Below are 72089 nucleotides of genomic sequence, written 5' to 3' on the forward strand. Positions count from 1 at the left end.
GATGATGGACCACAGGTTCTCAATGGGGCTTAGATCAGGTGAACAAGGAGGCCATGTCATTAGATTTCCTTCTTTTATACCCTTTCTTGCCAGCCACGCTGTGGAGTACTTGGACGCGTGTGATGGAGCATTGTCCTGCATGAAAATCATGTTTTTCTTGAAGGATGCAGACTTCTTCCTGTACCACTGCTTGAAGAAGGTGTCTTCCAGGAACTGGCAGTAGGACTGGGAGTTGAGCTTGACTCCATCCTCGACCCGAAAAGGCCCCACAAGCTCATCTTTGATGATACCAGCCCAAACCAGTACTCCACCTCCACCTTGCTGGCGTCTGAGTCGGACTGGAGCTCTCTGCCCTTTACCAATCCAGCCACGGGCCCATCCATCTGGCCCATCAAGACTCACTCTCATTTCATCAGTCCATAAAACCTTAGAAAAATCAGTCTTGAGATATTTCTTGGCCCAGTCTTGACGTTTCAGCTTGTGTGTCTTGTTCAGTGGTGGTCGTCTTTCAGCCTTTCTTACCTTGGCCATGTCTCTGAGTATTGCACACCTTGTGCTTTTGGGCACTCCAGTGATGTTGCAGCTCTGAAATATGGCCAAACTGGTGGCAAGTGGCATCGTGGCAGCTGCACGCTTGACTTTTCTCAGTTCATGGGCAGTTATTTTGCGCCTTGGTTTTTCCACACGCTTCTTGCAACCCTGTTGACTATTTTGAATGAAACGCTTGATTGTTCGATGATCACGCTTCAGAAGCTTTGCAATTTTAAGAGTGCTGCATCCCTCTGCAAGATATCTCACTATTTTTGACTTTTCTGAGCCTGTCAAGTCCTTCTTTTGACCCATTTTGCCAAAGGAAAGGAAGTTGCCTAATAATTATGCACACCTGATATAGGGTGTTGATGTCATTAGACCACACCCCTTCTCATTACAGAGATGCACATCACCTAATATGCTTAATTGGTAGTAGGCTTTCGAGCCTATACAGCTTGGAGTAAGACAACATGCATAAAGAGGATGATGTGGTCAAAATACTCATTTGCCTAATAATTCTGCACTCCCTGTATATGTTGATATGTTGTATTAGTTAACTTTAAGGAACCTCTGTGTCAGTGGCCCTGGAGTTCGATAGTTGCCAGGGGCTCCAGGTTTGGTTAGGATCTGCTTGCTGGCTTTGAGCTTCATCCATCATTGTGTTTCGTAAATCAAGAAAACAACAAAGGTGGTGTGCGTGATCCTTTTCCTACACATAACCTATATTTAGGTTTACTTTGGAATACTGGACGCCGTATCCACCCTACTTGTTTCTGGTCAAGGATGTTTTGGCTTACTAGAAATCAGTTTACAGTATATAATCAGTAAGCTGTGATATATTTTCTCACAGAAAGGGTCATGCACCTGATGAAGGCTATGTGACCATTTGAAGGCAGTCTTTTTGGGCAGAAACATGTCAGCCTGTGTACAAATTTGAAGTATTCCTCTGTAATTTAATCAACACACTGGACAGGTTTTCGTCCACCAGTAGATAGTGTTAGTTTCCCTGTCCTAGGTAGTTTTAGTTTCCCTGTCCTAGGTAGTTTTAGTTTCCCTGTCCTGTCTGTCATCACATTTAAGGACACCTTCACTAAATAACAACATACCCAACTTTAACAAAAAAGTTCCTCCACTTACAGGGTAGTAGCCCGCAATGGTACTCATATCTGACCAGTGAGAGAAGGAGCACTGATTAAACATTCTACCTGTGAGTGGGTGAGGGCTGTCACCTTAAGAAGAGGACACTGTGAAATAGATAGGATGGCCTACCTTTTGTGCGTTGCACCTAGAGTATTTGTTGATTCAAGAACACATTCTACCTTAACAAGAATAATTGTGTCATTAGTTAATTCTTTTAATTTCAGGAGTGCTGGAACTAGGGCTGCGTGAGATGCTGCATTACCCCCAGATTAACCTTTCCAGAATTCAACAGGCAGATGATGAATATGTCTTTCTTTTTGTTTTTATATTGCAGCATTTGCTGTGCATCCCAAGGCAGAAGTCAAATATCAGCTAATGTCTTCTGACAAATTGCTGCTTATTCTTTTTTAACATGGAGATTGGTATTTACTTTACACTTTTCTTACTCTAAAGTGAGTAAATTTTGCATCCAAGTAACAATCCTCCATGGGTACAGAGTGTGAAAGAAGGCTGCAGTATGTCAAATGTTATCTAACAGACACCAACATCGAAATACTTGTAAACGAACTTCACAATATATAATCAGCAAATAAAGACTATGTGACTATTGCAGATATGTCAAGTCAAAAACTGGAATAATACACAGTTGCAAGTTAGAGATGCCAATGGCAAATATGATCTCTGTATGTGGCTGTCTCATAAAAGCCCATGCTTTACTCCTATATTTTGATTAATGTGCTGCAAAATGCACCAGTGAATGCTTATTAAAATCCTACTGTTCTCCTGCTGAATTGGAAGTGGTTCTTTTGCTAGGGTTGTCCTTCATGAAGCGCTTTGATTTGTATCAAACCCTGTGGCTTCAGTGATGTAACGCTGATGGCAGCACGCTCCCGCTATGAAAATTGTTCCAGCTCCACTGTGCTTAGGTAGTGGCAATACTGGTTTATGAGCATTAGCCAAGTGGTTTGGGCTAAATATGTGCATGTAAAACGGACGCTTATCCAGAGCACCTGCAGTAACCAAACATGATTCACACTCAGTGACACTCCAGTGACACCCCTAGCCGCGCCTGCCTGATACAGCACCATCAAGACACGCCAGTGTTTAGGAGAAATACACTTTGTAAAAATAGCATTTGTCTGACGTTTCAGGGGTCTCATATTGCAAGGGGACCCGGAGCAATCTGTAATGGATATCGGCCAAAGAGGAACGTTTTAAGAGCATATGATTCACAGAATGTGTTCTCGGTTAGTGTCAATGGGGGCACTGGGATTGGTCAGTAGTGACGTCCGCTTTATACATCTGCCCCAAAATACACCCAGACACCCTGAGAAAGGAACAGTAATAAGTACAACTCCAACTTTCACCAACATCAAAAAAGTAGACCGGTTGAATGTGCCAATTCCCGCCGAGAGCATGGCACAGAGAGTTGAACGCTTCTTGAAAATAAATGGAGCGACTGGGTCACGAGTTCGAACCCCGGCACTGCGGGCTAAAGCTTCCAACATTCCAAACTCTGTAAATAAAATACCATAAACAAGGTAATAACATGTGGTAGTTGCAACGTTAGAGAACAGCAGTAATGCTGCAAGCAAATTGTTGTTAATATATTGACCCTTGTTAATATCTTGAAACAAAGTAATAATGTGAAAACGCAAGCCGCCCTCCTGCGGAGTTCAGTGGTGGCAGGTCACCAAGCAGCACTCCCAAGGGCACGTCACAGTGCCCGTGTCCCGGCGGCCCCTCCCGTGCCCACAGCCCCGCCAGGGCAACGCTCCAGGTAGGCTGAACCCCATATAACCCACGGCAGCATCCCTGTGCGCACCCCTCCCTGGTCCAGCTGCGAGGAGGCAGACTGCAGGCAGCGCTGCTCGCTCAGCCTCTCCCGGGATCACCTCTAGAGCCGCCGGGGCCACGGTGATCCGCCGCTGAGCCGGACTCAGACCTGCCCGCCTCCCCTCCTCCCCCGCAGCAGCTGATCCGCCGCCGCCTCCACCGCTCTGCAGCGCGCAAGATGGCGGGGTCGCTGGTGGAGAGAGATAGCCGCCTGGCAATGGTAGGTGTGCTTCGTGCTAGTGTGCGTGCGCGTGTGAGAGGGGAGAGGGGGCCGGCCTGGCCCCGGGCCTCCCCGACGACCCCTGTTTCTGGCCCCTGGAGCTCCCCGGGCTCTGCCAGCCCACGTTAACAGGCAGCTGCAGGTACCTGCTCGGTGCAAGCGCAGCTCAGCCTGCAAAGCCAGCTCCCTTCCAGTGACACTGCACCGCAAGGGACATGTGCCCTGCTTGTTTGCACCTGGAAAGCATCCCGGGGAAAGAGTTTCCAAGAGCGCGAGCGCACGTACTACCTTTAGGTTTCACATCACTAGTACTGTCTAGGGAATGGCCTGCGTTGTTTACTAAATCTGTTTTCCTGTAGTAAAACAGACTGACCTCGTCCAACAGGTCTCCCACGGACAGGGTCGCGGTCTATTTTCAAATCACCGCGCTCAGAGTAAAGAAAAAGCTTGGGAAATCTGCCAGAGTCAATGTTAAAATCGCGAGAGCGGTTGTACTTGTCTTTGTTGGTTTTCTTTCACTGTTGGGCTAATGATAATCCCTGGTTCTGGGGAGAATTACGGCTGATGAAAAAAAAAATTCCCCGTTTTTTTATCCGCACAAGAGCTGCCAGAATTAATTACCGCCTTACAACACAAATGGCTTTTATTTTGCACTCCACAACCTGAGCGTGCGTTGCCTAAATAATAAACACATGTGCCAATCCGTATTTGTGTTTCTATGCAGAAAATTGACAACGGGCATCACTTCAACGATTCGCTGGGCTCTCCGGTGCAAGCGGAGGTTTATTTTCCACGACTGGTAAACACGTTTGTCCCTCACTACTGAAGCCATAGAGATGTCATGGTGCCCCTTGTTTTGCCTCCTGCATCTGAACACCACGCTCTCTTCCTTTCTCTGGTTGCAGGCTGTTCCCTTTTCCGGCCACATAAAAGGAGGTCTGCGGCCTGGCAAGAAGATCTTGGTGATGGGAATTTTGGACCCAAACCCGCAAAGGTGAGAATTTGGATCTATTCAGTAGGATCTGCGCCAAACCCAAGTGTATTTTGTTTTGCATCTTGGTTGGCCAGACAGGGGGCATGATAGGCTGACAGTGCACTAGGGAGCTTTAAGGGTCTGAATGTCCTGACAAACCCTAAGGACACCCTGGCCTGAAGGCAGTCCTGTTTGTTCAGCACACATTTTTTCTCATGGGTATTGGGCACACACATAAGATTTGCCTCTGCACATCAGTAATGTTTATGGGTACGATGGCAGACGCTTTGGGATTTCATTACATGAGGACATTTCTTGTGGGAAGCAGTTTAGAGATGATCTGGCCCAATTCCTGTGTTTTCTCGCTCTGTTTAATGCAAGGTTTGGGTTTATAATGTTTTTCAGATCTTATTTTAGCTCCAAGCCCAGCCCTGCTTACCACCAGGGAATACCGCTAAATTCTCCATTCTTATGGGCAGAAAATGCAACCACAGCTTGTGCTATTTTATCAGATTATTTTTAGCGCAGTTTAACTATATATACCGTGCCGTTTTTCCATCTGATCATGAACTACGACTGCAATGTAGTTGGCAAGTGTCACAGTCCAGTGTCTGTGAATATGTACTCTGGGAAACAGAAGGGAACATGAGATTTGTAAAACACATTTCCAGCTGAGTCACATTTAGGATGAACAGATTCTTGATGTTTTTTACAGTAACATGTTCACAGTGCTGGCAGTGTTCAGCCCTTTCCTGGGAACTCTTTCTCCAGATGACACAGTAACTGGCATTAGGTGGTAAGGGATGCCCAAGATCACACACTTTTGTCCTGGCAGGGGAACTGGGAATGGAACCCTTGTAACCTGGTCAAAAAGATATGATCTTTTTTTCACTAACTCACACCTCCTCCCTTAAAACTTCTTGTTCAAAATATTTTTTGGCATTGTTTTTCATGTTTGAATTAATGACAGTTGTGCCTCGCTGAGCAACTTGATGCCAATAATACACAATAAATTAGTTTTCCTGACTTTGCAAGTGATTGAGCAAGAAATATTCAAATGTGGTATTGCAGGAAATGAGTGTACCGTTCTTGCATTCTAAGACAACATCTGCTGTTTTCATTGTTGGTCGACTTGCACTGCTAGTGGTAGTATTGTTTGCACCGAGGGCACTTAGAGGCTGGCCTTTGGTGGTACAACTATGTTACCCATACCACTACATTGTGGCAACATCCTGTTTGAAGTAGGGCTGTGCTACCTCCCCTTTCAAAAGGTAATCATCATCCGCATGAAAAATAAACAAATCTAACAAACAAGCACTCATCTAAGGTAGCACAGAGGGTTAATATGCCTGTTGCACAGAACTTTTATTATGCAAAGAGCAGTGTTTCATGTGCATAGCACAGTGGGTTACTGTAGTATTTTATGGGCACAGCCCAGTGGGTTACTGCTTTCGTCACAGAGGTTCTTTTGCTACTGTGCAGTTCATAAGTTACTATCGTAATCTAGCACAGTGAGCTATGAACTGTTACCAAAGAGCTGCATGGCACAAATAAGAAAGTTATATTTTTTTCCCAGACTTTCATAATCCTTATGCTGCTAAAAAAAGGTTTGCTTGCGTAGAACTACATTCTTATTATTGAATTCAGTGTTTTTAATCCTGAGTTTGTGCTTCTCCAGACTAAGCACTCTTAGAAAAAGCCTACCAGTATGGATGACATGTGAATCCTACACCTTGTAGCCCCTTGTAAAGTGCTCTGACAACTTACACTGGTATAAGAGGTGCTATAAAACAAATGAATTACATGTGACAGACAGGCTATGGAGAGATGAGAGGCCTTTATGGTTTTACTTCCTTTCCTCACCACTTATTTATGTGAAAAAGCTTTCTCAGATCCTATGTACCTAAAAAACAAACCCAGAAATCGCTTGTAAATGTAGATTCTGACCTGAGGATTCAGCTTTCTTAAATAAAACCAAACATTAAAAAGGTAGTTGGCGAGATGTAGTGTCAACCTTCCCATTAAAATATTTCAATTTTTGCATATTTTTTCAATATAAAATAATTATATCTTTAGTAATTCAAGTATCTGTTTGGTGTTTACTTGTTTGTGTATTTTTTTCTGAATTACAGTTTTGTTTGAATTTGAATTCATACAAATTGTTTGGGGGTCCCCGGCTTCCAGTAGTGATTCAGGACTCCAAGTTGGGAACCACTGGTCTATGTCAATGTGTAGATGTACAGTGTGTCTCTGTATGTACCACTGTAGAAAAGTCAAATCTACTGCTTTGTCAAGCATTGCTTTGACATAATTGCACTCTCTGGCGCTGTGTTTGTAAAATGTGCTTTATGTCACTGTTAGCCCCACTGTGCTATTGACTCCCGAAGGAGGAGTCTGTTGGACTTCATCCACCAGAAACTATTGGTTTCTGCTAGCCTGACTTGTTGCTGCGTGTTTTGCTCTAGCCCTGGTTAAGATCATGGGTTTTCCAGTCGAAGGTCTGTAAAAGGACCAGTAACCACACGTGGGCAGTATTTGCATTCCTTTTCCTGGATTAAAGGGTTGATTTTTCCATGTCTTTCGCAGCTTTGACATCAGCCTCACATGTGGGGATTCGAACGACGCAGATGTGGCAATGGAACTCAAAGTTACATTTGCAGACAAGCAGCTCATCAGAAATGCCTGCGTGGCTGGTGAATGGGGAGAAACACAGTCATCTCTCGCCTACTTTCCATTCATCCCCGACCAGCCGTTCAGAGTAAGTACTTCCGGTGCGTGCTAGCACATCCAGGCCCCTGCCTAACATCTTTTGGCTGTATATCAGTTCTCTGTTTTCACCTTATTGTACTTGCAGCAAATGAGGTAGGCCAGTGGGAATTATTATTATTATTAAAATTGGCAAAAATCACTAGAAAGAAAAAAAAAAACTGACGACTCCCCGTTAGTGATTTTATCATAGTGGGTGCGAGTGCAAAAATCCTGTCTTTAGTAGAAAAAAAACAAGAAATAACACTTCTAAAGAATCAAAGGAAGAAATAGATAAAAAGAAACCTAGTTGTAGCAATGTCTTTTCTTTTCCAGCCTTTGATTAGCTGTGAAGGCTTACTACATTTGATCACATGTTTTAATGATCCGTGGCTTACAACAAAGATAGGCCGAATTGGATTCTGTTTTATTTGTGCCACTGTGGCTGTGTTTTTGACTCCTGAGCACTTATTTATGTTGTCTTTAGTAATTACATCTTCAGAAATAGGAGATAAGGAGTCGGACCTCTGGGTAGCTGGCAACCAAAATATGTTTCCCTCGAGTAGGTAGGTAAATACTGTGGCCAAGACTTACCAAGATTTGTGCATTCCAGTGTTGTGCAGAAAGCTGCAGCTATTGTTCCACAAATTGGACATCACCGAAATTACTAGGTGTTGTGTGCCAGTGGTGTCACGCTAAGATGCTTTTTATGTGACACTAACCTCTATATAGAGCTGCACCACGGTGTAAAGGGGAGCAGTGTCTTGTGTGAGCATTGTACTTGAAGGACACTTTGTAGTTTCAGTCTTTGTGTAGATACACACTCACGAGTAAATGACACATTCTGAGTAGTTTTGCCGAAGCCACAGGTACAACACGTGGCCATATAATGCAGTTTACATTTGCCCAGTCTTTGTGCCTGGTTTTGTTTGGCTCTGGGATTCAGCGCAAAGTCAAGTAGTATTACTTTGTTTCTTTAGTCGATGTGACTTTACACAGAATCCTGAGGTATTTCTGCTGTCCCTTTTTGCCCACTTTCCATCCATTACCAGGGTTTTTGTGCCTTTAAGTGCAATGCAGTTATAGCACTACGCTTGCATCAGCATTAAGCACAAAAGCCATTTTGTGTGATGCTGTTTGTGCTGCTTAGTGGTGCTGAGCCCCTGTGCTTATCCATAGTCAACATAGGCCAGAGTTAACAGGCGAAAAGTTCAGAAGCAAGGAAGAAGTGCAATCTTGCAATGATGATCCCCCTCTGCTGGTACTATGGCTGTTTCCAGTGACTGCTGAAAACAAAACTCAATGTGTTTTCTCCTTTTCTGTTCTTGCCCAATTCACATTTCCTCTTGCAAGCTGTAAAATGAAAGGCGCTGTCTGTTTCTTTACCCTCCCGTTGTCCGTGTTTCTTCTTCCTACCCTCCTGTTGTCTGTGACTCAAGTTCCTTTACACCCTGCCCCCTCTTGTTGTCCATGTTGCCCATCCAACCCTCTATAAGAACAAAAGCAATATGATGGGCCAGCGCCGGTCCTTCATAGCGCTTTCTTTTGAACTTTTAGCTATGCTGCACAGTAGCCACTCTGCTTTACAACATTGCTAAAAGACATTGTCAAAGCAATAGGTCCCTAAAGCCAGTAGCTCTCTTATATGTGAGACCTATTGGCTTTGCCAATGCTTGTTTGAATACAGTTTTGACAATACTAGTTGTACATCATTAAGGGATCACAGTTTTTCAATCGGGCAGGCTCTTTTCTTAAATAAATGTTCATTACAATACATTTGTTTCCACATTTCTGGATCTGGCCTGACAGTCCGGCTATCCGAAGTACCTATTGTTTACAATATATATAGAGCCAGCTTTGTGCCAGTCCTTTTCAACCATTGGATTAGGTCAGACCCCTTAAGTCGTTGCTTTGAGACATATGTACCACTTCTTGGATCATCCCGGAGGAGAATACACCCTTCACACCTCATGCTATTGATTACATCTCTTAGGAAGTAGGTCCATGTCAGTGCACAGGGAACTGTTTTGCATCTGAAAGGCATTCTCAAACATCACACGTTTTGTCGCATTGACTCCTTATCTCATACAGGTATACAAAAAGCTTATTAATTAATGTTTGTCATTGTAGGACAAAATTGCTTACTTTATGTCTAAAGAAAGGAATTGCCAGTGATGTCAAAGGGCCATTTCTCCAATGGTTTCAATTAGAAGAATGACTCGTTGGCATCCCTCCCAACCATATTAGCCTGCCGAGCCGCTTCTCTGCTCCCGGGCTGTAGCTGAAATACAAATTCAATGCCCCCGGAAGCTTTGGCAGAGCCAGTAGGTATGCCATACGATCGAAAATGCAGATCAGATATATTGGCTTTGCCAGTACTTGTTTACAACACTCTTTGCTTAATTCACAAATGTTTTTGCCCATCCAGGTCTAGGTTACGTGAGCAAAAGACTGTTTATATTCAGACATGAGATATCCTGATTTACAAAAATAAAATCAGTGCAACTTTCAAATCACATAAATTGGTGGAAAATTGAAGAATGTACCTATCGTTTTGATCTTGTCTATAAAGTCGATGTTAGACAGGCTTGCTCAGAGATGATGGATTCCATAGGCATTAGATTCCACAATCACAAATTAATTCTTAGACTCATCGATAGTGAGCAAAATTAGTGTCTATCTATACTTGGGATAGAACCCCACATTTTTCATCTCTGTTGAAGGATTATGCAACAAATGGGATACCATAAGCATTGTTTTCAATTTCTGACTCACGCTCCATTAGATGATCATGCACGGGTTTCACATAGCTACAAAATATGAATTGAGAGAAGCAGGACCCCCAAGGGAATCTCAAAACTGATTGTTGTCCGTGGCTTTCTCCCCAGTGACTAGCATGACCGTGTAATTCCAGATATCTATAGGGCGGGTCTTACTCGCCCAGTTACCCCCTATCCAACTAAGAGGTGTGAATGGCCAAGAGTGTCATACCCAGCAGACAAATTCAATAACTTTAGCAAGAGTGTTGTGCTAGCATCCATGATTTTAAGCAATATCATATCAAGTAGTTAAGTGCCTGTGTTGCGAGGAACGCCAGATTGTTTATCCCCGATGCCAAGCAATTCCAGATGACTGGAGTTATTTAGTGCCCACTTTCTTCATGATCTTAAAGAGAAAAGGAATGTTGAAGACTGGCTAATAGTTCTTTGTATAAAGAGTGTCCACCCAGGAATGTTTTCGCTTGTTGGAAATTTCTTTTGAACTAAAAGAGTTACCCCCGATGTACATAATAAAAGGGGCAAAACCTTGCATTCTTCATTGACTTTTGACGGACATGGATCCCCAAGACGATTCAGGGGGTCTGTTTCTCACCCCACTAAGACTGTAGAGAAATTTCAGACTTATTATCAGAATCCCTGTGCTGAAAAAATGAATTCCAATCCTATATAGTAAGAGACTTACTTGGGGAAAATCATTATTCAGGAATCGACAACACACAGTTAGCGAATTGGAAGCCCTGGTTTCCGCGGAAGAGCCAAACAAGTGGTAATGGCTAATTAGCCCCTCCTTGGTGGACAAGCTTCCAGGGAAGGTGTTAACCGTTTTGAACGGTATAAAATGTTTCTGAAATGTTGCCATTATGTGAGGAATTATTGAAAATGCAGATGTGGGAAGTGGAACATCACCCTCTTGGGATTTGATTCAAATGGTAGTATTCTTAAAAAAAAGGGAAAGCTAAGGAAGAGCGAGTATCATACCAACTCACATCTTTGAATAAGGCAGATGCAAAAATATACTCTAAGACTCACATTTGTTGTGTGGCCCGGGAGCACACATGGTCCTCCAGACCCTTTTTGGAGGCACTCCTTGTGAGTATTCCACTGCTATGTTAAGCCTGAACTAGTGAGAGCAGCCACTTTAATGTCCGAGTGCTTTCCTTTTTTATTATGGAAAGGTAAGCAAACTAGCAGTGCGCAGGAGTGGCTCAGCAGAAATGTGCAGAATAGGAAACAGAGTTCTAAGGCACTCTAAATACTTTACTTATTTCTGGATTATTTTCCCAGGTCAACGTTTCTTTATTTAATTTCTCTGAATTGTGAATGTATATACAAGGGAGTAGCTTGAGCAGTAAGATTAGGGGTGGGAGGGATGTGAGCTTCAGATTTTCTAACAATCACACAGGCATCTAATGTACATTTGTACATTATGGAACAAGCACAGGGCATGAGAGCGGCGTAAGGGGCAGTGGCTAGGAGAGGAATGCACATTGGTAGGGGTATTACGTGAGAAAAAACAGAATATTCTGTAAACTAACTAACATTTTTGAAGATGTACAAAACAGAGAGAGAGTGTGTGTGTGTGTGTGTTTTTGTATGTGTATGTCAACGTTCCTGTGAAATCTGCCAGATACATCACCATACCCGACTGAAAGTACCCAACAATAAATCACAAAATACATTTATTAGCGCCCACTGTGTCATAGTGCTCCAAACACCACCCGAAGCAATGCCCCTGTGTATATAAAACACATAGAGAAGAGGAAATATAAAATATGTAGAAACCTAGGCTTTAAGTAGATTGCAGTCGAGAATATACATTTGGTACGTTTTCACATTTGCATCTGGGATTGCCTCCCACCTACCCACATCAATGCTGCCCCTGGCCAAACCATAAAACTTTACTTCTTTCCACTCAGTAAATATTTATGCATAGCCCTGCTCTAAGATTTTGGCAGTGAGTTTGGGAAGGGTAATTGTTGGTATAGTAAGCCGACAACAATAAGGATTTATCCTTGGATGGGACATAAAAAGTCATATGAATACTGCTATACCACTAATTGATGCGGATAGCATGCTGATGTCAGTCTGATTCTTCCTAGATGATGGAAGGCTTTTCACAAGGTCTCGCAGGATCTGTCTGGATGGGCAGACAAGAGGTGGGATTTGGGGCAAGGTTTATCATATGGGTACAGGCTTTGTCTAATAACCCTACTGCTATGGTGGGTATGATAGGAATGACACTTGATCCAGTATGAATAATGTGGGTCAACTGCTACGGATGCCCTTTTTTACTGCTGTTCGCAATTTTATTTACCATACCCGACTGAAAGTACCCAACAATAAATCACAAAATACATTTATTAGCGCCCACTGTGTCATAGTGCTCCAAACACCACCCGAAGCAATGCCCCTGTGTATATAAAACACATAGAGAAGAGGAAATATAAAATATGTAGAAACCTAGGCTTTAAGTAGATTGCAGTCGAGAATATACATTTGGTACGTTTTCACATTTGCATCTGGGATTGCCTCCCACCTACCCACATCAATGCTGCCCCTGGCCAAACCATAAAACTTTACTTCTTTCCACTCAGTAAATATTTATGCATAGCCCTGCTCTAAGATTTTGGCAGTGAGTTTGGGAAGGGTAATTGTTGGTATAGTAAGCCGACAACAATAAGGATTTATCCTTGGATGGGACATAAAAAGTCATATGAATACTGCTATACCACTAATTGATGCGGATAGCATGCTGATGTCAGTCTGATTCTTCCTAGATGATGGAAGGCTTTTCACAAGGTCTCGCAGGATCTGTCTGGATGGGCAGACAAGAGGTGGGATTTGGGGCAAGGTTTATCATATGGGTACAGGCTTTGTCTAATAACCCTACTGCTATGGTGGGTATGATAGGAATGACACTTGATCCAGTATGAATAATGTGGGTCAACTGCTACGGATGCCCTTTTTTACTGCTGTTCGCAATTTTATTTACTATTAGTGACATTACGTTTTTGAGAAATATTCTTAGTAAACAGTGGACCATTGTTACTGCAGATCCTGATTTACAAAAGTATCTGACTAAAATAACCAAGATTATATTTACGGAGGAGAAATTCATTTTTTATAGTTTTGCACATAGCCATTTTGAGAATAAGAAACCCAATAGTTGGCTTAATTCTAAGGTAATTAGATTTTTCTCATGTGACAAGTGTAGCACATGCAGATTTTGTACCAATATGATGGAAATAGTCCCTGTTGAAGACCCATCTCAGCTGAAATTTTAGTGAGAAACACAACAAATTATAATCCAGATGGGACTGGTAATCCCCATTTTCATCTGTATCTGGATTACCAGGGCACACGTAATGAGGCACTTAGTGGATATTTACATGTGAACATTTTGAGAAGTAGGATTAGTTTGAAAATCCAGCAACTGTCATACACTTCCAGTGGTTCTCCTAGGATTTTTTTGTGACTCTTCAAAAGATGAGGCTATAAACCCTACATGAATATATTTCTGAATATTGCATGGAAGGCTTTGCCAATCACGCCCTAAACAAATAGCCTATTATGAGTAGAGGATGGAAGGCACAAGCATTTGTGAGCTTAGGCAGCTAAACAAGGCGGTATATCCGCCTAGGAATCCTTGCATAAGGGTGAAGCATTGGTGCACAATGATGTCTCTGCTCGGGGATGGATAACAGTATCACAGCATGCTACTGTGATAAATGTGGGCAGGTTTTAGGGAGAGTGCATAAAGGGATATTGAGGTCACTGCGGTAGAGGGCATGCAAGATAGTGTACTTACAAGTACTTAAGCCTTAAAGAGAGCCAGGCAGCTGACAGAATAGGAAACATCAAATATGGCCATTATTCCATGTATATGTTCCAATTTGCTTGTTTATTAAAAAGCACAAATACCCCGTTTCCTCAAATCACTTGCTTCTTTTAACAATGGACAACATAGGGAGAGTATCCTAATGATAAAAATTAGGAAGTACCTTCTACATACACAAGGAGCGGAAGCTCTTTGATACATATCCTGAGTTGGCTGGAGGAGAAAGCTGCGAGCCAGACATGTATTATGCTTGGAGGTGGGTTGGGAGCACACTGACTCACATTCCAGTTGAGTTCGCCCCTTTGCAACCTGGTAAATGCAGTTCAAATTTAACGCTTACTTGAAAGTGTCCGTAGTTCTTCACTAAAGTTAGTGCAGTCATTGCTGTTCATCTCTATACACGTGTTTCTGGGTTATTGCCCTTCATCAGTAGAGAGTAGAAAACATCGAAAAATATCTGGGGTTTCTGGAAATGCTGCCAAAATTGTCTCAGGTCTAGTACCACTCACAGGCTCACAGGTGCATCTCCAGAGCTCGTCAGCTCAATGGCTCAATGGAGCCTTTTAAACAGGAAGGCGGGTTGGGAGCACACGGCCTCACATCCCAGTCGAGTTCGCCCCTTTGCATCCTGGTAAATGCAGTTCAAATTGAGTTCAAACCTGAGACGATTTTGGCAGCATTTCCAGCAACCCTAGATATTTTTCGAACTCGACTGCGATGTGAGGCAGTGTGCTCCCAACTCGCCTTCATGTATTATGCTTGGACCCAACTTGATAAAAACAGACTTAAAAGTCCTCGCAACCATTGTCATTGGCTGAGGTCTTAGCTCATGGTTTAGGTACCTAGCACCAGAATTAGGGCCTGATTATGAACTTGGTAGATGAGATACGCCGTTACAAACCTGATGGATATCCCGTCCGCCATATTACAAGTTTCATTATATCCTATGAAACTTGTAAAACGACAGGTGGGATAACCGTCACGTTTGTGACTGAGTATCCCACACGCCAAGGTCATAATCAAGCCCTTAGACTGTAAGGGTGCATTCACAATATTATTGATGGCAAGCAATTAGAAATATTGCTTCGGGCATTTGAAAACTGGAGGCATGTCTTGTGTGCACCTAGTCAGAGTGAGGTTTCGCTCTACAGTGTGCATTATGAACTTGGATCTTGATTTTCACGGTAAGGATGATTCAACAGAACCCAGGTGATAAAAGATTAATCTACTCAAATGATGGGCTCTCTTGTCCTCTGTGAAATGAACCCGGATGGGAAGCACAATTTTTAATGGTGGCAGCTTTTCATGTGGTACATGTATCGCCAGCAGGGTTTTATGGCACTGTTGTTTTATATCAAACTCATGAGCTCTCTGGGGAGTGTTAGTAACCATCTCTCTGAATGTAAGACTTTAGTTCCTGTTATAAAGCTTTTAGGACCCTCTAAAGCAGAAACAAAATAAAATTCTTGCAGCCTTGGTGCCCAAAGAGGACTTCATTTATAAGAAACACCAGTATCGGAGTCATAAGATGTCTGTTGTGTCTCTTGGATGACAATTACCTCATTTCACTGAAAAAAATGCAGCTTGACTTCAACATTCACATCTCCCTCAGCACCAATTCAGAGTGAGAAGATGAGCAGCGCCAGTAGCCAGGGCACCAGTTCCTGCTGCTTCAGAAAGTACGGTCCTCCCAGCAAGGACAAGCCTTCAGAAATGCTTTACAAACTCAGGTCCTCTCGCACTTTAAAGGATGCAGTGCCATGACGACAATAATGCTAGATTCCCACCGCTCCCCACAAAAAGTGCCCTCTATAATCTGCCTGATCATGGGTGCCCTCTTCTCTTTCTAAAGCATCTAGGTGCAAACCAATGGCTCTGGACTGACCACACTTTCTACTGTACTATTATGCATTGTTCCTTTTCTTGTGCTACGCCAACATACGTTTAGCCGTCTCGCCTGCTTAATGCAATAAAAAATACAAAAATAAAAAATACAAACAGACAAATATGCACATAGCGGGTCTGTATGTCAGCCCTCTTCGTCCATTTGTTGTTCACATTTTGCTTCAGGGCACCACAGCATACTTCATGAGGCAGTGGGTCAGCGCGCTTCAGCCAGTGACGTGCTTGTACTTTGAGTGATGCCATTTTGCCTAATCTTGTGTAAACACCCCCTTAACATTATCTTAACACAGATTTTGTTGAGGGTTTTATGCCAGAACCACTAGTGTCGCCACTTAATTTCACACAGCGAACCACAAACATTATCCTACTGAGTCAGCAGAAACCGTGCATGTGCCATATGCATTGCCATGTAGGAAAACAAAACACAGATACACAGCAAAAAGAAAAGAAAAGAAAACAAATGTCCTCCAAAAGTTTGTGACCAAGGACAATACCTGTTATAATTACTGTTCCAGAAGAATACCTTATCATAAGCACTGTGGCAAACTCTATATTGCCCTTTGTACCAAAGGTGACAGCGGAACCACTTCTTGCAGCACAATGGTTGGCCATTGTTAATAATTATAGAAGGAACACAGTGCCACTGCCCTTAATGAGCATGTATGCAATAATTTACTGTATTGATGGTTTACTGTATAGCTAGCCATACCGGAAGGTGTATGCACCTTCAAAACTAGCTTTACCAGTAGGGTAAGACATAATCATTTTTGCATCAGATACACGATCGAGGAAAAGTAAGAATGAGCATCGGTGAAAGATGTGAGGTCTCAGCAGTTATGCTACTTTAGATGTGCTGATTTTCATGCTGGTCCTAAAATTCAATGGGCTAAATGGCCCTTAAAATGAATGTGTCCATATTGTCTTGCTGCTCAGTTTATCCATACATGAGGTAGATCAATCACTGCAGGAGACAGCTTTAGATGTAGAATTGAATAATTAAATATTTTAGTATCTACAATGATCTTTAAGTTTGCTACTTTCCTATCGAACAGACAGGAGCAGATAGGGATATACATATATAAGTCATAACCACATTCATATCTACCTTCACTAGTTAATTTCCTGTCTTCTCAGATTTTGTGTTGTATGTACTATTGTCTCCTGCCAACCTCAACAGCATTTTCAGTATTATGGATATATAGATATATTATGTTCTCTCTCCTTCAGGAGGGATTAACAGATCTGAGTAGGTCTTCTTCCAGTTCATTATCAAAATATACCATCCATCCATTAAACATGTATTGAGAAGGAGTACGATACAAACTAGCCCGAGGCTCGTTAATTGCTGGCCTCAACAAGAAGGGAGAAGACCTGCAGAGGAGCCCTGTCACCTCCACCACCTCTCCTGACGTATGGCTCACATGACTTTTCTAACCCTGTTGGGCAGTTTAATATCATCTTCCCCCTCACCTTGTCAAGCGGAGGAAACAACAGACTTCTTCGTGTCCCATAGTAACTACAGTTTTTAACACCCACTCACTCAAGGTGTACTGAGACCCTTGCATATCAAAGAAAGATATACTCAACCACATTCCAGCAAGCATTCACCTCTCTCCTTTATCCTTCCCTGTAGCAGCCTGGAGGCTTTTTTGGGTTCATTGTACTGGAGAATTACCAGAGTCCTTGATGCAGTAATAACTTCAACTTCAAAGACAGAGGACAAAGATTCTAAGTGGTTCAGGACAGAAGTGGTTGCCAGGAAAAGATTATGACTGAAATTGGAAAAGCATTGGAGAACAATAGAGGAAACACATGACAGTGCCCTTTGGTACGTTCAAATGTGGGAAACCCACATTAGATTTATCATAAGGCATTTCAGAAAGCAAAGAAGGCTCAATACGCATATCAAATAACACTTATAGCCATCTTCCTAGAATTAATGTAACCGAAGGCAGTCAAAAATGTTCACATTAATTGAGTTGAACATCCACAATTCTGCTTTCCTTTTTTGAGAGCATTCGGAGATACACATCAGTAGCCAAAATAAGACTGATGTACATTTTTCATATTGGTTGTGCTGCCCTGCGCTCAGATCATACTTCCTGCCTCCTACTTTTAAAGCAACGAGTCTCAAGAAATTGTGCAAGGAGGCAGGAAATCAAAGTGTCAGTCTTCTAAATGAGCTTTGTTCAGCATCTTTGAAAAAAGACTATTTTCTTTACTTGGCTCAGGCATCACAAAAACTATAAATGCTTCTTTCCTTAAATGCTCAGTCCCCAGAGTATAACTCTACTGCTATTGTAGAAACCACTCCGGCTCTTCTGGAGCAGGTAAATTATAGCCCCATTTTGAATTGCCCTTTCTTAAGTAAAATCATGTATAGTAATGCAGTAGCATTAATTGAGAGTGTGTGGAGTCAACTATTATTCTATACAACCGTCAGTCAGGTTTCCAAAAGATTGGTGGAAAATGTAAGGCTGTAAATAGAGGAAATTAAGTTGGCAGCATGGAAGAGCGCTGTTTCAGTTGAATGAATTTCAAAGAACCCTGACTGGAAGGCTGGAAGGGGGGGGGGGTTATTACAGGAAAAAATTAGTGAGTCAGCTAAAAACTAGGTATATTACTATCTTAGGTGAAGGGTGATGGGAGGTGGGATACTGGAGAATAATTAGAGGAAAAGGGAGGGTCAGAAAGAGGTTCTGTCAGTATGGGTATTACAACAGAACATTTGAAGCATTGTGAGGTGATACTAGTCAAGTGGAAGTTCGCTGAATAACAAAAATAGACAAGGAGTACTTTAGTAAAAAGAGCTAAGGGTTTGATCATGACGAAGTAGCTGATATCAAAATGGAGGTGAGTTCCATGGGTTACCTAGTAGTGAAGTCTGACAGAGTACTCGAGTGAGGGTTTAGGTGTTACTGAGGTACGGGCCTGGGGGGCGAGGGATGGCCGACGTAGGACATTTAATTGTAGTAGTGAGGATGTCTGTAACAGTAGAGGTCTTGGAGGGAAAGATTGATGCAAAGCCTGTGGCTGAGAATGTAGAGTGAAGGATGGATAGGTGTTGGGGGTGAGGGAGATTAGGTTACCTATCATATGTGAGAGAAGGGGATGAGGCATTAATGATAGGAGAATATCGTGAGAAAACATGGCCCTAGTTTGAAGAGTTAGGATGAGTGCATTCAAAGTATTCTTTACAGCATAAAGATCATCCATAGCCTTATTGTTTAACCATTTGTGCAGGAGGGCCTTCATCTTGGTTTCAGCGTGGAATTATCAGCCATGATCCAAGATTGTGGATATTGCGTAGTGGGAGATAATGTACTTGAATTTCAAAAGCCTATGTTAGGGATTATGGGACACTTACTGGTTAATCCAGGCACACTAGGGTTGCCTTCTGACACACACTTTTCGCTGCATCACGTCTCACACTGGTCTCAGTACACTGCTTCTCCACAGGCTCAAAAATCCCCAGTAAGCTCCCATCACAGACTTTTTCTCATGGTGAGTGGTTCAGAGCCATGGAGGAATTTGGCAATTTCCTCAACATATAGTCCTCTTGCAAACAATACCCCTCACATGTGAGAGCACACTGCATGCACTCTCATGCAAGGGATATTATTGGCAATAAAGGGTGTGGGGCCCTCCTACTGCTTACCATTCGTTGGTATCCTTATCCCTCTCCCACTTCTTTGCTGTATCCTAATTGGCCAGCCATGCCTACTGTCACTTCCTTTCCTTTCTGTGGAGCATGGGCTGAGCACAGATTGATTTAACATAATTAGTGCTCGTCTGCTGCTCGAGCTGTGATTGAGGTAATATTTCTTCTCCCTCCCTCCTTGTGCATGTTGCTTTTTTCTTGTCCCACCCACCTTTTCTCCGTCTTGCTGCTTCCTGTCTAGTGCTCCTTCCCTCCCCCTGCACTGTAGTGATGTCACATAGACTTTAGAATGTGGCATAAAGTCATAGCCACATATAGAATGTTAGAGTTTGAAATAAAAAAATGAGTTAGATGAACAGAGCTTAGGAGCAGGGCAGAAGGAGCTGCTCCAGTGTGCCAGAAATAAACATATTGGAACCATAAATCAGGCTCTGTGTTATTACAGATTGGCAATGAGCACCGATTAAGCCCACATCAACACTACTTCGTTACATGCACCTCCCTCATTTAGCTGCACCCTCTCGTTGTTGCTGCTCCCATCTTCTTCCCCTGCACCTCCCAGTGCACGCTGCTGTGCAATATGGCTTAATGTAAAGAAAAAAAAGCAGTGTTGCTGTCAGCACTGACTGTGTCATAGTGCTTTTTTTTTCTTGACTTTAAGCGGTGTTGCTGCTGTGCAACATGTCTAAAAAATTGACAAAGCCAATAGCTCTTGCATAGGTGAAACATGTTGGCTTTGCCAATGCTTGCTAAATACTACGCTGTGCATCAGGTTTGGGCGATAATGTGACTGCCGTGCGGCTCCATTTTAAATTCAGGAAAGCTTGACGCTATACTTTGGGAAGTGTTACTCATAGCAAGTGACGTAAGGCCGGTATAAAAGATGCCTAACACCTGACCCTAGTGTGACGAAAGGTGATTAAAAGAGTCTTTTAAACCACGGACCATAAATATGTTTGGAGAAAAGAACAAATAAACACTGTCACAGACTTTGAGAAACCAGAACGGTAACATTCTAATAGGTTGGTAGAAGAAAGTGCCAGGAGCTGCGGAATTTATTGCATTTCTACAGCGCAAATTAAGAAACATTAGCAAAAATGTCTGTTTTTATTGTGATGTTCATCTGTTAATGTATATTTGAATCCCCGGGGGGGGGAATTTTAAAGGAACGGTTTGCTTTTAAATCAAGGCATCATTGTATTTTAAATAGTTATACATTAAGGGGAGATACCCGAAGTGTATGACACAAATATATTCTCAGTTGATCATCCTTTATGGTGCTTTATACCTACTAGATTGTGAAACCTGCCTTTTATAAGGCACGGGCATTTCCATCCTTCCACTCGAACATGTTTGGATCTTGTTTACCTTGATAAGGGAGCAGATTTGCAGCAACGTGAGTGCGCTCTGCACAGCCACAGCCAAGCATTGCCAAAGGAGGTGCATTCACCATATTGGCCCAGTAAATGGTCTAGATTCCACCCACCCCCACGTACTGATACCAGAGTACAGGTAACTCTACAATGGGGAAGATCCATCCTACTATACGTTGGTCTCGGAAGGTCCACTAAAAAATTAGGAATTACCAGGGGAATCTGTTGTTCTGGGCCTAGAGGGAATTGTGCAACAGGATGGTGAGATTAAGAAGGTTAATTCTCTAGGAAGGTAGAGCGAGTAGTGAGTACAAATTGGTCAGTGACTGTATCAAAGTCCTCAAACAAATAGCAAATGTCTCCTAATGCGTGGTTGGAATGATAGAATATTTGCTTTGATTGGGGCAGCAATAGAGGTGGAATGTAATTCAGAGGATATAGACAGTGTGCTTGCTTTAGGGACCTGGATGGATGTAACTAATTTGCTGATCCTAATGCTAGCATCAGAGCATTTTCGGTTATTTTGCACTGTGAGTAAAATTTACAATTCGGTTGTGAATGTCTTTAGGGTCAATCCATGCCTCTGTGATAAGGGATGTTTTGTTGCGGATGGACTGGGTGTTCCATGGGCGTAAAGATGCAGTGAGTTCAGCGAGTGATATTCAGGCGCGTTTCTGCTGGTAAACGTGGGCCATTTTAACGGACCAGTGCCTTACAAAGGTGTCTTTCATCTCTACGAGATTGAAATCAGCATATTGGAATTGGCCTATACCTCAGATAGATCCAATTATTTTAGTGTTTATCGAGTTTTATCTGCTTATCATTTCCGAAAGTCTGCATGGTCCAGATGACTTTTAACTCCACATTTGATTGAGCACCAATGAGGAACAACTAAAACACATCTCTAGCCACATTAAATATATATATATATATATATATATATATACAGCAGTGGATGCAGGACACTCCACAGAGAACAACGAAGAGTGTTGCACAAAAGCCCCATCAAGATAAGTTGCTCCAAGCTTATAATGAGACAGGGAAGGATGAGGACAGACCACCCTCAACTGTTGTGACAAAGGGAACATGACCCTAGAATGCGACCTATGAAGAAGAGTACAAAGCATACACTTGAATACTACTTCCTGTTCCACCCTCCCCCCAAACCAACCTGAACAGGTTCCTATTAATGTAGTGACGCCGACAAAAGGGGAAGAAGGACCCCACTCAAAGACCCACTACAATTCTAATTTTAGTCTGTAACTGGAAGAACATATAAGAAATACTGTCCAAGGGCAAACAAGTTAAGGGTGGGAATATGTTTAATAATTTGTTTAGGTACCCTGCAACTGAAACTGCTATAACAGCAAGTTGAGAAAAATACCAGATATAGCGACACATACTGAAATCTCCTGACTTCCATATGCTTCTCTGTAAAAACAATGCCACGTAAAAAATGTATGCCTAAACAATTATACTTTCAGGCAATGTTGTATACATTAAAAAATGTTAATAAATATTTTTTTAAAAAATACAGCAGTGGATAAGAAAGGTCTACCTGAACAACATAAAGGCACAAATTCTATTATGTGGTTGGTCGTCCAAATGATAATCTACCTTTTAAACTGTGCAGTGGAACTAGGCTTTCCCCCCATCACTTTAACTAATTCAAGATTGTAGTTCAATCATGAGCTATAATTTATAAATCATTTTAGAGAGTTGTAAAAACTCCAACTACCAACTAATGATATTGATGTGAATCCTCATGTGCCTGGAATTAACCAGCTGCATTATACATACTAGTGCTACGATGCTGGCTCAAATTCGCTATTATGAGCTAATCTTGCAGTAGCCACAAGTAAAATATCCATAAATTGCACGGAATGCTAAGGAAAATATCCAGGCTATGTCTGGATTTCAACAAATCAACTCGTATCACTCAGCCATTAAAGAGTTTTGTTGGCTCCCTGTAGTACAGCGACTAAACTTTAAGGTATTATTCTTCTCTTTCCAAACACACTGCTGTTTGGTCAAAATTTCCTACAGGAACTTACTCCTCACTGCTCTCCAGCTCTTGACCTTTAGATTAAGCAAAGTGAACCTAAATGCCTAAATCAGGTTTAGTAGGAAGTGGCATGGGGCAGAACTACACCTGTCCTGAATGCCAAGATGTAGAATTCCTTGAGCTCAATCTAGAGGAAGCTGCCAATTTGCGTAGCCTTCAAAATCACCTGAACATGAGTCTTTTCAAAGAGGTTTCCTTTAGTGACTTCAGTGAAGACTCATCGTAAACCAAGGGTTTCCAGCATTTTCTGTGCTAAGATCTACTTATGTTCAGTGACAATAATACCAAGCTAGTAATATCATTAGTGTTGTAATAAAGACTACATCAGACAAGATTACTATAGCGGTCGCCCTATGCAAGATTACATGCAGTAATCATCTCAGTGCATCAGGCAGGGTAACCAATATTAATGTAAATAAGTCTTTAACAGTTTGGGATGCCTTTGAAAGGGTAATACATAGCAGCCATAGCTGTAATGTCCATGGCATCAATGTAATTGTATTTGTAATAATAATTTTCCCAGGGGTACATGATTTATCATTCACATTGTCGCTTTAAATTTATTTGGGGTATTCATCCATTTGTTTCTGAAATCAGCTTATGAGTTCTGAAAATACATACATTTTTCTCTCAGGTACACACTTTTCAGTGTTAGTATGCATATATTAATTCAGCCAGCAAAAGCTTCCTATTTAGTAAGCTGAGCACTCGGGAGAGTTAATTACAGGCAGGTGGAGATACCAGTAATTCATTAGCTCCTTGTTGGAGAAGCCTGTCCTAAACTTTCCATCTGAGACTGACACGAATGTGCCCCCAAATGATGACAAACGATAACCAACAGCAGTAAACACTTGATTGGGAATACATTAAGCAATCACCATTCCAGTTAGATATTCTCAGCACATGGACTTATTAAGCATAAATTATTCGAACATGAATAAACAACTACTAATACATGTTCTGCTCTTCTTTGGAAGTTGTCAGAGTAGTTTAGGCGGGTGACGCATGAAATGCTGGGTTTGTAGGACAGTGTTGAGCGATGGTAATGTGGTGGTATTGTGTTTCTGAGTATTAATGTTTTGCAGTGCTACTGTGGTCCTAGTAGTGGGAGTATAGTATTGGGTGCCCAGAGTCCTAAAGCCAGCAAAAATGAAATGTAGCACACAGTCAAAAATAGGAGGTCTGAGGCAAAATGTTTGTAAAATGGGCCATTTCCAACAGCCATGATGCAGAGTCTCAATGAAAAGTAATGCTGAACATTCACCCCAAATTTTCAACAACAATCCCAGACTATCCTGGGTCCCCAAAAATTGAGACGATTTTGGATCTCAGACATGCACTGTCCGTGATGAGGGAACTATGCACTAACTTGGCAGCATAGTGTGTTAAATTAGTTTAGTGTATCAATTGTCCCTGGGGTGTGCTAAAACTTTCTTCACAGAGACTGGGATGTCTTATAATCACTAAGGATTGTGACTACTTTGGAGACTCAAAGTAGCACCAGACAGTAAAACCTGAAAACTTTACTTCCTCATTTCACCGTAAGGATAACATATTTGGAACTGTATCTAGTTACAATCATAAAAAAAGAAATACACCTTACCATATTTTGTTTATGGATAAAGAAATCATCATTAACTGTTAAGTGCATATGTTAAAAAATGCCTCCAATTAATTTTACCATGAACATGATCCTCTTTACCCAGGCAGCCGATTTTGATGAGAAGCTTTTCCATCTGTGGCGGAGGAAAGTCCACTGTCCATAGGAGCAATTTAGATTTCTTCACCAAAGTAAATATCTATGCCAGAGGAGGAGACAGTTTGATGGAGCTGCATTTTTGTTGAAAATCGTCAAGTGCTGTGAATGCTAGCAAAAGTTCTGACAGCAATTATATCCCAGGGAATGTCCCCCAATTAGGAGTACACATTAAGTGTCCATATAGTAGTTTCCATAAGAATATGAGCTATATCCTTGCCTTATGGGGCACTAAAACTACCTTTTCCTGAAAGTTTGCCATGGTGATCTTTCATGCATTTAACTCTGTCAGAGATGGAGGTGGACGAGTGTTCCTCCATGTTAAACCATGTCCAATCAGGATTTGGTGGAACTCAAGGGGTCTTCACTTGAGGCATGTTTTGGTGGTTTCTCTATTACTGCCTTTCTCTAATTCAGGTTCAGCATTTTCCATATATAATTAACAATCTCTAATATACTTACTTGAGCAGCAGAGCGCTATTGAGGTTTTTGTAGAACTAATAGATCAGTGAGCGACCTGAATATCTTAATAGCAAGAACTAATTGTTACTTTAACTCTTCTGAGTCTGTGAATGGCATTGTGGTTCTGGAGCACTTGTTATGCAGATTGCATTTTTAAAACTCAGTTTACTTTCGAGCATCTGCCACATTACACTGTGACTGTGCCAAGGGCACAGGACAGCCATTGCCCTAGTAAAGAAACATAACAATTTACACATTTGTTGTGCTTTTGTGTAAATGTGTAGCCAGGAATGTTTTACATTGAAGCAGATTACATTTTTAGGTCTGGCTTGATAGCATAGCTGTTGTGTGACCTAATGTAATGAAAAAGAGCCTTAAGAAGCACCATCAGTAGGGGGCCTTTGGCTATCCCCACGTGTTGGTTACATTTATTTATTGTAGCATTTGATTGGGTAAAACTTGTAAGTATGCAGGAAAAAGAGTGCTTGCTGCACTCATTTTGCTTCTTGAGGGTTGCCTTCCCCTAAGATGGCCACCATGTGAAAACAACGTTGCATGCAAGGATAAACCCTTCATCATATTGCACTGCCATTTGTTAGGTGGGTTTTCCCCTAGGTAGGATGAGACGTTTGATGTAGTGACAGTTGTAAGGTGACTAATACAGAGGGTCAGAGGAAAATGTCAGCATTTCGAGCTCACATGATTACCAACCCATGGCTGAACATATTCTGAGAGTTTTTGGGGTACGAAAGGGATTGGAATGTAAGAGGTGACGTAGGTTTTTGGAGCATTGTGGGTACCCCAGTAAATCTTAAGAAACCATAGAAAATTCTGAGGTGCTCCTTGGCAGTGGTGTTTACTTGTGCATCTGCAGCGTGTAAATACTGTCTGAGCTGTTGTAGGCTGATTGGCGGATGCCATGTTGTGCACAGTGGTTTAGGCATCGGTAGCGGAGGAGGGAAATTAGTCCGGCAACTAGTAGTGACAGTTGTTCTGTTGTCAGTTATGTCAGCTCTCACCAGGCCCACTCTCGTTTGTGAGCAGTGGGTGGGCCCTTACTGTTATTCCTGACCCTTTCTCTTCCATATCTCAGCTCACCCCGGGAGGGCCCTGCAATGATGCTCTCACTCATCCCCAGGACCGGTCACGTAATGGCCCTTGTCCCTATCTCTCTTCCCCCATGCTCCACTATCCTTCTCTGGGAAGGTCAGTGGGTCTTGTAAAACTGGCCCCTGCGCAACCCCCACCCCCACTTAACTACTGTGGGTTACACAATGCTGCTTGTGTGCCATCTACCCGAAGGGAGGTCCCAAAATGCTGCACTCCCACTGCTTTCTGTCTTTCCCCCACCAGGTTGCCCTGCTTTTCTGGGCTGGGATAGCCTCATGGGTTCTCAATGCTGACCTTTCGCCCCTCTCTCTTCTATCACTCAAGTTTCCCCAGTGGGTCTGGAATGCAGCTTTTTGCCCAAGTTATCCGCAGCTGGCCACCCTAATGCAGCTGTTTGTCTTCCACTGTTGGACCGCTCTGCCTTCATGTTCTGACAGGGCAGGACAAGGCTACCATCTTGCCCCACTCCCCATCTGGTGCACCCTCTAATACTGCCCTGCTACCCCTCTCCCGTCCCCATTTTTTCTGGTCTTGCACCGCAGCTCTCTTACTCCTATCTTCTCCCACACTTGGGGGTCTCATCAAGTTGCCCCACTCCTTTCTATCTTCTCCCGGTGTCCTGCTTTGTCTGCTGCTCTGGTAAGGCCTAAAGAGTCCTGGATTGTCTGTTATCCAGACTAAGAGGACTGAGTGAATGCAGAATGGAGAGTGTCTGTGTAAGTGCAGGGTGACAGTGTAGTGTGCCTGTGTGAGTGCAGAGTGAGCAGTGTCTGTGTGCAGGTTGAGCCTGTGTGATTGAGAGTGAGCGGTGGGCCTAAGAGGATTGGGTTAATTTGCTGAATGAATAGTGTCTGTGTAAGTGCATGGTGACAGTGTAGTTTGACTGTGTGAGTGCAGAGTTAGTGGTGCCTGCGTGAGTGCAGAGTTAGTGGTGCCTGCGTGAGCGTAGAGTTAGTGGTGCCTGTGTGAGTACAGAGTGTGTGGTGTTGGTCAATGCAGTTTGAGTGGGTCTGTGTGAGTGCAAAGTAAGCTTTGGGCTTGCACAAGTACAGGGTGAACGGTGGGCCTGTGTATGTGCATGATGGTGCCTATGTGAGTAGTGTGGTGAACGATGGGTCTGTGTCAGTGTAGGGTGAGCTGTGGGCCCAATGAGTGTGTGGTGAGCAATGGGCCACTGTGAGTGTGGGGTGAGTGGCATTGGTTTTGTTAGTATAAGGTGAGCAGCTGACCTGTGCTAGTGCTGAGTGAGTGGCAGGCCTGTGAGTGTGGGGTGAACATAGGGACAGGTGTGAGGGTGGATAGACAGATGACTTGTGTGAATGAGGGGTGAGTGGAATGCCTGTGTGATTGCCGGGCAAGTGGTGGGGCTGCATAAGTGTGGGGAAGTGGAAGTGGTGGGGCTGCATAAGTGTGGGGAAGTGGCAAGCTCCATGAGTGTGGGGGAGCAGCATGGTTGCATGAGTTCAGAGTGCAGGGCATGCCCTCATGAGTGTGGAGTGTGTCTGTGTGGGTGTGGCCCTGGCCTGTCCAGATGTAGGATATGCTTGTCTGAGAGCATGTGGAGGACCCTCTAAGTTCAGAATGAGTTGAATGAGTGCAGGGTCGGAGGCCTTTGTCATTGTAGGGGCGTGCCTGTGTGAGTGTAGGGTGAATGGTGTGCCTGCCTGAGTGTGTGGTGAGCCCTGTTCCTGTGTGAGTGTGGTGGTACATTTTTACAAGTCCTTTTGGTAAGGCCTACATAGACTTTAACAGCTCCATGGCAAGAGCAAGTATGAACCAATTTGCCAACTTGAGCAGGAAAGACAGACACTGTGTAACCCAGGCATCTCCCATAATTTACCTGGAGATAATGATTGCTGGATAACGATCATTCATGTGAGAGACTTCAGGATTAAAAGTATTAGTGAGCTCCCTAGAAGATGAACCGTTGAGAAATACACACTAAGTGCTTCATTACGAGTGTGGCAGTCTATCGACCACCACACTTGCGGTGGCGGTCTGGACCACCACCAATGGGGGAGGGGGGGTCTGACCACCACATTACAACCCTAGCAGTCGAACAACCAGGATCTTGGATCCCTGTGGTTTGGTGGTGTCAGTGATCCCAATCCGCTAGGGCAGCACTGCAAGCATCGCTGCTGTGGGTATTACGGCGACGTTCGCCGCCAGCGGGTTCCTGGCGGTAGCACGCCATGAAAAGGCTGGTGGAGAACAGGTGCAGGGGGCCACAGAGGGGCCCTTGCACTGCCCATGCAGTTAGCATGGGCAGTGCATGGCCCCCCTGGCCAACAACATCGCAATGTTCACTGTCTGCTATGCAGACAATGAACATTGCAAGGGTGATGGTTCACCCTGCAGGCAACAGCATTGCTGCCGGCTCGATTACAAGCCTGAGAAAATGCTGTAGCCTATTTCCTACTAGGCCAGTGGGCGGGAACTTAGGTTTCCGCCCACCGACCTAGCAGAAAACCCATAATAGCACTGGCAGGGAGGTTGCTGAATAGGCGGCGGCCACCCTGTCTGGAGTTTGATGGACTGAGTTTTCCGTCTGCCAAACTCATAATGGGGCCCTATGTATTTTAAATGGTTTTAGGAATTGTTTATTGAATATTCACTGTTAGTATGCATTGTGTTATTTGTCTCATCAGATAATTTAAGTTACCTTCTTGACACTGTTGGGTTTTCTGTCCTCAGTGTGGACACCCATCTGGCTGTTTGTTAGGATGTGCATCTATGTACCTGTTTTTCGGTCTGCAGGCACCACCGATTATTGGACAGATATTTAACTGTGGTATATCTTTTGGTGGTTTTCGGGTTGCATAGCTTTTCACACAGTACACTGATGTTCATTTGATAAACTTTGCCTTTCTCCTTTGTTGTGAAATATTTCTTCTGCAGTCGTGTCATTCATTACACTTTTCGCCAACTCTCTGAATAGTTTTGGTCACGATTCAAGGGTTACTGATATCTGATTCTTTTGCATTCGTGGTTTCGATTATTATGACCCATTGTTTACATTTTGTACACGTGCTTAGGCAAAGCATTGCCCTTTCCCACAATTAAGATGAACCATTTGTAATCTTGCCTGCTGATGCAGGGTTCCCCGAAATGTACTGAGACATTATTTGAACCGTTGAGAACTGTAGATGAAAATAATCATGACATGGTTACCTTAAAAGACTTCCACTTGTTGCACTCAGTGTGAAGATGCATGGTTCATCAATTCTAGAGAAAAGTGATATGAGCATGAACTTACATAAGCCTGGAGTCAGGCAATCACACTGCGCCACACTGGGACGCACTCTAATGCCAGTGTGTGCTGAAATGCTGAATATTGGGATCGCTAAGCTGGAAGGATGCTGACTGGGTAGCACACACGTAACTCAAGAGTACTTCCACAATGTCTCACGTATTTTTGCACATTTATACTTGGGCACATGCACTGTAGTTGACTGCTTCTCTCTCACAATAGCCTAAGCCTATCTGAACATTATGTGCGTGGTATATGTATTTCATAAACCTGCCTGATTTTCTTTGTAAGGTGTTAGGATCTTAGTAACTCTGGCTTCCCTTTTTAACACCAAGAATATTGCCGCATGACTGGTTGCATGGTGCTACAGGATGGTAATGCAGTGGAGGGTCTGGTAGCAATTTATCGTATTTATAATTTGATTAAACCTAGTAAAAAATGTTAACAATTTAACAACATTAGTTTATAAAATGAAATCCGAATTTCATCTAGCAACAATAAAAAGACTCCAAAATGTACACATTTTACTTAACAATTTCTTCTCATCTGCATTCAGTTGTAATATAGCATCGTAGTCAATACCTGACTTAATTATTGAGAACATGTAAGATTTGCATCTTATATTTTCACGAAAATGTACATTTAGATAGAATGTAGAGCATTTTGAGCCATTAATATTCAGTACAAGTTCCTGTATGTTCTTTTGAGCTCATATGTCTCACCTGGGTTTGTAAATATAACAAACATTGTTGCGGATATCAAGATCTCTTTAGGTACATTGGTATTTTTCTTGGGATATGATACTTAATGTACATATTCAAGCTCTTAACAGATATTGCTTCTTCATCTACCTCATCTATTATTAATACAAATATTTTGTCTCTTAATATTTGCATCACACTACAGTAACTTCACTATTAACGAACAGCTCCTCCCATGGTAGTGGGTAGTGCCTTGATCGGCCGGGTATAGTAATGAACGTGAACGCCGTTAGAGAGATTAGCCTGGTGACCTACTTCTGTAAACACATTACCAGTTAGTTTATTCTCTGAATCCCTAGAGGCATTAAAGACCATCAAAGAGGTTTGAAACAGTGACTGATGTTAAATTAAGTTCCAGGCTAATGATCTCAAGTTGAATCACTAACATGAAAAAAGCTACCTATGATAATTTCTTCTATGCCATCAATTGAAGATCATCCGCATAGAAGCCAAGAAATAGCCCCACACATTATGAATGGGAAAACCTTTGTTTCATTAGCTTTAAAAATAAGCAGCAATGTATAACTTCCATGCTGAGGATTGAATCTGCTTGGTCCTCAAACCAATGCAAATAGATTGTTTTTCTTGTATTCACATTTGTGGCTCCATTTTAGTCGGTTGTCCCCCAAGTTTGTGTAATGTTTCACCTGCTCTGTACACTTGTTCCCTTGTGCCATGTGGTTTGGGTGTATTATCAAAGACTATGATTTCGATTTTTCTTTTGTTGACAATAAGCAAGTCGCATGCTTCTTGTGCTCGAGTAGTATCAAAGGCTAATTTCAAGCCAGTCAGACTTCAGTGAATTTTCACTATATTGTCAGCGACAGACATAGAAAAGGAATACCTCAGACTTTTATTGAGAAGAATTGACCTTGATTAAGGTCATCATTTAAATCACCGTTGTATAGATTAAATAATAGGGCCACAATTATACAGTCCTGCCTCGTGCCCTTTTCCTTTTATAGTTCTTCCTCACTTCTCAATATAGAACTCACTATCAACAGAAATCAGCGTCGGGGTTCCTGCCTGAATTAATTTCTGCTACAGTATGACTCCATATTAAGACATGAATAAACAGACCAGTGGTCCAGGCGCACTGACAACGCTTGTGACATCATAATAGATTCATCTTGAGATTGCGGTCAGGGCTACAATGCCGTGCACTGCGGATACTTCTTCCTAAAGCCCTATACATACACCACACCAAATTCCATTACCCTTTTATTCAACATGTTCAGCAAGATACTTCGATTATCATGGCCACAGTGTGATAACTTTCTGTGGAAGCGTGGAAGTTTGGTGACCTATTTAGGTCAAGTCTACCAGGCAGCACAACTAAGTGGTTGCAAAAAGCATATTGTGGGCTTATCAAGAACGTAAGGGGTCTTGCAACCCACCGATTGCTTACCATTGGTTACTGGTTTTACTGTCACTCTTATTTGAATGCTTCTTATGCAATAGTCTGCCCTATCCATCTTGTGTCTGACCCTCCCCTCGAGCATCGCATATTTACTCGTGTCCTTCCACTGTTCACTTTTAGGGAGCTATTTTCTCTTTTGTCTTGAGTACTCCGCAAGAGTGCATGTGCTTTTCTCCCACCCCTCTCCATGATGCACTTGCCTTGTATGCTTCTTTCCGCATTGTTTTCTCGCTCATGTGCATGTCCCCCAGCTCCATGATGCCCTCTCTCTCATTTCCTTTTCTGCACCACCGACCTCCACCGACCAAGTTGTTTTCCCCACCCACACTCCCTTGATGTTTAGATCCATGTTATTGCTTCCAAAGTCCTCGTTGCTTCTTCCACCCACTTAAAAGAAAACTGCTCCTGTATGTTTTTTTGTTTTTATTTACTGATCCAATAAAAAGATACCCACGTCATTTTGTAGGCAAGTGGATGCTTGGTGGGCATGCCTACAAAATGATGCAGGCAGCGACTTCATAGGCTTCTTCAAATTCTTCATTAACCATGCTGCTCTGCATCCTGAATGCTATGCAGTATTGCTAAAGCCACTGGCAATGCCAGTAGATCCCAAAAGTAACACCTATTGGTTTTGCATATGCTTTTTTATAAATAGGATGAAACAATTCAAGTTTCCAAGAACCTGTGTACTTACCAGATTGTATTGTTGACTCATAGACAGAGAGTAAACCTAGTTGGATTTATTTTCAGAGAGTTTGACACAATGGCATTAGATGGTTTCATTAATTTTACTTGCGCCATAATTTCTCTTACAGATATTTTTTTTACTGGTTTGTACCTTGTTCGACATTTTAAAGTTCAGGGTCCCTGTAGCATTAGAAAAGGAGGCAAAATACTTTGCCCAGCTTTATTGGGTGACTGGTTTGTCCAGATGTAGTATTTCTTCGGTTTCCTAAATTTTCCAAACTGTGACAAAGGGCCAATTTATATTTTGGTGGATGAAAGTTAGGTCCTTCAGGGCAATGAAGCATATTACTCCATTGCCCTGATGGAGTCCTTGCCTGCCAAATTTAGGAAGGATGCCAAGCCTGTGGTCATTTCTAAAGGATTGGCAGGAACCTGTGTCACAGCGGTTCCTGTCAGTGCTTTTCTAAGTTTGACGCTCAGCTCCGTCAACATGACAGAGCCATCTGTCAAACTTATTGTTTTATATTTTCAAAAACAAAAAATCCTGAAGCAGGATTTTCTTTTGAAAATAAAAATCAGCTGGAAATGTGTACTCATCAAATGTTGTTTAATGAAACCAAGGTGCTTATGTTCTTGTAACAGTTGCTATGTAAAGTGCAGTGACACTCATTGGGGCCCGTTCATGCTATCTGAACCTATTTAACAACTGTCCACAGCTGGTTGTGGAGATGTAGGCAGTGATTTAGAACTTGGAATGATAGAACGCAACAAGACTGGCAGTTGAGAGGTGCAGGTGAGGGAGGTCTGCGGAGCGGGTGGAGCAGTCTGGAAGTTGCCTCTTACTACCGCTGTAAATATTAATGCTGGGGTTTGAATAAAAGAGTTAACCTGTATGACTACAATTCATCATTATAAATATGTCAATGAGGTGAAAACGAGACTCCTGAAGTTTTGGAAGATCGTCCCCAGCATAGTAATCAAGGCGATACGAAACATAAGAATTGTTCTGAGAGCAAGTGATAATTTACAATGGAAAATAAACTTTAAGTATGCTTCAAATTGACTTGGCACTGTGCGGAAAGGATCAGATTTAATCAACAGTACTTTCTTACTGATTTGAGGCTCATGTGTATGTAGTTCATTGCTATACTGTGCGCGTTCAGTGACGTCTGAAAGCGCATTGCTCACAACCTGCTCCTCCAGGCAACGCATCTCATCTCATCGACGTGAACGTTAAGGCTATACGCCACTTTCCAGTGACATTAAAAAGAGTTCTGATCACAACGTGACCTTTCACGCACGTGCCGCCATTTTGAATGCTTTGCCCTGAGCATAACGTTTATTAACTATATGCAAGATGTCAGAAATTGATGTTCTGACACCTTTGGATTTTTTTTGTTTGGATGCAGAAAGCAAAGCGGAAATTAACATTGCATCGCATACCAGCAAAATAATTCATATAAAAGGTATATTCATATTTTGAAGCATGCAGTGGCAGCATAGGTGCGATTGGGCATATGACTCAAAGGGCTTGCAAGCAACACTCATCTATTTGGTTGAAACTATTTCTGCCCTAAGTTAACTGCTTTATTTAATGCAAATTGATTCACAACAATTTGAGATCAGTCACTGAGGTTCACAGCATAAATATTCTCCAAAAAAAAAAGAAAAAAAAGGAGAAACTGACAGAAGCATAAGCATTTTACTATTTTGACTCAGGAATATATCTACTATCCTTATCTTTAGTCACTGACACAAATTTGTGTTAATATAAACTATAATACAAACATGTGTGTCATTGAATTTGTCAACTGTACAAGCATTTTAGCCAGCCAAGGGAGAACATTCTATGCGATGACAAGACTGGAAAGAGTCTTTTTGTAATTTCATTGACACATTTGAAGACGTAGAATTTATGCCGGAAAAGAAAAAGAAAGTAATGTTACATTGTTCAGATCCAGGTGAAGTAAAAACATATAATCAGATTGAGAAAAACTTTGGGCAAGATGGGAATGTTTTAAGCAGGCATTAGAAGATCTTGATGCTCATTTTTCACCTGTAGTGTGTGTGTGTCGCTGTGGACAGGTATACCTTCTTCCAGTGTAAACAAGGGGAAAATGAAAATGTGGATGAGTATGTTGCAGCGCTTAAACATTTAGCCATAACATGCAGATTTGGGACATTACAAGAAGAACTGATACGTGACCAAATTATAATGCATGCCAGTAACACAAAGATACAGGACAAATTATGGGTAAATGGGGAGGCACCTTGAAGGAGGTTGAGGCACTTGTGAAGAAAGCGGAATTAACAGGTAGATGTGCAAAAGCTGTGGTAAAGGAAGCTCATGCTGAGAGCAGACTTGTTAATATTGTGAAAGCTGAAAAAAAGGTTAAGAGAAGTAATTACTATCCTAAGGAATTGACCAGACCACACCTTTAACCAGCAGAGATGATGTAAAAAAGAAGTTAGAGGAAAATATTAGAAAATGCTATAGGTGTAATAGTGCTGAACACCTAGCTTATTGTAAAAAAAAACAAAAAGAAATGCTCGGCACAAAATCAAAAATGTTCCAATTGTGGTATAATTGAGCACTATGCAAGAGTGTGTAAGAGAATAAAGATGGCAAAGTTAAATTTATCTGTGAATAAGATAATTCAGAGTCAGATGGGCAAGAAGAAGAATCTGATGCTAATAGTGTGTTTTGCATTGAGTATGATGTACTTGGCGTGGAACCTACTGTCTGAAAGAAGCCTGTGTGTGTGAATTGATGGAGTAACCGTAAAAGTAGTAGTGGAATCAAAACCCCCATTTACGATTATTAACAAACCTATGTGGAACTAATTGTTCGGGGATATGCACACACTAGTAAAACCTGTTTTAAAAGCCAAAACACATATGGGTAAGAATACTGACTTAAAATGTTTTAGACATTCAGGATTCATATTTCAAGGAAGGAAAGCCACATGCAAATTGCATGTTTCAGAAAAAGGTCCTGACGTAGTGGGGTAGTATGATCAGGGTGAACTAAAGATAATTTTAGATCCCAATAATGTGGAACCATTTCTTACAGTTCAGGTGGAAAAAGACATTGGTACAACAGTTTGAGAGGAATTTCCAAGTGTATTTTCAGGAAAGGAGGATTGTTAAAGGGTTTTAGTCACAAAATTGAGCTAACACCAAAGAGCACACAGGTTTTCAATGTTGGACTTGAAATCCACTTATCGCCAGGTGCAATTACATCCAGGATGCTGAAAATACATAACCTTTATCTCACCCATTGGGTGCTTTCAGTTCTTAAAAGTTTCATTTGGGTTGGCCTCATCGGCAGGTATCTCCCAGAAACTCATGAGCAATTTATACAAATAAATGGATGAAGTTATGTTCTTCCAGGATGACATCCTTATTATGGAGGAGTCTAAAGAGGAACATGATGAAAAATTGAGACAAGTCCTGGGAATTTTATAGTACAAAGGACTTACTGTTGATTTTGGAAAATGTAAGTTTTCCAAAAAAGAGATAATGTATTTGGGCCATAACTCAGTAATAAACATATAACATCTAAGGAAACATTGATTGAGGCAATATGTAATGCACTATCTCCAATAAGCAAGGATGATGTCAGAGCGTTTCTAGGCTTAGTGGAGTTTTACTCCAAATTTGTACATTGTTTTGCTGAAAAAAACATACAATATTAGGAATTTGCTTAAAAATAGAGTTAAGTTTGAATGGTCTGCAGAATGTCAGAGAATTTGTGAACCTTAAAAAAGATATTTGCAATGGACCATTTTTGAAAAGGTTTGATCCCAAGTACAAAATTTGTGTGACGGCTGATGGAAATCAAAATGTTTTAAGGGCTGCACTGTCGCAAGTGGATGAAACTAAGAATGAGTGGATAGTAGGTTTTGCCTCTTGTGCTTTGTCACCAACAGAGGAAAGATATGCTGCCATTCAGAGAGAAAATCTTGCATTTGTCTGGGGTCTGACTCACCTTAGACAGTATTTGTAAGGTTACAATTCTGTATGAAAAACTGACCACAAACCTTTAACAAAGGTTCTCACTCCAATGGGTTTACCTCAAATAGCATGCATGTCTATCAAAATATTGGTTTTTAATTATGAAGTATAGTATATTCCGAGTGTTAACAATAGAATAGCTGACTTCTTGAGTTGTATGTCTTTGCCAGTCGAGGATAATTGTGAAAAAATTCTATTTGAAGGATGTGTTGCAAGTGTGTTTGACGAAGGAATAGAAGGCATGAACATGGACGAGTGGAAGAAGCAAATGAGCATCGATAAGTGTGTACAAGTCTTAAAGCATGCTAATGAAGGATTGCCAGAGAAAAATAAATTAAACAAGGATTTGCGTTTGTTTTGGGAAGTTTGCAATGAATTAAGTGAAGAGAAACGTGCTTTACATAAGTGTGGTAAGATTGTGCCCCCACATGGGTTACGAAAAATAATTTTGACATTTTTTCTATGAGGGACATTAAGGCATATCAAAAACGAAACAAATAATGAAAGACATGTATTAGTGGCCAGGTTTGGACATTGATATAGAAAGAATGGTGAAAGAATGTGTAGAGTGCAATAATTCAGATAAGGCGCTAATAAGTTATTGTCAACCACTCTTACCTATATCAGGTCCCAATTTGTCTTGGGAAAAAATAGGTTATTCATTATGGGCCCCATACAGAATAACATGGCAGAAAACAGATACATTATTGTGGTCATGCATAATTTTTAAAAATGACCAGAGACTGGCATGGTCAAAAAAGCAGATGCTGATCGAATTATACGTTTTTCAAACAGGATAATTTGAAAAGAAGGTTTACCTAGATATGCAATCCTGGACAATGGTCCACAATTTGTTTCAGGCATGTTTACATTTTTTTTTTTAGAAAGAAACAGATTTTCACATAAGAACACATCTCTATATCACCCTGACAGAAATGGCCTTGTGGAGCATTGTAATAGAGTCATTAAGGGGTCTATACAAATTACAATCCGTTCAAACCTTAATTGGGAGTCTGAAGTGTATAAAATGGTATAGTCTTACAGAATCACTCCCAACCTGAGTACAGATAAAAGTCCCTTTGTCCTGACAAGAGGGCGCAAACCAATAAGTAAGGACATACCCTGGTTGTCAACAGCCAAACTAGCGGAATGTAATCCTGAACATGTTTTTAAAACCTGATGCTTGCTAAGCAAGCTTACAAGGAGTATCACGATAAACAATAGGGAGTGAAACTTGTTCCAGCTAGGATTGGTGATTGGGTTACAGTGAGAAAAGAAAGAAAAGCACAAAAGGGAGAGAGCAGATTTTCTGAATCCCGTAGAGTAAAGGAATTGTTTGGTAACTCTGCATTACTAAGCAATGAGAAAATGTGGCACTTGAGTAAATTGGCTAAGTGCAAGAATGTAGGAAATGAAAGGGAGAGAAGCAAGGAGAGTCTGTACAAGAAACATAACTATGATTGGATGAATGAAGTTGAAGATACTAAGAGTAGTGTGGAGAATTATGGTGTTTTGGAAAATGTGAGGAAAGCAGTAACCCGGGAGAAAGAAGGAACAAGTTCTAACCACCTAGAAGATAATACTGAATTGTGCACTCAACAAGGGAGATGCAAAGGAACGATTTTCAAACAAAAGAAATATGAAGATTTTATTTGCCCTTAATGTAGTGATGCAATAACCTAGGGAATATGTGTTTTGATAGAGATGTCAAATTTCTTATTTCACTGATGTAATTTTTAGGATTCATAATGCTCTTCATTTTGGGTTAAAAGTGCTTGCAGTTTTGTTTAAATCTTTATTTCATATTACTCATTGTTGGGTATTTAAGATTTTTTTTAATAAAAGGGGAAGACGTGGTGATGTAGGCATTGATTTAGAACTTGGAATGTTAGGCGAGGGAGACGTTGGATAAAACGCAGCAAAATTGACAGTTGAGAGGGGCAGTTGATGGAGGTCTGCGGAGTGGTCTGGAAGTTGCCTCTTACTACCGCTAATTAATGCTGGGGGTTGAATAAAGGAGTTAACCTGTATGACGACAATTCATCATTATACCAGTCTTTAGTTTGGTGGTAAGTGCCACCTGCATCCAACAATACTTTTATTGTAATAGTCTATCCCTGCATCAATTAAGATAAACACCAGTGGTATAAATTTAATTTCCAGAGGGAGCATTATAAGCAACAATTAGGTGGTGGAACAAAATGTACCCTTTGCCAACTTCTCATTCAGTTCTGATGCTGTTACTACATTGTATAATGGAATAATACAATGCCAGAGGTCAAATTGATGTTTTCCTTTCTAAGAACTCCGAAAATAAAACAGGCCATTCATTCCGATAGTGAGAGAGAAAATACACAGCCTGAGGTGATGTTTTGTCCTTTAATAAAAACTCCTGGTTAATTTAGGGAAAAGGTTAGGTCAGACAAGAGTAAATGTTGGTATTTTAAAATAAAATGTGAAAATTCAGTACTGGATTTTGACTGACATGGACTTTTCAGGTTCATCAAGGCTCAAGACCGTTTACAATTGTTCACATTTCCTTTTGTCTCTGCACAAAATACCAATATTTCTTAAACATCAAATTCCCTAAAATGTTAGAACTGTCTTTAGATGAAAAAAATACTTTAGCTAGTATGGTCATTTTTTGCCCCCTCCGCTTATGTCTGTCGCCCTCTTCCCTCCCCTCAACCCCTCTCGTTCTCTTTTTCATTGTATCCTTTCATGTGTCTCTTTCATCTTCCCTTTCTCTCACTCTCGCTCTCCTCCTTCCTGCTCTTTCTCTCACCATCTCTTGCTCTCATACTCTCTTTTTCTCAGTTTTTTTAAAATTAAAATGAATTTCTGTAAACAAAGGTAAAGCTGTTTTTTGGGCATCTTAAAATTACTGTACATGCTTAACTTGATGACAAAATATGACATACAAGGAAGTTAATCCTGTTAGCTCTCTGCGGTTGCCTAGTGTTTTGAAAAGCATATTTTCATGAGGCGGTGCTCATACTTTTGTTTGTTGGATAATGCAGGACAAAATGCCCTCCAGGTCTTCCTTCACACTGGATTAGGGGCGATGCCCGTAAGTTTTTTTAACTTTTAACTGAGTTGGTATGTTTCAATCTCGAGCTTGCGGTTACTAATATTGGTTGTGAAAGCAAATTTTCCATTTAGAATAGCGAAGGATACCCTGCACAGTTGTGGTACATTTTGGTCCAGGGAGCCAGGTAATCGGAACACAGAGTTATTTACTATGTTCAGGCATGGAATCTGCCATTATTCCTGGTCTGCCCAAGGAGCATATTTTGTGTTTTTGTGTGTGTTTTTTTTCCAATCAAACTCTGCTCCACAGGCAAACTAAACAAGCATTAGCACACCGGATACACCTCGCCTTTTTGTTGCTTTGTCAATGTTTTTTGCTGGTGCTGTCCTGCATCAGCAAAAAGAAATAAAAAAATACAATTGTAAATGCGTAATGGCACATATATGTGCATGTCCCACCACACATTTGCATGCATGAGTCATGGAGCGGTGGCCATTTTTCATAATTTTTAATATTTTGTTTTGAGGTGGTGGACACCCATCTTGGACCAGTAAATTAAAAATAAATGTGTGAGGGAACAGCCCTGTAAAAAAGAAAAAGAAATTCATTTGTTTATTTTAAAAAAACAGCAACTAGGAGATCTGTGGAGGAATGGTTGAGAAGGTGGGAGTCAATGCTGCACACAGACCAAGACGGAGCTGTGGATGTGAGGAAGCAGAAGAGGTAATACAGTGCAATTGTCTGTGCCTTCAGCTCTGGTGTAGTCATCAAACAGACTGTGTTACTCGTCAAGTGGACCTATAGGTATCACTTAAATGTGTATTCTGGAAGCTAATCAGTACAAGTCAGAACACAGTGAAACCAAGAACGAGAGAGAAATGATGGTTACCATGCCATGAAGGTTTATTACCAAATTTGTCAAAGTTACAGGCTTTATTAATCCAATTAGTAATTTGTCAGTAATCATAAAATTCCATAAAGGTAATCAATCCAGCAGAGTATGGTAAACTTCATTTTGATGGTGTGAGATGCAAAGCAGATAAAGTTATCTGTTCCATAAAGCAACTTTCCTTAACTAAATTAAGGCCCTCATTACGAGTGTGGCGGTCGGACCACCGCAGACAGGGCGGTCCGACCGCCTTATATGACCGTGGCAGATGTGCCACGGTCCGACCGCCGGCACCGCTAAGATGCCGCCTGTTGGCAGCCTGGCAGTCTCGTCGGTCGCAATCCGAGATTACGAGTCCCCTTCCCGCCAGCCTTTGCATGGGAGGTGAAATGTGCGACATTGCCGCTGGAGTCAATGTTGTGGTGAGTTTTCCACTGGGCCAGCAGGGGGAAACGCTGTTTTCGCCCGCTGGCCCAGCTGAAAACTACTAATAGGACGGCAAGCATACTGCCATCACTAGCGGAATGATGGCTGCTGCGACTTCAGCGGTCTTGATAAAAGACCGCCAAAGCCATAATTAGGGCCTAAGCATCTAAGAGTGGCAGGGGGAAATTCTAAGCAGAATATGACAGTTTAAAGTGAAACCAAATAAAGGCTCAGGTTAAAGGAGAGCACAAGCGTTCAAGAGTCTATCTCAAGAACCAGAAAGAGGAGTCTCAGGGCACAGAGTTAGGGGAAGATCTTCCCACAGCAAAGTCAGGACAGGATCTCCTAACCTCTGTTTCAAGACACAATTAACTACACTGCATTCTTGCCAGAACTTCTTTCCACCAACTCCTCTGAATTAGGATCCATCAGATTGCGGTGTCTCCTTGGAACAGGTTAACTCCCCTGGCTCCCATCATCGAACAGTAGCACACCCAGCTGCAGGACCTTGAATGTATTACTGGTCCACAGTGCATGGTACAGAAGGGTCTTTCTCATCCCCATGCATGGTGTAAATCACAACTAACTTTAAAGTTATCTACCCTACAATTTTAAAAGCAAACAATGAGAGACTCTTCTACATAATAGGTTATCTTGCTCCTGCAACCAGAAAGAAAGTGTGAAAGCACATTTTAAAATCAACATTATGTTTAACAGTGAGAGGCTTTTGAGTAGCTGAGGCCTACTCGCAGTTAGGCCAATCTTAAGAAAGCACCTTTGGTTAACATGAATATTGTATAAGCTAAATTCTTATACTTCAATTACACAAAATATGGCTTCTTTATACTATTTATCCAAACATTAAAAAACAGATTAACATATGATTAATAAAGATTATAACGCATTACAATTTCACTGCGCAAGAGGATTTGGGTGGGGTTTGACAAAAAGAGTAAAAAAATACCAGGCTGGGAAGCAACATCTGAGCTGGCTAGGAGAGGAGGATACAACATAGAGAATGTGGTTGATGAGGATGTGCGTGAAAGCTGCACACAGAGGAGAGCAAGAAAACACATGCACTCCCGTAGAGCACTGGAAACAAAAGAAAAAGTAGTCTGGTGTGGAGCTGGAGAAGGATAGAAGTCATTCAATGAAAAGCTGTGCTCTAGGGTAGCACATACACTAGAAGGAGGAAGTACATTATAAAAGAGGCAGGCAAGTGAAATAGACAAGGAAACCAACCAGTGGTAAGCACTGAGGTGATCCAGACCCTGTGTAAGTATTGGTATTGTCCACAATAAACCTTCAGCAACAGACAGCTAAAAGCTGTCAGTAGGCAAGACCTAAAAACAAGCATTGGCAAAGCCAATATGTTTTGCCTTTGTTTTTTCTTTCGTATTCTATTTTACTATGTATGGATTATAAATATTAGATAAACGTTATAATAATGTTTGTTTTAAATTTGATGAACCATTAATAGTTGTTTATGTTGTGATGCATTTTGAATTATTAAACAACACAAATAACTATTAACGGTTTATCACACTTAAAGCAAACATTATTATAACATTCTAATATATATAATCCAGTTGAATAGTAAGATAGAATACTAAAGAAACAACAAAGGCAAAACTTATTGGCTTTGCCAATGCTTGTTAATTGTGTTTACCCCAGCAAATACCCCGGGTATTGGAATTTACCAATACTGCTTTGCTGTAGATTTCTGCAGCAGAAAAAATTTGGGGGTGTTGTGTTTACACCAAATCTTAGAATTTCAAACGCAGAAACTCTGGCATTTACTTTAAAAAATAATCTGGTTGAAACGGTATTAAAATGGGCAGCCACAGTACTAAATACATCTAAAATTCTATTTTTATCGTGGCTCTTGAACATTTTAGTATTGCATATAAGCCATTTGAACAACAAATGTTATGTGACACTTATCTGTTGTTTTCAGTTCTTCATTTTTGGTGGTTTCACTGACTAAAAATGTATACAACTTGATTTGGGCTGTAAACTCTTTATTTGATATTATTTGTTACACATCAAACAGCATGTATAGAGACTCCATTCCACGATGGCAACTCCATCTCATACGTGAAAGAAGTCAACTTGAGAAAGCACGTTTGTAACATTGATGCATGTTATCACCAGATTTAAAGTTCTGACTGATGGCTGTTTGACGATCGCTACGACGCAATGCAAGGGCAATTGTTTAATCAAGCATATAAAAACGCTAATGATAAACTAACCTTAGGATCCTGTGGACAGTATATGGAGCCACAGAACAGTATGTTGAAGAAATACAAAAACATCTGCCAAAAATGAGTAAAACAGTATTGCTTTGTTGCAATTACTGTACAGACGTCTGTGAATTAACGTGTTATTGCCTTATTTTTTCCTTTCACCACACATTCTTGTAATGTTGCACAAATGTTTGATGCAAAAGGGCTGTGAATTTGTAGCACTGTAGCTTTGAAAGGACAAATTTTACACTGTTCTCCTGTGTGTGGTTGTGTTAACCCTCATTCTGGCAAATGGATCAATGCGTAACAATGCTAAACCACAAATGTTCCTGCATGGGGCAAAGAAGAAAGGAGACGGCAACGAAGAAAGAAGACTGAGAAGATGGTATGCAGAGAACATGGCATGTGGAAAAAAAGAAAGAAGATGGCAATGACAAAAGAAGACAAGACGGCATGCAGTGAAGAAAAAAGAAGACGGAAACGAAGAAATAACACAGGGAAGATGGCATGCAGCGAAGAAGAAAGAAGACGGCAGTGAAGAAAGAAGACAGCATGCGGCGAAGAAGAAAGAGATGGCAACAAAGAAAGAAGACAGAGAAGACGGCATGCAGCGAAGAAGAAAGAAGACAAGAGTGAGGAAAGAAGACAGAAGATGGCATGCAGCCAAGAAGAAGGAAAACGACAACGAACAAGGAACAAGGAAGACAGAGAAGACGGCATGCATTGAAGAAGATAGAAGATGGCAGCAAAGACAGAAGACGGCATGCGGTGAAAAAGAAAAAAGAAAGATAAGATGGCAGCAAAGAAAGAAAACAGAGAAGACGATATGTGCCCAAGAAGACCGAAGACGGCAGTGAAGAAAAGAAGACGACTTCAAAGAAAGAAGACTGAGAAGACAGCATTCGGCGAAGAAGAAAGAAGACAGCAGTGAAGAAAGAAGATGGCATGTGGTGAACAAGAAAGAAGGCAGCAGCGAAGAAAGAAGAAGTCAGAAAAGAAAGAAGACGGCATGCAGAAAGAAAAAAGAAGTACCTTCAGCGTCGTAGCCAGAGAAAAGGCCCTGGCCAGTGTCAAATGGCAAGTGTCCGGAAGGAGTACTTGGTCCCGAGGAAACCCGATGGCATGAACGGCAAAGAAGACAGCAGGAAGTGAAGCAGGCGATGTGCAGACAATGTACTGGCCAATCAGAAGCATGTAAATTAGAGCGCCGTTGGAGCTAGCCAGTGGTGAGTCCATGCAAGTAAAGGGTGGTTTATTTGCCTCTTTTAAAGTTTCTTTATAAACACAAGATTTCGCGAGTGAGCGCGCTTGCAGGTGAAACCTAAAAAGGGGTGGATTCCATCCTATTCGCTTTTCTACTATTCCTGGCTGAGGTGGGAGTTTATCTGTGGCAGCCCTTTCCAGTGTGTTATGTATTGTACCTTAGTAAGCAGAATGACTGTGAAAGATTGGGAATTAAACATCATAAAATCAGGGCCACACTCGGAACCTAAAACAGCTCAAAACTTGATAACACAGTGTGTTAGATCTATCTGACACTCTCCGAGCCTGGAATTGTTAATGTATGGTATTTTTAGACTGTGTTAAGATTTCTCGCTACTTCGCACTCTCTTGCTATTTTTATCTGATATCTCTCTTTTTCACTCCACCTTTCTCTCCTCCGCAACCCACGTTCTCTTTCTCTGTCTTGTTCTGCCTCCGCCCTATACTTATGTACTTATAATAGATGCACTAAAACTTATTTCGAGCACATCGCGTCCCTAATAATATTTTGTATATATATTTGGATTTTGTAAATAAAATCGCATTTCCTTTTAAGGAATTTTATTAGTTAAAAAATGACGTCCAATTCCTCTGTGCGCGGGCCTCCCGTTTTCAATCCTTTGGAGAGTCTGCTGGTGCTGCCACCGAATCAGTACAGCGAGAGGAGAACGTGCTTGTCTTTTTAAAAGGATTGAGAGCATTTGCCAAGAGAAACCCAATGGGAACACACCCTGAGAAGGAAACCACGTCTGAAAGCTTATTATTAAAATGCAGCCATTTTACACCACAAAATTACAGCACGGTTGCATTACAGTGCATTTCCAAGAAATCGTATGAGTTACTATCATTGTGAAATGTTAAATATTATTTGCTTGGGCTCCGTACAGCAAACCTATTAAATGCGCATGTTAGGTTCTTATCGCGTGATCAGAAGTGTGGCGGGAGGTGTGAAAACTCCAGGAATGCTTCCATAAGGTGTAGAAACTCGTGAAAATGTCTGACAGGCGCACGCGAGATGTTCTCTTTGCTTTTTCTGTACAAAAATAGACGACGTCGCTGTACGTCTCTTGCTCAGAAAGTGTTTAAACTCATAGACGTAAATGTATAGTAAGGAATGAGATGGAAAGAAAAAAAATTCACACACTTCCCGAAATGTGAATAAAGGTGCTTTTCATACAGGGGCGTAGCTTGGTCAGTAAGATAGGCTCACTCCCTACGCTACTGCTGTCCTGACAGTGCAGTCACAGATGGGAGATCAGTCAGTGTTTGTTGTTGGACAACACATAATCCAGACCTGAGCACATGATTCCTGACACAAAGTCCGGCGCTTTCTATGCATAGGGTTAAGGCTTTCGTATAGTACTATGGCAATCCGAGCAGGACGAGGTTTGTGAGCAGGCTAGAAAAAACATTACAGCAAAGCTGGTCAGGTAGTAGGCTGTTAAATTAGAAGAAAGATTTCTAATTACTTGTAGTTTAGTTGAATTTAACTTTATCCTTAAGGACTAGGGGCCTGATGTGTTACAGGGCGTCACCCATTCTGTGTCTATGGGTGTGTTGCTATGTAATGGCCCAACCACTTAAATATGCTATGCTATGTTGAATTGCATAGCACACTAATCTTGTGAGAAGGTATCCAGGTGCTTGGCTAGGTGTGTAAGTGTGTGGTCCCCAAGTTGCTTACACGAAGAGCCACAACTTCAACTTCTTGCAGAACCTCAAGAAGTGAGGGGGAGGCTCTGAGGTAGGTTGTTCCATGACTTGGGTGCGATGTAGGAGAATGAGTAACCTCCAGGTTTGCTTTTGCGGATGCAGGGAGTGTGTGCAAGTGAGAGTGAGGTAGAGCATATGTGTCTGGTGGGGTGGTGAAAGTGTATGCGTCTGTTCAGGTATTCTGGTCCTGTGTTGTATATGGTTTTTTATGTGGGCTTGAGAAGTTTGAATTGGTTGCGTTTGTGATTGGGAGCTGAAGCTTTCTGAGGTGCGTTGTGATGTGGGTGTGGCATGGGAGGTCGAGTATAAGTCTTGCAGAGGTGTTCTGGATGGTCTGAAGTCTGTGTAAGAGTTGTTTAGAGATTTCAGTGTAGAACGTATTGCCTTAGCTTCTGTGACGGTCCATCTGGTCTTCTGAGGCAACGATTTGAAGATGTTTTTCAGCACAGGATGTGGAAGCACGAGGTGCACACTGTGTGCACACTGCGTTGACTTCAAGCCGTCATGTTGAGCTTGCTATCTAGGATGATCCCTAAATTTCTTGGATGGTTTGTGGTTGTTTGTCCTAGCTTCAACAGCCACCAGGTTTTGTCCCATGGCGAGGTCTTGTTGCTGAAGACAAGTACTTCCGTCTTGTCAGGGTTGAGCTTCAGGCAATTGGTTCATAACCAGTTTGCTACAGTGGTCATTCAGTTGGTGAAGTTGGTTCTGGTGGTGGTTGTCCTGCCCTTGTCATTTGTGTTTTATTTTGGATTGAAGGGCATTCCAGTTCTTGTGGCTGTCAATGCATAGTCTTTATCAATGCAACATCATACTTTAACCAAAAAATCACACTTTCACCAATAGTTATTTAAGAATTATGCTTTGCCAGGAAAATAAGGGACAACTGTCAACCAATGTGTGACTCCAACTTTACCATTTCACATAACCATCTCCCCTTAAGTACATACACAATTATCTTCATTTTAGAGTTTGCCACTGAATAGCTATATTTAGGACCACGTTTTGCCATTTGACAAACCTTCCAATAACTTTCCAAAAAAAAGTATCATCAACCTCTGCTCCTTCCTGGAAAGTTTCAGGGTGATCCGTCAAGCAGGGGCCAAGAAGAAAGGGGTGTCCCAAAATGCATTTTTCCCATGCAATTTTCCATAGGAAAATTAGATACAGCTGTAGCTAAAAAGGGTTGAAAGGAATTACGTCAAGTCTGGCAGAAAGCTAGGTCTTATTTCAGAAAGCATGCTTTTTATGATTTGGTATAAATCCGTTCAGTAGTTTTTGGAGAAATTCAGTTTCAACATTTCAAAGCCATTTTAGGACTTGGGACTCAGCCTCCTGCCCTGAAAAAATATATTAAAAGCATAGAGAGAGAGGGTAGGGTTACCCTGCCCCACTAGGGGTGGAAGCATTATTTTTTCTAAAATGTATGGGGTAGGCCTGAGCCTTGGGGGAGGAGCAGCACAATATATTTTCCCTGCGAAGGGAGCATGCAGCCCCCTCAGTGAGCCTTTTCTAGGCCCTGGGGAGCCCCATCCCCTGAGGCTGATTCATTTCAATTGGGGAGACAGATGTGCAGCCCTTCCTTGAGCCTTTTCTAGGCCCCAGAGACCCTAGCCCCCTTGTATTGATAATAATAATTAGGTAAAGGCAGCGTTCTGTTCCCTCCTCCCCGAGCCATGTTGTGGCCCTGGGTATCCCATCCCACAGGGTCGGCTCAGTGACGGTATACCGGGAACCCATCCCCACAGAAAGGCTCCCACCAGGTGGGAGCACAAATGTTTTTCCCTGCCAAACAGAGAATTGCTTCCGCCTGGTGGAAGCAGAAAGAAAAGCTGCTCCCACTTAATGGAAGCAATGAGACTCTCCCTGTACTCTGGATGAGTGCTGGTATGGCAGCCATGGGCCTCTCCCCGCAGTCCCCAAAGTTAACAATGTTGTGAGGGGCATTAGGTGAGCACTGGGGCACCCCAGTGATTACAAAAAATAAATGTCATGTTGCCAGCTGCTGCGTGGCTGCATGGAATTGGGCTGTTTTCAGGGAGCCCAGGGAGCCGGCAGTGCCAGAAGGGTCCTGGGACCCACAATGGCCCCCAACATTAATAATGTTTCAAGGTGCCCTGGCTGCGCACCACAGCACCATAGAGGAAATAAAAATTACAAACAGCGTGGTGGGTTCCTGTCATTTGCAGGGAGCCTTTGGGCTGCAGGGACACTGAGGCTCCCACCGCTGATCCCACAATAGCTGTGGGAGTCCCACGTGGGACCCCAAAAATTAAAGAAATCAAACAGACACGGGCAGGAATAATCAAAGAGAGGCCGGAGGTGCTCATTTATTATTCAGTGTTCCTGGTAAGGAGCACCCTAAAATGCCGTTCATGAGCTAATTTACATACATTGAGCTGCCTGGTGGTGCCCCAACCTAGGCAGCAACACCACCAGAATGTTTTATAAGTGTTGTGGGGAGCTGCAGGGAGTGCAGCAGCTTCCCACAAATACTTAAACATCCTTTGTTTCCTGGAGTCCATAGAATATGAGCCCAGGGAACATTATTGATATTTGTAAGCAGTTCCAGAGCTGGAGCCTTTACTCTTCAGCTTGGGAATGCAGGGGCCCCTTGTGGTTGGTCTTATGACTGCATTATGTGGCCAGAGGACTTGAGGAGTGTTAAAAAAAAGACTGACACACATTTAATGTTCTTTTGGCGATAAATACTTTATTCCGATGTGTATTGACAAAACCAGTTGCTTTGCCTTTTGTATATGGGCAGTAACTTACATTTAAAAAAGATAAAGTGACAGTTATAACTTGGTATTAAAAAAAGCATTAGTGATTCACAAAAAAAAAGGTTAAAGTAATGTAAGAGGTGAAAATGTCAGTTAAAATATACCATTTTAAACTAAAAAGAAAACACTGAAATTCACCAGATATAATTATTTCATGTAACTATAACTCATGCCATAAAGCAACTATAACATGTACTCTCACCATGCACTGCTAATTACCTTACGTATTACATCATTCCTAATGTTCCATGGCATATTATCACTGCAACATCTGAAATTATATAATTGATAACAACACTGAATTGTGAGAGCAAAATTTAATGTTACTTTAGGGCATGCATTATAGTTACTTGAGATAACTATAGCTGGTGAATTTCAGTGTTTTTTAGTTTAAAATTTTATGTTTAAATTGACATTTTTATATATGAGAGAGAGAGAGAAAGAAATGAGGGAAATGCACATTTAACATATATCACAAAAGGGACTTGGTGGCTCCTCCCTCCCCCCTGAAAATAAGTAAACAATGCTGTTATATAAACAGTACAAAACATGATAAAATCACATTTTTATAAATTAAAGGGGGGAGCAGAGGGACCGCTATCCCCTCCAAAATAAATATACCATGAAAACATCATACTAAAAATATAAGTATGTCTGTGTGCATATATATAACTTATAAACCCAAGTATAGGAGAAAGGCACACATGAATAGGACTTTACTATTTTGTTTTCCTTACTATCAACAACAAAACCAGAATATAAATATATACGCATTTGTGTTAATATATATATTTACACATATATAATATAAAAACTAAATACATATGATATAGTTTGGAGGTATAGTTATAAATGTGTGAATGGAACTAGATATGTAAATAGAAAAAACAAAATTAAATAAAAAGGATGCTAAGGGATTTTCGACATGTGTGAAAAGATGTTTGATCAAAATAATGCACTACATAGGGAAACGATTGTATTGCAAAAAACGTTTTTGAAAAGTGTTTTTGCAAAAGATGTTTTTGAAAATGATGTCATCTCTAGAAAACTGTGAAACTAACCTCAGAGGATAAATGGGGAACTCACTCTTCGGGATGTCATTTTGGTGAAGAATTACGATGAGCTAGAACAGTGTCTAAATGTTCTGACGTCCTGTTTGCCATGGTTGATAACTTATTTTTTCTTCCTGCAGGTGGAAATACTTTGTGAACACCCACGTTTTCGATTATTTGTGGACGGGCATCAGCTCTTTGATTTTTACCATCGGGTGCAAACACTGTCGGCAATAGACACAATCAGGATTAACGGAGACCTCCAGCTCACTAAGCTTGGCTGAACATGAGCCCAACACCAAGGACCTTTGTGGCTTCGGTGGCGTTGCACTGCCAAAAGGAGTAGAGACAGCCAGGGCAGAACAACAGCGAACGAGCCACACTTTCTGTCCCTTTCAATGAACAGATGAATTGAACTCTTCTCTTTGATGTCACCAAGAGTGCTGTCAATTAGTAACCACACAGACACTTGTACCCCAACAAGACGTGCACCTGAGATGGCAGCGTTTCAGGCCATTCGTGATTGATTTAGTGTCTGGGGCACGGTACACAACAACTATCAGTCCCCTCAGTTTCTCAAAGATAAACTACTAATACCAGTCCGTGATATGTTTGCCCAAAGAGGGATTGCTAATAACTGCTAATGTAATATAGCATACTTTATATCACAAGCTCTCTTCCTCCTTACCAAGCTGGCACTTAAAAAGACATTATCACATGTTCCTTGTCTCTTCTCCCCAAACCTTTCTGTTCAAAAACAGGCCTTCTCTCTCTCCTTCATCCAGACCTTCACTCACTGGTCCTTTCTGGGATTTGTACCTTTTACATTACCCTTCCCTTCATTACAAGGCATGTTTCTCGGCTCTCAATTCTCTTGTGACTAGTAATCTGTCCCTCTTCTCTGTCCACATGTCCCTTCTCTTCCTGTTCCTGGCCCCTCCCATACCCCTCCTCTCCATTAGTGACAGGTCCCTTTCTGTCCTCACACTGTCCCTCCACTCATCACGGGACCTCTGTCCCCCTGCACCGCCCCTTCATTTATCAAAGTTTTCCGTGTACCCTCACTCTGCTCCTTCACCCATCTTACCTGTTTCCTTTTTTTTTGGTAGTACGCCGTATACATATTTATGACATAACATGAAAGTATTATTTCAGCATGGAAGATGACCAACAAGCACAAGGGGTAGATTTTAGTCAGGGTATTTGCATAGAATGTAGCTCTTTGAATGGTGTTTTGCACAGTGTACTTTATACAATGTTTAATGCTCGTTTCATGCATAAATTATTTATATAATTGTCAGTAGAACTAGGATAATGTGCAATGTGGTTGGAAAGTAAATCTATATGAAATATGAATGTAGTAATGTGCTGGGTTCATTGAGTAAAGGTAATAGAACACTCAGTGAACCTGCCACTCGGTCTTAAATCCTGGAGCTGGTGACGTGTAGCTTAGATTACGTTGGTAAAACACAGTTTTTACTTCTTGCTACCTGCTTCTGTAATGTTTGTTTTTAGTATTTAAAATTCTGCACAGTTGCTTAAATGCTGCCATTTTCTAGTTTATAAAAACACAGGCAATGTTTCGAAATGAGAGTATATTCTTAAAAATAAAAAGCAGGAAACAAAACGTTTTATCCTGACGAATGGTGCTCTGCCAACAATCAATCTTATTGCTCAAGGGTGGATATGAAGATGCTTGTTTTGCTACTTACAGTGTAATGTTAGTATATCAGAATATCAGGTTAAATAATATTGTGCTACTACAATATTGAGGCAAAAATGTGCAAACCGAAAATATTCTGGATGTAATTGTATGTAGGTAAGCATAGATGTACTATTTTTAACATTATCACCATACCTTGAATATATATCATGTATATGTGGTGTGTATAGTAAACCTATAATTACCTACATATTCTTATCTTGTCAGTACTTTGGTCGTTGTTGCACAGTTAAAACTCGATATTCCTGTACCATACCCAATGTTATTGATATCAAGGGTGCAAGTGGCAGTGCAAGTTTCTGAATGTACTTGCCTCGCATGGAAAACTATCCTGTTAACTCATTTCATTGTTCAGTGAAGTAAATCGAATTGTTCTTACTGCCAGATGTATGTCATATCATCGAGAAAACTCTCGTGATGTTTAAGATGTCTGTGAATCATGTTTGTTCCTATGTATTTCTGTGGTTATTAGTGCTCAAACTAAGAGCCTAATTTAGAGTTTGGCAGACAGGTTGCTCCATTAAAACCTGTCGGTTATCCCATGTGCCGTATTACGATCTCCATATGCTATTATGGGATCATAATATGGCGGACGGGATATCCGTCGCGTTTGTGAAGGAGTAACTCTCTCCGTCAAACTCTAAATCAGGCCCTAAGGCATGGCTTGTCAATGCAAGAAATAGAAAAATCCAGTTGAGTTTTCAGAGTGACCAAAAACATTGTACGTCATCTGTATTGAAATGCAATATATGTCAGCTTTTCTCGCACATTTTAATTTGGCATATCCTTAAAACCTGACTGGACTTTACTATTTGTTAGGATGACAAGGTGAGTCCCGATGCAAGCTTGTAGTTGACACAAAAGAAGCACCCTTGCTCTTATCCTGTCTTGATTGATCTGTGAACATTTCGATGTGCAGTGCACTCTTCAAAACAAAGAGCACTCTGCTTCCCTCAGGGCAGTGCATTGTGGTGCAAAGTATCCAGTTACAATCCTATAAAGTCAACCTATTTCCGTTCTGGGCAAGGTTACAAAATGGTCAGCATCCCACACGAAATAGAAAGGCAGTCTTAGAAGTTAGTAGCTAGACAGAAACACACCCAACTTCAGGATCACTCAAAACGTATTAGAGTTGTGAGCAGGGCTGGCTTTAGCGTTGGTGGGACCCCGTGCGACAGTCTTTTTTTGGCACCCTCCCACCCCATGACCACCTCCTCATCCCTCACTGCCCCTGCAAATGTGCCACTCATCTCTCCATATCCCCTCTTTCACATACATTCATTTGTTTTAAAGCGCTTGTAAAGGCTGGCTTTACTAATCCACTCAGCTAGCCACACAAAATATAATTCTGTTCTTTCCAGCAGGCATATTAACCCTCTATGCTACTTTATGGCTTGTCAAAGCTGCCGCTAGACAAACCTCTGATCTCTCTGTCTAGCAAGAACATTAATAACAGAGGTATCTTGACATTTGGATTGCTTCATGAAGGCTGGACACACAAGAAACGTTTCAGCAGGTGCTTTTAAATCACACGTTTCGTAAGTTATTGCTAAACACAGCGCCCCCTGAGGTCAGCACCCGGTACGGCCGCACTGCCCTAAAGCCGGCCCTGGTTGTAAGGTATGAATGACGAAGAAAATAATTAGACCCATTTCTGATATTTACAAATAAATGAATAAAAACATGCCTAATTTATTTCAAATAACATCTGCCAATTTCCATCTAAAAAAAAAACCACTGGCCCAGAGCTACAGAGTTTAACCCAAGGTCATAGTTGCTAGTATGTGCACCCTCTTTTTTTAAGTAGTCAGCCTCATATCTGTGATAGTCCAATGGCTCCACTCCCAATATTTAACAGTCAGTCACAAAGAAGCTCCCTCTCCTTTTCTCAGCTCATCACATAGTTGCCAAGTGGAAAGCCGCTGTCCCGGATAGCCCGAGCCAAAAGCAGGTCTTCTTTCTTTAAAAAAATTAGCATTTTGGCTTTAATCCTCTTCTATGAGAAGAGACCACATGGCCAGCGGCCAACTTTAGGAATACAAGCTGCAGCTAAAACGCCTATTGTGCCATATCAAGGACCCCCATCAAGGCGTTTTCTTGACTCTATCAAATAACTATGTTATTCTACTTGCAGATAACGAAATGTCAATAATGTGTGTGAGTCTGAGAGCAATAGATGAACAATGCATTAACAGTCCACAAACCAGCTATCTTTCCTATCACCTGTTGACTTTATACTGGCTTTTGACTAAGTACAGGACTCCGCTAACTTCGCAATATAGAAATACCACATACATACATACACACCAAACAATAACAGTCACATTCCTGACCTACCATGCTTGGTAACTGAATTTTCCATACAATTTATTTATTAAAACATGTTTTATTTTCATTAACTTACAAAACATTTAACAAAATTAAATTAGCACTAATAATTACTTTACAATTTGTACTGTGAATGTGTGGTATCTGATGATAACCTGTAAAGACCTGCACTGTTTATACTTCACTTTCCCTTTGTGTTTCCGGTTAAAGTAAGTTTATATGTCATATACACAGGGAATTAACCATGTCACACTGTTGTACATTTTTTACTTGAGGTACAAGTTTTACCATAACCTCACCTGCTAGAAATAGGATTCAACTTGCTTAGCCACTAAGACCAAACAAAAACTTCCCCAGCTATCCTATTTTTCTTGCTGCTCTGGCATATGTTACAAAATAATGGAAGGTTTTTATTTACCATGTAAAGTTTGATAGGATTATTGTTTCTTTCTCTGGGGACGGATTCTAATGTATTGTTTTCCCTCCTTGCAAACCATCACATTTAACATTCACATACCCCTGCAAGACAACCTGATTGGCATATTGTATCCAGTAGTCTGGTCCTCAGTCAACAAGAGGGTTTTTAACCTGCAATTTATGTTGAGGTTAACAGGAGCCTACTATCTTTAAAATGAGGTCTACAATTTCCCATAGTTAGGAGAGAGGGGCCCCCCAAGTGAAGCTCAAGCGTTAAGTCAACCCCAAAGTCAAAGCTCTCATTGCATACTCGGAGAGGGTCTGCAAATAGCCACTTCCCTTTCCAGCTGCTCAGTTTGGACCTCTCTTTTCCACTGACAATTCCTTTTCTAGTTTCCAGGTAATGTGCACCACCATTCCACCACTGCTTGCTGAATATTCACATTCACAATGAAGGAAAAGTTCACGTCTGAAACACATTCTGGTCTATCCTTGTATAACGGCAGGCAAATGCAGAATCCCACTTCATTCCAAAACTGAAAGACATATGCGTTGGTATGTGAGTGTCCACTGCCTGGTAAATGAGCGTGCTCACCTACTCTGAGTCACCTGACTGCAAGTGAATCTGGTATCCTGACTTTCTTTAGGGCCAGCACACATGAAATCCTGTGCTAGAAATTGACGATGAGACCTAGAGCCTTGCTCTGAGTTCAAAGAGGATCACCAAAAGTGTTTTTTCTAGTTGACACAAGAAACTTTATGTGTTTCTGGACATGTACAGTGAACAGGGCAGCCAGAATACTGTTTTTGAATCCATAGTGTTGCATTACTCGGGCCCTAGAGTTGGACGGGGATGCTTCCAATGCAAAGCCTATGCTTGACAGCGTACTTGTACTTTTGCACGATGCTGCAAGACTGAGTGTTGGGCAAAGCACTCTGTTTTCCAGCTGAGGGGATGAGAACAGCAGTAGGCCAATCTTTGTAAGTACACTCTGTTTTCCTCCTTCTGCAATTTAGTAAATTTGGTTCCACTGCTGCTTTGCATGAAAAATAAATAAATCTGGCACTTCATGTATACTAGGCCATCAGTATATTTTCATCCCTTTTCTCTTAATCGTGTTGCCCTTCTTATTGTAAATTGTTTTACTTCATATTCCTGCAAGTGGTATGACTTGGCCCTGCTTATTACTTTCAGTGGTCCAACAAGTCTCATCCTTAACAGGTATGTAGTTCTGCACCTCAGCAGAAGTTGAGCCACAAATCCACAATTAATCTCTTTAAAGCCCACAATGTTGATCAGTCCTGCTGCTCTTTTCCATTCCGCCCACAAACCATCACTTCTGTCCTGCAGTCAGCCTAACACTTAAAGAATGTCTCCTTTGATACCGTCAGCATGAGGGGTTTGTGAAATAAGTCATCAGCAACCACATTCCATCATCCTGGGACATTTTAATTTTTATAATAAATCCCAAATGTGTTCTCCATCTAGTAATTTAGAGGGTGGCACTACCTGAAGTCTCAATTGTCAATGAACAAATTATGAACTTGTGATCTGTGTGAATGATGGTAGCAGCCAGTCCTTACAGGAATGAGGGCCCTGCCCCCCACCTTTTTGCAAACATGAAGATCATTTGTCAGGCTAAGAAAAGGTCAGCCTGACAGACAGTCTTCATGTTCAGATCAAGCAGCCAGGTGGTGTACATGCTCTTAGCGTGCAGGTGCCTGGCTGAATGAGCTGAACTGTGCTGGGCAGAAGATTCTACAGCCCTGTGGGCGTGACCTCTTCCGCCTGGCAAAGCGCATAGAGGTCCTCGTCCTCATGACGAGGGGGCACATTAGAGATAGACTCAGCGATAGGTGCCTCAATGTTAAGCCCTGAAGTGCCCAGGGTCAGTTGTCCATCAGTGACATCTTGTCACTGAATGGGGTGGGGTCTCTGACCCCACCCCACTGTGACAAATAAAGGACTGCCACTTCCTCTCATTGGCTTACCCATAACAAGGTCAGTCATTAAGAAGAGGTAGCAGTCTCAGTCCCTTAGGAACCACAGAGGCTTCCCTCCCACCATCCGAGATCACTGCTGCAGCCCGGTAAGTTCTTTAAAAATGTTTGGCGCAAGTGTGTATGTATGAATGTATGTGCATGCGTGGTGTGAATGGGTGTGTACCTGTATATGTGCTTGTGAACGGTAGGTGTATGTGTGCACGCTTGTAAATGGATGGGTATGAGTGAGTGTGCATGTAGGTGGGTGAATGTATGTGTGTGACCTGCCAGCCCCCCTGTTCAAATTACTGGCCACCAGTGAATGATGTAGGGAATTACCCCCCTCAAAATATCTCTGTAGGTTGTCAGATGCCCACTTGAATATAGGTTTTGTGCTTTTTAACTGAAAATTAGTTACATCTGATCTTAGGATTCATTAAACCCAGGGATTTATTTCTTCTTTCCATTCTGATACTGGATCACCCAGACTAACAGCAACAATGGACACTTTCAGCATGGTCATACATCTGAACACAAATATCCGAAAGGTGAAAGTGTTGTGTTACATATTTTACCACTTCCAAAGCTGTCTAAGTCCATGTCCCCTAACCAACACACCTTTCCATTTCTAGTATTTCCTCATGGCTTCAACCTTATCAGAAAAACAGTTACCACACTTGGTGTTGCAATCACTAAACCCTAGGAGAGATCAGCAGAGGACTTTTCCTTGAATAGCTGTGTTGACCAATTAAAGAGCAAGTTTCTTTAGCTTTGATGCCATCTCTGTAGATGGTAATTCTTAAATATGTTACATTCATCACCATGTGTTTATAATTGCTTTCCCTGATTTGATTTAAACAAAATGTTATTGTTTTCAATGACAAACTTAACGCAATAGCTTATGGTCAATATTCCAGAAAAGCCCATCGAGGCCTGGGCAAAAACCTGCCATGATCTCTATCAGACTTGCCGTGACTGATAATGTCATTGTGAGAACCCATTAAGCCAGTCATTTTACCATATCCATTTATTCATAAATCAACAGAAAATAGCCTGTGGGTGGTATCAAGAAGATATTCCCTCACAGAACAAAGTTAGCTAAGGATCAACAAATGATGCCAGGTGCTTACACATTGAATGCCACTCAGGTTGCTCATAAGCACTTGTAAGCATGAGTGTTAGAGCGTTGAAGGATTGTTAGAATATATACCAGGGTCCAGTGGGATGTCTGCTTTAAAGAGATGGGGAGAATAGCAGCAGTCTAGTGAGTGATCATTTTAAAGAAAAACAAAAGAGGAGCACATTACAGAGAAGAGGAAGAGGCAGCAAGAGGACTGAGGGTCTTCTTTATGAGTATATTGATTATTATTATTCTATGTCGAAATGAACCTGCAAGAACTATGAATTTGACAATTTACATGTATAGAGAGCTGAATAGATGGAGGTGGGTTTATTTATATTTGATCCCTCTCGTATGTAGTGCACACTTATAGAGCACTAGTATACAAAAGCATGGTACAGAAGCCAAAAGGGTTCCACTTCTGTAAACTGTAATTGTAAGTCCCATCATCCATCTTGCCTTCAAACAGTGCAGCCAATGCTTCATGCAGAAGAAGCCAACAACTGTCTCGTGTCCAAGGCATCAATGCTGAGGGGCATTCACAGGAATGTTAGTGTTAATGTTTAAAGGTGAACTTATGGTTGGCATAGTACTGTGGAAGTCGAGGAGTCTTTGTTTGGGGCCACAGAACGCCCATGCCACTACCTCACCATCTAAATGTTAAATGTTGAGTGTGCCCAATAGTCTTCAAGGCCAAGGCAGCAGAAGCAAAGTGCATCCTTCACTCTCTGAACAGGCACCGAAAAGGGCAGGCGCAAAGCAAGTGTCCCTAACTCACGAAGAATGGGTAGAACGCCTACATCAACAATGCAGGATTTCCTGCAAATTTAGAAAACGTACAGCATAAGGAGATGGCAGCCGTTTAGTCTTTTCATACATGTGCAACAGGCAAAGGAGCACAGCAATCCAAGCTTACCTCACAGACAGAATGAGTACCGCGCAGGCAACATAAAAGCCAGTTTCAGGGCTTGGGATTCATGTGGATTTCTCTCCTAATATTGAAGCAATAATCAGAACCGCTCAAATAGCAGTTTGATTGCTGTTACCTGACAACCTGGCATTCTTCACCCTGTCTGTAGCACTCCCTTCATAGAGGTATCTTACTTCAGTGGTATTCCGCGGAGCTCTGCTTCGTACCTGGCTTGTGCCTGCGGGATTTTCCTGCTCCAAACTCTTTGCACTGTGCCTATTCCGGCAGGCTGGTTCTCACAATGTTCCCACTCTACCCAACAGTCACTTCAGGGGGAGCCATGCCACGCAGAACTTTCTGCCTGACTTTGCTGCACCTTCAGTGCTGTGCTGTGCTGCTCGCTCTCAGCCACATGCTGCTTCACCAGAACTCTCTGCGGGGATCTAGTCGCCCAAACTGGTTTAGAGAGCAGGGCTGCCAGTCCTGACATCTTCAGTGTGACTGTTACACATTAGCGTATCTTTGTCTGCAAGTGGTGTTCCTCACATGGGGAGTTCTGGTTTCCACTTTCATTTCTTGGCGACTTTGAATAAAAAAATACAAATAGAAATCTCCACATGACTGGTCGTTCTTCATGGTCACGTGACCGAGTGAGTGGTGCTTCCCCATCACATCCTCATAGAGGAAGCAAGTGGAGAGCAAACAAGCAGTTAATGCCACAGTGGAAGCTCGTTAGGTATATTGAAGTATCCATGCATGTTGGACCTCCTTTTTTTTCTAGCATTCAGAACCTTTGGTGTTAAAACACCAGTGAAGTCACTAACACATTTCATAAATAAAGCGATTGAACACATACTGCTGGTGCAATAATGAGTTAAGCTATTTGAAACCTACTTAATTGCCAGTGTGTGGAAGGAGTTTCACCATTAGGAAAACATGCTTTACTTCATGGAGGAAAATAAATGCAAACCTCGCGAAACCCCCGTACATATATGGGTTGGGGAAGCTAGCAACGTGCTACAGAAAACCTTCAAGAAGTTGGGAGAGAATTTTAGAAGCAAAGTTAACATTATCCTAGAAAGGCTTAAATTCCTTGGAAGAGAACAAAAAGTCAAAAATTATATTGTGGCCTTGGAAAGCTTATCAAATGAGTAGTTTGGGGGAATTGTGTGACTCCTTAATCAGTGGTCAAATTGTAAGATACACAAACATTCCTTACATACAGGAGAAGTTAGTGGCAAACAAGTGAGATCTAAAAGAAGCCACAATAGTAGCAGAAAGTACTGTGGCAACGAGAGGAAACTCCTGGTAAACAACATGAAAAGGGTGCGAAGAATGAAGATAAAACTGTAACCAGAGAAAACATTTCCTTGGATAATGTACTCAAATTCTCCTGTTGTAATGTGGAACAACTTGCCATAAGCCCTTCCTGTTTGGCCACTCAGTCATATGTAGGAAATTTGGAAAAAGGGGCATTTTAGCCATGTTTGTAGATAAAGTTGTAACAAACAAGTATGCAAATAGAAATAATTGAGGGAGGTGTGAGTAGAATGATTTTCCAAATTAAGTTTGAAGAAGATCTAAATCTCCCGAGTCGTGAAATAACTCTTTTTAAAAGTTATTTCAATTGATTACACCAGCATGCAAAACACCAATTTACCACTTAAGATGATCACAGTGCAGTCTTTCCTCTCTCGGTTGTATCTGAGAGTTAATCCTTATAATCCATCATTTATATTGTGGTTGATTTATCTGTATTCCCCAGACACTTTGGTCCTCTGCCTCTTACATTACACTACATTCAATCCATATTACATACAAGTATTTTGAAAATACATCTTCTCCTCAGCTATTTAATATAAAACGTTCAGAGTAGGCCTCAATCGGGCCACCAAACACCTGAGTCATACACTCATTTTCACTCACTGCTTTTTCACTCCATTTTCAATTGCACTGTTCTAGACTAGTATGAGCATGAAAAATGCGTTGCTGTACTTGTCAGAAGCTTGAACGTATTACGACTCCTTTGGGGCCCTTAACTTGTCTTCGCACTCTTCCGAGGTGCCCAGATCTGCCACCCATCTCTCTTTTAGTGGCCGTGTGTCTTCAGGTGAGTTGCTCATAAAACTTTGATATGTTAAAAGAGACTGCTTTCTTCTATGCCGGCTCACTCAGTATCCTGTCCTCCAGGGGTGGAGGATTAATTCAGAATAATGCTTTTTTAATGTGGGACGTTAATGCATGCATAACCTGCAGATAGCCATAATATTCTCTTTGTGGCATCTGGTGCCAAGGGGTATAGAAGGGAATTAGCTCCTCACCTGACCATATTGATTGATTGATTGACCATAGGTCTCCTTGTTTGTTAATGGCTATAGTGTCCCATCCCTTGAGTTCGTTCAGGGCACCTGCTTCTGACAGTGCATCACTGTCACACAGAGGAGTGTCATCTGTGAGAGTTCCCTCTCATCACAAAAGCCTTGTAACCTCCCTCCACACTGCAATCACTAGCTGTGAAATAACTCTTGATAGCCACACTGTAAATGTTCACTTTGATTCCTGCTCACTGTATTCAAAAAGGTTTTCCCAGCTGAGGAATGTGAACCTCCGAAATGTGATATCAAACCTGGCAGGCACAACAAGGACCATATTTTCTTTGGTGGCATGTTAGTTAAACACATAACATTTAGAGGAAGGCCCATGGTGGGGAAATTATATATAACAAAGGATGAAATTTTGTAGATTGTAAACCCCAAAAAGACCTGAGCATTAAATTTGATACTAGAGCACCTGACCTGGTATTGTTGGTGGAAAGGTCACAATCTTCTAATGACATTGTGCTCAATACGCAGATGTTTTCTCTGCAAAAACTATACTATCTTAAAGACTTCAAAGTGCATGCTAGATTAGAGGATTGTACAATACAGTATCACACACGGTGTGACCTAGCCCTCAAATGTTAAAAGAAATTGGAAAAAGACATGAAAAGGGTATTAGAACAATGATTCATAGTCAGAAAAGAAAGTTCAGAGCGGTTAGCCTGGGTGCAGGAGAAGAGATATGTTTGTAGATTTGAAAGACCTGAACTCCAGCTTAACTTTGCTGAAATGTTGCATGTGATTAGGGATGTGGAATGTTTCAGTGAGATAGATTTATTATTGACATATCATGAAATATAAATAAATCAAAAATTAAGACTCCTCACCTCTTTCGTCACTCCTCTGGACGCATACAGGATTTGCAGGACGCCACCTGGAATGGCGTTAGCGGTATTAGTTATCCAATGTAATATGCAAAAGATCCGGCCAGGCCTTCATAACGTTTTAAGCATCCAGGACAATATTTTGTTCTCTGGTTGTGATGTGGAACTTTCTGAGGAAGATTGCAGGTTTACCTCTGAAAAGGGATCAATGGCAGATAGATCTAGTGCTGATCACTTACGTGGGGCACCTTCTGTCAAAAGCTGAGGTGCAGCCGAAATTTGATCTGGTAAGAGCCGTTAGGTAGGCACCATCTCCAGAAACCAAACATTTCCCTGTGTTAGGTCAACTGAGTACTATTAAAAGTTTGCTAACGGATTGGATGGCATTGTGAAATGTTCAATAGCCCTGTTAAAGAAAGGGATACATTCTGAATGATAAAATGAAAGAAGCATTCTGTAAGACTTCTTCATGTGCTATACTTCAGAAGACACTGTGCTTCCCACAAATACCAGCAATGGCTGAGGTGCCACCTTAACACAAGTTGCAGCTGGGAAAGTAAGTGATTGCTTATGCTTTGTAATCTATGAAAGAGGCAGAAGTCGTGAGGTATGTGTCAGAGCACTACTGATGACACAAGCATGTTACATACAAATTAAGCATAATTGTAATTCAGAGTTACCATATTATTGCAGCAGCATGTTGACATTAGTCACACTTAAAAAGTAAAAGGAATGCAGCAGAGATGAATCTTCTATATTGATATCTGGAGAGCTATGTGTAGTGAGCAATACTGCAAGGACATCCATCCTCGCACAGGTTAAATGTGGAAGGAAGGATGGATGCATGTGCTTGCCTTCCGTCTGAGGCATTGTTCGTTCTATGCCGTGCTGTTAACAAAAAGGCTGCACACCAACTCCCCAGCCAGCATCTCTTTCGAGAATCATTGTGAATGAGGTTACAAAGTCACCTGAGAGTTTGGGAGGGGCAGACACAAAGACTGATTGCTGGGAAGGAGAGCCATTATCCGACTATAGGCCCCACAGCTTTCAAAGGTATGTGGGGACAGTACACGGCTGGCATCAGATAGTCTGGGAAAATAGTATTCACTCAGCTGATACAATAACCATGCGGCTGATGAAGTTGATGTATTTACACATTACGTAGGGTTTAGATCATTCATTACAGATACAAGGTATGTGTGATGTAAAATGTTTTGGGGTTTTCTAATGTTCATTTTACTCTACAGTGTGACTAGTGAGAGATTACTGTAATAATTTCCATCATTTTGATACTCAAGGCTTATGCGCTGATTGTACATAATAAATAACCTGTTATCATAAAGCAACAACAACTGTGTCTGTTATTTTCAGGAGTCAGGATGAGGGAGACACACATCTAAATATAACCCCTGAAGATAAGGACTTCTCTTGCAGGGTTGACTGATTCATAATACTCTGGATTTAGATGAGCATAATTTATCATAGTGAGGAGAGAAAGATGCCTGTCTAATTTCCTTTTCTGCGAAGGGGGTGTCATAAGCAAGATCGCCATAGGGCTAAGGACATCTTTCTGGATGTGCTTTTCCATTGGGAGGTTCACCACAGTAAACTACTCAACAGTGGACCATAGGTTTTAGCTTGTTGGGTAATTCATCATTTACAATTCTGCCTGTGATGCATTCCGTTTGTTAGATAAACTGACCATAAACTGTTGACTTTCACCCCAAAAGGTTCAGATTGGAGAACATCCCACGTAGCTAGATGGTAATTAGGACTGAAAGGTTTCATTTTCAGAATGGAATGTGTTGCGACATGTGCCTGTGTGGAGAGACGTGGCTGCCTACTGATTCTTCTATATGGAGCGCTGAGCTGTGGGCGTGTTGTGCCGAGTGCACACCTGAGTACAAAGAAAGAAAGGGCAGACGGGCACATTACTGGAAAGAAGTTGGTGGGACTGAGCGAGGTTAAATACGATGCTGCAGATACGGACCTAGCCCTGGGACTGGCAAAGCGTAGGAGAGCCATGTCTCGGAACGCCCCCCCCCCCCCTCCCCCTCACCCACGACACACACACACTCAAATTTACCCTAACGTAATTACAATGATCCCCAATCCTTCCCCACCCCCCTGGCTAACGTAGGCCCCTCACCCCCCATCCCGCATCCATCAGACCTCATAGACACTCGCCCTCACAGATATTGTTACTGTTATGGCGTGGCTTGTTTTATTATAATATAGTAATCCGGAAACCACACCATGTGCTGGATGGAATACGACTGCTTTGTGTTTCCTCTCTTTCCCCTTTCTTGGGGTTCATTGCTTCCATAATGCTCGAGATGCAACTCTCATGTTCATATGGATCAGGTGTGTACATGGGGGCAATGCAAGGACATTGTGTGATTTTATAAAGATACTGTACTCATTTCATGCTGTAAATATATGCAGATGTTTTCCGTGATGTTAACTTCAATAAAGACATTTATTTAAAAATAATATGATGCTGCTGATAGAGGGGCTGCCCAGTGCTATTTACATGGATGCAATAACTGGCATGAGTTGCCGGTGACTCAAGCAATGCTGGAATAGGAGGCATTGAATGAAACACAGTGTGTGCGGACAGGGATATCAGCAACCTTGGCAAAGAAACCAGTGAAGGAATACACAAATGATGCTGCTGGCAGTGAAACGTCAAAATCTGGTGGTGTTGCAGGTAAAGCAAGACGCTAAGCAGCATAACTATTCCTGATCATAGGAAGTAGGACTGATCATGGATTTGTTTGTCCTTTTCTGAGTTCACCAGAATGTAAATCACTTAGATTGTGAGAGTCTGAGTACTGGTCAGTCTGTTCGTAGACCTGTCCTATCCATCTGTGATTAGTCAGTTTGTGTGAGCCTGTCAAGGACTGAACCTGAACATCAGTTGGCGCTGCGTAGCTGCATCTGGCACCTGCTGCACTGTCTGCCCCTGGTAATTTCAGCAAACATGCATCCCCTTTGACTCCTCCTGATGGCCCTCCTGCACCAATGCAGCTTGCAGTGAGTGTGAGTGGGACTAGTAAGGCTGAACTTTAAAATAGCTTGTCACTGTGGTCAGTAGGCTTCAGGTGGCTCATAATGCTTCCTGTGCCCCTGTAGGATATCTTACAGGTCTGTGCCATCCTCACCTCTGTTTGTGTCAATGATGCACCCCTGAGGTTAGTGGCACACTCCTCTGCCTGGTGGAAGTTCTAGAATTCTGTTATGAATGCGAGGTGTTCCCGATAAACATTTGATTCCAAAATATCACCTGACCATTTTATTGTAGGCAATAACATAGTGATGTAAAAATAAAGGGAGCCCGTAAATAACCAGGGGCTTTGGGTAAGGTAACTCTAAAGGAACAATGGTCTCTGAATTAAATAAGATGAACATAATAATCATAGAGTTGCAATGAGATCTATGACTCTTTAGTCGACGACGAGATTAGGAGGGGAAGCCTCGGACATTGCGTTGGTTGCCATCACTCACACACCCTGTTGCCCCCCTCACTAGGTGTTTTCATTTTCCTTTATATTATGAGTCAATTCCATAATCTCCTTTTTTCCATGTTCCTTCCCCTCCTAATCTCCTGCCCTCTCTCTCTCTCTCTCTCTTTCCTCCTGATATTTATACAGGTCTTAGCTGCTTGTGCAGCATTCCTCAGTCTCTCAGGCACATCCCATGCCCTGATGATGATCCCGGTACTAATTGTGAGATCGAAACGTCGTCGGCTTAAGTCCCCTGACTCACAGTGTTGTAGCTAAGTTAATGTGTATGAGCATGGGCAACATATGTATGTGACTTATTCTGTATTTCTGCCATGTCACAATGAACTTGTCTGAGGACGGTTGCTTTTAATGCTTTTGGTTTCTCACATTATTTGTCTGTTTAATAAATGCTAATTCCATTTTGAAACAATGTATTCACCTGTTTTCTTTAATTTCAGTGCAACCCTATGATTATTACATTCATCTTATTTAATTCAGGGACCATTGGTCCTTTCGAAAAACATAGTGGCAGCAAAAATATTGTGGACAAAAATAAGGAAGGAAATAGTTCTCTTTTTAATGTTAGTACAATAATATCAAAGTACAAAATATAATTTGTTATATTATTGTTTTATAATGTATTTTATCTGTTATTGTGAATTTTATTTTCAAATTATTTTTAATAGTGTTATAATAATAAATACATTTTTTCAATTTATTGTGTTTATTGAGGGACTGAGTGCATATTGTGTTTTTGTAAACTTAAATAATCATCAAAGTTAATATTATTCATTTGTTAATTATTTGATTTTTTAAAAATTGTTGGTTGTTTATGTTTAGCACTTTTTATAATATTTCCTTAATTTTATTTTCGTTGTGTGGTTTTTATTGGGATGTTGGGTTGGTCGTTTTCAAATAAAATATGTTTTAATTGATTAATTAATTAGATATGCTAATTCATAAATTGGATATTATGTTTAGGTTGTGGGGTGTATTGGGGGTTGGGTGCGTAGTGTTTTTTAAAGTAAATAAAATAATTGGTAACTGTTTAAATGTGGTAATTGTGTTTGTTTGCCTCAACAGTTGAGCCTAGCAGTCTCTTGTCACTGGCTTGAGAGAGAACAGCAGTGTCCTACCCCACCCCCACCAACCCCTTTATTTAATCTCTAACACACTTGAAGGTATGCACTATAACGATTGGGCCTGGAACTGCTCAGCCGTAGTCAGGCCAAGGCAGCTGCCAACTCAAAGGATCAGCCATATTCAGGGGCATATTTATACTCTGTTTGCGCCGAATTTGCGCCAACATTTTTGAGGCAAATTCGGCGTAAACCTAACACCATATTTATACTTTGACGTCCTACCCCTTGAACATCAAAATTCAGCAGTGTGCGTCATTTTGTGGATGCGTGAAACCGCCTTGCGTTAATGACATGCAAGGTAGGCGTTCCCGTAGAAAAAAATTACTTTAAGGCATGTGCGCCTTATTTATACTCCTGCGTAATTTTGACGCACAGGAGGGGGCGAGCCTTAAAAAAGGGCACCCAGCCTGATTTGTGCCGTTTTTAAACGCCTGGGTGAGGGCAGGTGTTAAGGGACCTGTGGGCTCATTTCCATGGTCTCTGTCTACGGAAGCAGTCCACAGGTGCCCTTCCCTGCCCCCAGGATCACCCCCTGCCACCCTCGCCCACCCTTGGAGGACACTCATGGATGGGGGGACCCATCCCAGGTAAGTAGAGGTAAGTATTTTTTTTTTTAAGTGGCCAAGGGGGGCTAACTTGGGCCCTCCTGAATGCCACTGTGCCCAATGATTATGCCCAGGGGACAGAAGTCTCCTGGGCATGGCTATTGGGCAGGGAGGCATGACTCCTGTCTGTGCTAAGACAGGAGTCATTTCAATGGGGGTTGTGCGTCAAAAAATGTTGCAAGTCCGGTTAGAGCCATGATTTTTTACTCTAACCTGACTTGCACCATTTTATGACGCACAAACCCCATTCTTCCCTACACTTGCGTTGCCCGGTTAGAGTAATTTTTACTCTAACCAGGCCGCAGTGCTGGCTAACGTCAATCCATAAATAAGGTGCACGCCTGGCACGTTGAAATGGCATTAGCTGCTGGTTTGCGTCAAAAAGTATAAATATGGGCCTCAGTGCTTTGTTAAATAATCAATGCTGGTGCCCAAGGTTGTGCTCCAGAGTCCTGTTGGCGCTAATATACGACAGGGCTCCGAATACCAGCTGCATAGGCCTCAATCCACATCAGGGCTCTCAAAGGGCCAGACACCCTCTACCCCTTTAACTCGCTCTTGCAGGATCTTGCTTTCTCCCTTATAAATGAGTTTTCGGTCTTTTATTTGATCCTTTTTTCCCGTTTGTGTGTTTTTCATATCTTTTGGTCTCGGAAAATGTCTAATGAGGAAAAATGTGCGCTGGTCCCCAAAATTATGTGCCGGTGGCCCCACCTGGCTCGAAAAACACCAGCCACAGGGCTACTGAGGGTCACGTTCTTTCATAGTAACAAGTGTGTGATTATTTTTTAAATGGCCTTTTCATACATCCCTTTATCGTGAGCTCTCAACATAGTACATAGTGTATACCTCAACTGCTTCAGATTACTGTGCACATGAGCAAAATAATCTTCACACTTTATTTACACGAACACAACGTCCCAAAGGAAGATCTATCTTGAGTAGTGATATGACTTTGGTTACTCATGTGGCCAGTGCTTAAACTGGAGTAATAGAAGTGTCATTGATTCTGAGAAGTGCCGGTACTCTCCAATGAAAAGTATTACGTTTTTCTTGAGAAGGGCAGGTTCTCTCCCTCTGAAAAAAAAAAAAGTGCAGGTACTGAGTGCCGGACAGTACCGGCCCATTTAAAGCACTGCACATGCCCCCCTAGCTTCATCTCCTGTTTGCACAGCTGATAACGTCCGAACAGACCCGTACACCTTGACAAGCGGTCACAATTATGGATTTATTTATTTAGTTAGGAAGCACGGGATAATGCCGAACACGTAGCTCATTACACACGGCACACACTGGCCTTTACATTGAGTGAAGGGAGTACAGTCTTTTGCTGTTAAGAACACAAAATGTGCAGATATCTTGTGACAAAAATAGCATAAAACCCATTGTCAGCACGGGGGAAGAAGGCGAACAGCACTTTAAATAATATATTACACAGTTAAAGTACGCGTGCACACATATCCTGAAAAATACGCCACAAAAATAATGGATTTTCGGATATGTTTGCCATTTTATTGCAGCGATCATAAATAATGAATCGTATTTTTGGTTCATCAATACTATGATGTGAAATTTATAGGAATCAATTGTCCACAGAAACAAGTTTGTCCTGACGAAGTGACAAAGTAAAAATTAAACTCATATTGGCAGTTTGTCAACTGGTTCACAAGTACTGGAAAAGGAATATAAAGTAGAATAAAACATAAATGTTTGAAAAAGTATTTAGTACCTCTAGCCATCCTTTATTGGTAACATCTCACATTTCTAAAATATATTGTATCAGGAAACTCTACCTGTGGGTGAGGAGCTTAAATCTTTTCACAAATAGGAATGGCGTGGGTGGCAGGATGGGTTTGTCAAGAGAAGAAGGATACGAATTGAGACACTGGCCACAGATAGCGTACAGAGCCATGATACTGTAAGATCAACTGTAAGCAAAAGTTTCACCATTATGGGCTAATGCTGTCTTTGGGGTTGGTCAATTTAGCTATATAAACACATCATATCTTTAAGGTTAAGATGGGGAACAGGTAGAGGGTTGGAACTATTCAAGGTTGCAATCTCGTAACTCAAGTTTATAGCAAAGAGAGTTTATGTGTATGTATGTGGTATTTATATATCACAAATCTAGAAAAAGGTGGTGGACCCCTGGACAGGATTCCAGGCAGATTTTGTCATTCTGTGACTGAAGGAGTAGCTAGTAGCAGAAGTAGAGTAACAGTTTACTGCATCATGATTTAGTGCTCTTTAAAGGGGGGTGTCTTTAGCACTTTCCTAAACTGGAGCAGGGCTGTAGCAGTCCTAATGGGTGCAAGGATGTCGTTCTAGATCATGGGCATATAGATGGAGAAGGACCTTCACCGTGTTTTGGTGTTTTTCATTTCTTTGTCTCCAATTTTATGGTGTCCTAGCTACGGGGAAGAGCCACTGGAGATGGTAAGCTTGTTGGCTAATTAGGCAGGGGTCCAGTCGTGATGGCTTAGTAGATAATTCAGCTGGTTTTGAAGATGGTGTGGGCTGGCAAGGGCAAGCAATAGAACTCCGTCTCAGTAGAAGTGATAGTTGATATTGATGTAATTGTGCATGGACTGCTTTTTTGATTGATCTTGTTGAGGGGTAGATGTGTGATGGTCTCATAATTGGCAGGGTCGTCAGGGTCTAGTGTGGGTTTCTTCATGAGTGGTAGGATCTGACCTGTCTTGAGAGCTTCAGGGAAGATCCCTTGAGTGAGAAAAGTACTGATAATGGTGAGATGGTATCTCCTGAGGGCTTGATGAAGGATGAGGGTAACACATAACATCACCTGCGTAGGTAGTGGCTTTGAGGGAGTAGAGGATGCCAGGGAGATATCTGATAAATAGGTTTGAAGGATGACCGTTGTGGGATGCAGCAGGAAGGAATGAGTGTCAAAGGTGATACGGGTTTTGTGTTGGTGATGTGCTGTCAGATCATGTGTCTTTTTTAATTGAATATATAATTATGGCATTGCACACACCCAAGAAGAAGTTCAGGCAAGGGGTTTATGCAGTGCTTGATTCTTTTGAGAAGTATTCTGCATCTGTAGGCAGATTTAGTGATGGTGTTGGAATGTACTTGGCTGCGGCTGATGTGGATGAATTGTCTGTGTGCTACGTGTTGGGCATCAGGAATGTGAGGTAGTTGGTGGTTCTGTTTTTCTTCAATTTTCTTTTCTGTCTACGAATAGAGTATTTGTTGTTGACAAGGTCTTTAGAGAACCAAGCAGCTGAAGGTTTCATCTTGCACATGTCTGTTTTAGTTGGAACATAGATGTCCACAGGGTTTTCCAAAAATGCACTAAAGTGGTTTTGACGTGTGTTGATGTCACATGTAGCGGTCACTCGGGGAGACATGATTGTGAGATTTAGATTGTCTCTGGTGAAGTCTTTGAAGGATCTGAATCTATGTTGTTCTTTTCTGAGTTGAGCTTGATGTGTTGGTTGTACGCTGAGCAGGATGATGGGCATCATAGAGTGTTATGTATAGTCTAAGGCAATCGGAGGCTTGCACCCCAATATCATTGGAATCACACCTAATAGAGCTCCTTAGCCCCAAAAGGTAAGTGACTTTTTGGAGAAAAGGAGAAATGGCAGGTCTCTCACATTCCTTCAAATGAGTTATGCTCTGCTAGACAAGAACTGCTGGGAGTCAGACAAACCTGTCAGAATTTGTTAGAAGTTGGGCCTCTAGTTGGCAGAGGTATGCACCCTGTACATGTAGGGATCACAACCCCAGGCAGGGTAAGTCACAAAACCCAACCAAGATTATCCTGTACTCACCCTCTGGTAGCTTGGCACAGAGAAGGTAGGCTTAAATTAGAAGGCAATCTGTAAAGTATTTGTGCAATAACTCATACAGTAACACACTCAAAACACTACAAAAAGACTCCACGCCATGTAAGAAGAATAGATTATGATTTTATAAATAAAACATGACCACAATGACAAAAATCCAATGCATAGATCCGGAGATATGCAACTTTAAAGATTTGGGTGAAAATTGAGCATAGAAGCGCAAAGTGCCAACTGTGGTTATCTGGTCACACTGGACCGTGACAAAGTCACAAGTTAAGGCTGATAGAAATGGAGTACGGGACGGCCACAGGGACCCACTTGGATCAGCTGAACACAGTACCTTAAATCCTGGTGCGCGGTCTGCGTGGCATTGCTTTGCCAGGCTTCGCAGCGTGCGGGGTTGGTTCCAGGGACCTGTCCGACAAGGCTTTGCAGGGCTTGGCATTGCTTTGCACCGATCCTGGGGAGCTATGTGGCGAGGCATTGCAGGGCTTGGTGTTGTTGTGCATTGATTCCGATGGGATGGCAGCGGTGCAGGCAGGGTTTGCGCCACCGGCGTTGAGTCCCGTGAGACCGGCAGCTGTGTGGTGAGGCTTTGCAGGGCTTTACGTTGCTTCACTGGAGTTCTGATGAACAGCACAGAAGGTAGAGCACCTTAGGCCCACTTCCAAGGCAGGGCGGACTCACAGCTTGTAGAGTCCAGGTGCAGATGGTTCAACTCTTTGATGCCCCTGAGACTTGGGAACAGGAGGGAAGGTAACAAGCCCATGGAGATCACTTGTGGTGGGAAGACAGAGTCCTTCCAGCAGAGTCAGGGAGCAACAGGCAGCAGGGCAACAAGTAGAACAGCTGTCCTTCCATAAAAACAGTCCAGTTGAGTTCTTTGAGCAGCCCAGCAGTCCTTCTGACAGAGTCCAGTTGTAGGTCCCAAAGTGACTGATTTTATGGGGTCACAGACCCAGTTCTTAAACCCAAATGTGCCTTTGAAGTAGGGAAGAGTTCAAAGAGTGGTTTTGAAGTGCACCAATTCCCTTTTCAGCCCAGTCCTGTCTACCAGGAGGTTGATGGAGGGTTATCAGTCCTTTGTGTAGGGTCAGGGCCCTAGCCTTTGAAGTGTACGTAAGAGCCCCTCCATCCTTTCTGCCCAAGATGACCCATCAGTATGCAGACGAATGCAGATGCAGCTGAGTGTCCTGTGTTTATGGCTGCCTGGATGGAATGCACAAGGGGAGATGTCACCCAGCACAGACCAGTTGTGGATTGGAGACAGGTTATAAGGCACAGAGAGCAGTAAAGGCAGAGAAATGCCTACTTTCTAAAAGAGGCATTTCTAAAATAGTAATGTTAAATCCAACTTCACCAGTAAGTAGGATTTCTTACTACCAGTCCAACCATACTAAACATGACA

The 72089-nt window shown here is 41.8% G+C and overlaps 1 protein-coding gene across 1 annotated transcript; it reads left to right on the plus strand.

The window, feature by feature from the left end:
- Positions 1–3349: 3349 nt before the first annotated feature.
- LGALSL (galectin like) lies at positions 3350–51582 on the plus strand. Its single transcript, XM_069234246.1, has 5 exons — positions 3350–3727; positions 4452–4526; positions 4633–4721; positions 7287–7458; positions 50074–51582. The coding sequence occupies exons 1-5, from the start codon at positions 3686–3688 to the stop codon at positions 50215–50217; spliced, it is 522 nt and encodes a 173-aa protein (XP_069090347.1). The 5' UTR covers positions 3350–3685; the 3' UTR covers positions 50218–51582.
- The last annotated feature ends 20507 nt before the right edge of the window (positions 51583–72089 follow it).

The sequence above is a fragment of the Pleurodeles waltl genome, chromosome 5, assembly GCF_031143425.1.
Source record: "Pleurodeles waltl isolate 20211129_DDA chromosome 5, aPleWal1.hap1.20221129, whole genome shotgun sequence".
Lineage (NCBI taxonomy): Eukaryota > Metazoa > Chordata > Amphibia > Caudata > Salamandridae > Pleurodeles > Pleurodeles waltl.

Coding starts and splice junctions, on each gene's coding strand:
- LGALSL (XM_069234246.1), top strand. CDS start 3,686: ATGGCGGGGTCGCTGGTGGAGAGAGATAGCCGCCTGGCAATG. Junction 4,527..4,632: donor AGGTTTATTTTCCACGACTG/GTAAACACGTTT, acceptor CTCTGGTTGCAG/GCTGTTCCCTTTTCCGGCCA. Junction 7,459..50,073: donor TCCCCGACCAGCCGTTCAGA/GTAAGTACTTCC, acceptor TTCTTCCTGCAG/GTGGAAATACTTTGTGAACA.